The sequence below is a fragment of the Nicotiana tomentosiformis genome, chromosome 5 (assembly GCF_000390325.3).
Source record: "Nicotiana tomentosiformis chromosome 5, ASM39032v3, whole genome shotgun sequence".
NCBI classification, from domain to species: Eukaryota; Viridiplantae; Streptophyta; class Magnoliopsida; order Solanales; family Solanaceae; genus Nicotiana; species Nicotiana tomentosiformis.
The window spans coordinates 9,335,790-9,407,077 of record NC_090816.1 but is presented as its reverse complement, the minus strand read 5'-3'; the positions used below and the strand labels follow the sequence as shown (position 1 = coordinate 9,407,077).

The following is a 71,288-nucleotide window of genomic DNA, read 5'->3' as shown; positions in this document are numbered from 1 at the left end:
TAGTTGCTAAATGCAACCATCTTGATAAAAAATCATAATACCACATGGAAAATTTGCTGACAATGTATAAATGGATAATAGCATGATCTAGAAAAGCATACCATCACGAGTCCAATTGATCCTACACCTTGAACAATGGATTAGTTCAAATGCCTGACTTGGATATAGTAAACGATGTGTCGCAATTGCAGCTACCATTGCAGGGACGCCACGCTCAAGAGCAAACTGAATCTGATTTTCATGAACGTCTTTTGGAGCAATAGACAGGGTGAGCACATTCCTTGATAGTAAATAAGCACCAAAGCTTGCCACACCACAGCCGATATCTAAAGCAACTCGGACATGACGGCCAAATGCAATTTCAGGGAGCATCTAGTGAATAATACCCAAAAGAAATTTAAAATAAAAAAGAACCACCAATTTCGTTCATCTTTTATAAGTTTAAATTGAGAAAATTAAACACCTTTTCAATCTGATCCAAGTACTGATTAGCTCCATGTATAAACTGGGTGCCACCTCCAGGAAACTTGAACTTGTCCTTGTCTATCGTTATCCAATTTTGACCCCCTTTATCCTCAGCTAGACGTGCATGAGGAACGTTGCTGAACCAAACCTGCAGTACAGTTACAAGTTGAATTTTTCCACATATAGAAGCTTTTGCAATTTCCTATTCCCTTTGTCTATCCTCCAATGAATAACTATGCAAAGTCACACAACTATATCTGGAAAGTTCTTCAAAAATTTAACTTTGAGTTACTCATACAAAAAAAAAACTCAAATATTTGAGGACAACATAACACAACTCATCACAATATCCGAATAAAATGCTTCAAAAATTAAACATTAATGTTGTATTTTACCATATCCCAACCCAACTAGAAAAAGTTAAAAATGATTTTCGAGATAACTATCAGTGCAATTTACTTATCATTTATTATTGGTTACCAATCAATGCTTATTAAATGGAGTTACCTAAAATTACCTTTTTAAGTGATCTGATGCTGTAGAAGTTCATAGAACTTATACTCAAATAATTTACATAACTAAAGCAAATCCTCAAAATATGTAGTATTTCCAGCAGATTATAACACAGACCTCATCACGGCTTCTTGGCCAAGGAATCGGAGCTCGATAACCTCTTGGTGGAGGAACCAAACAATTCAATCCTTTACCTTTTTCAGGACAATGCCGCTCAAACTTCTCCCCTCTTTCAGTTGATTTCAACTTACGAATCGCCTCCACATTATCCAAACACGGAATATACTCTCTCATACTTGCAGGACATAGCCCAAATTTCTTAACCCTAAATCTGTGGACCCCACTCCCCTCATCATCAACCGTCTCATTCCCAACACCCCAATTCTCCACAACTTCAGGATCAAAGTCCCCAATTTTAAATTCATTATTCATCACCCCATTCTCATTCACTATCCCCATATTCTCCACCACCGATGCCGGCGGAGGCCGTGGAGGTGGCGGCGGAGATAAAACAACCTCCACCGCAGGCGGTGGAATTGAGTTGGTGTCATTAATTATGGATGATAAATCGAAAATTTTGTTGAAATTAGGGGAAATTGAGACGAATTGAGAAGTTGTGGGGTTTTGGCGAGAATTGAAGAAAATGAGTTGTTGTTGTTGAGATCCATCGGACCAATGTTTGCCAAAGTAGAAGAAAGCTATAGAAAGTAATGTGAAGGCTAAGATTTTGATTAGAGTGGTGGATTTGAATACATCTCCACCTCCACCGCTCAATCCCTTCATTTTCTTTTCTTCTTCTTCTTCAGATTCAGGTAAAGTTAACAGAGCCAAATCTAAAGTAGTTTGGAAAATAAGAAGTTGCAGTGTCCTACACAACTAGTGAGACAGCAAGAGAATAACTGTTTTTTTTCTGTTGGTGTAGATCTGAAAATTTTACATTTATTTACTTTAGGATTTAACTTATATACTTACTATGAAGTATGAACTCCTACAATTTAACCACCGCCAATGTTTTATAGAATTTCCTCTAAGGTGAAACTTTCGACGGGGGCATTTGCATATATTCTTCTATCATTCAATTGCAATTTCTCAATTTTTCATTGCAACTTTACAGCTTCATATTCAAAATCTAAAATCTTAAGTAGTTCACTTTTTCAATACAACTTCATATTCAAAATCTAAAGTTCTTAAATATAAACTTATTTTCTGTAGTGTTTTAAAAGGCATGGGCGTAATGCGAGTCGTTTTACATATGCCTCAGCGGGGCTTAGGTGTGGGGCGTAAGCCCAATAGGTATTTAGTTTTAAATATTTTATAAAATAATATAATGACAGTAAATATTTATAAACAGGTAAAATTACATAAATATTGAAGAAAACTATATATATGTGTGCTCCATCCCCACAAAAGACTAATCAAAACAATCTATTATACGTTACTTACAAGCACAAGTAATTTGAGTCAAAGAATAAGGTTTTCTATATGGAGGAACAAAAAGAATGATTAACCTGCAATTTGAACTTTGAATTTGCTGTTATGAAGAAGAATGTAGTTCTCTTTGTATTTGTAAAAAAAATTAAATATTCGTTGTTTTTGGGAGATATTAGCAGACTAGCGGAAGATAAAAAATTGGAAAAACCATGAATTAGGGCTTAAATCAATAAATAAGGCCTTTACTTTTACATTTAATACTATTGAGTTCCTTTTTAAACCTTTTGAATAATTACCAAACTGGCTTTTGAGAATTTGGGTATTATATGAAAGACTAATTCAACAAATTTTGTTTTAATTTGAAAAAGTCTTTGGGGCTTACTCGCCCCGAACGCCCGGGCATACGCCCCAAATTGCGGGGCGTACGCCTCTTGAGACTTTCGCACCACACCATCGCTCTGTGCCGTTTTTGGTACGCCTCGCCTCGGGGCTCGCCCCAGAAACGCCTTTTAATACACGATTCAACATCCAAATTTATTCCAAATGAGCTTAAATTTGAAACATAACTTTCAAATATCATAAAGAATAAATCTCAATCATCAAATTATTAAAACAACAATAAATTTAACAAACCCATTGGCAACTAAGAATAAGAAGAAGAAACCTTAAACACAAAGAAGAGACAATCTAAATGTGCTAAATGTGCCGGGTCGGGCCAGCGGTCCTGACGGGCTAAATGTGCCCAACAGCTGAGCAGTAATTGTTTTAAAAAATTAAATAGAAATTAGAGATAAAAAAATATTAAAAAATATACAAGGCAATGCCTTGTAAATTTATTTATAGAATTGTGACCTGATTTTTTAATTCAAATTTAAAGATAAAAATATTGTAAAAAGATATTCAAAGCAATGCCTTATAATTTTATTATAGCAATACAAAATATGGCAATATTTTGCTTAATCCTCTTCCCTCTATGGAATGAGCACAACAAGGTGTTAATACCACAATTGAGAAGAAAAACAAATAAATAAACAAAACTATAATATTAAGAGTTGGAACGATTTTACCGAATTGACGAACAACTTGTTGAAAATTGATTATCGTTGAAGACTTGAAGACTTTAATTCACTAACTTCATAATATTTTCACAAATTGTAACAATCTCAATATTTTTTGACTATTTTTTGGAATAAAGTAAGTAATAGTAGTAACCTCATAATTTTTGCATTTTTCTTTTATAAAGTAAACATTTGTAGCAAGTATAGAAGAAAACTAGAGAGAAATTTTGATAGATTGATATTGATTTTGTAAGAAAATGAAAAAATGAGGGGTATTTATAGTAGAAAATAGGAAAAAAGTGTAATAATGAAAAGTTTGGGGTTAAAACTAAGTTTGAAGGATGGGAGTTAAATGGCTATTTTTTAAATAGCCAACGGCTATTTTTTAAACCCCCAACAACTCTTTTTTCTTAAATAAAAATATCCGTTGGGCCCGGTCTTAACAGTTCCTAACTAAGAACCGACCCACCAGACCGGCACGAGCCCACCTCTAACAGGCATAACGGTCCCAGCCCATTTAGCCCGTTTAATCCACTTAGCGCGCGGGCCCGACCCACTTGTCACCCTTAGTGCCACATGAAAAAATTTTACACTTTCGAGAGTGAATTAAGATTAGTTGGGCCAAGCAAGTACTGAACATTGGATGTAAAACCAACCAATAAGTATATTACAGCTTGTTTGGACAGTTGTTATTAATTGTATCATATCGTATTGTTATTTCAAATACAATATTTATTTTGATGGTTACTTAAATTTTATTGTGTCATATTGTTAAATCCGTCGTTATGTACCGACGAAAAGTGTCATTGTATGTAACGACCGATTTGGTGTGGCCATGTCATTATCTTATATATTTTTTTCCTCTCATTTTGCACTTCCTTATTATTAAATAATCATATTTTATTCTTTACTCTACATTTTTATATAATAATTATACCACGTACCCTACTTATTCTTTGTAATATTACAAGTTTATTTTTCATATTGTCGGTGTATGATATTATACGGTAAATGATACAATCTATCTAAATGTCATATTCATCAAAGCAATACAATACAATACAATACAATACAATACGATACGATACATTATAAAATATGTAACAGCCATCCAAACAAGCTATTAGTTATAGTAAGATACAGGACACCAACATAGGTTTAAACATAAACTTGTATCACTTAATTATGCGAGGTACTATAATTCGTAAAGAGGTAATTTTTTACTAAGCTACTTATCTCTAATTATGTAACTTGAACCTTCAATATTCGGGGAATCTTAGTAATATAGTTGGTTGGCTATCTAAATTTTCACCTTGTAAGTAAGGGTTTGATTTTCACCTTGTAAATCCCATGAAAATGCGTTATGGTTTTGAAGAAAACATTGAGCGTGCAAGTAAATTTACCACATTGCTATTTTCCTCTCTACGTACCTGACTCGAACCTTTAATTTATCAATTGATATTGAAATTTTACTCTTGTTAATGCAAACCTTACTGGTCATAGCAATTTCCTTTTATTTTCTAAATTATCAAATTATGTTTAGTGTAAACGATTATTTGCTACTCTATTAGATTATCTAATTTGATAGTTGTAAAATAAACTTTAAGTACAGAGTTATATTCTTGGTCGCAGGTGTGGGATGTTGTAGCTGAAATTGGAAATGGAATGTGGACTGCCAGAGTATGGGACTACTTGACAAGTGCAATTGTGTTTAAATTTGGGAAAATGACACTGTATAACCGCTCTTAAAATAATAGTCGAAAATGTATATTTTTTGTATATATATAAATTTTATATGTTATACAAAAATTATACAAATTTTATATATTTTTTCGGTTAACGAATATAGATAATTTTTTGCGCTGGCTAAAAGTAATAATACCATCCATTTAATTACAGCTGATTCAGCTCTCAAGGATATCTAGGATCTAGCTACATGTGTGATGTGCCTAAAATGATCAAATCATGTTTTTGATGGAGAGCCCCACGATCTAGCAATTTAATTAGCTTAAATAGATATGTCCTTTTCTCTAATAAAATTCTAATTAAATGGTTGAGGCTGAGACTTCTGTCGTGATGTTGCTCTCAAACATAAAATTCAATTGTAAAATTCACAAACCCTTCTACTTACATTCATTCACATTCAGTTGCATAAAAATATTACTTTTTTTCCCATTAATATGTTCCTTTAATCCATTATTTTGATGAAACCCCGTCCTTAACAATTTAGCAATCAACCCAAGTAAAGGAATCTAGTAATCAACCTATATAGCTTGCCCTTCCTTTGCTAATAAAATCTTAATCAAATACATTGGGGTGAGTAAGAGGTGGATCCAGGATTTAGATTATATGAGTTCTAACTTTTAAGGTTTTCAGTATTGAACCAATTGTATTTTTTAAAGTTAAGCATTCAGACCTATTATTTGTTGCAACAATAATAATATATTGATGTTGGGCATATTTTTATATATTTTAATATTACTTACTCGTGTTTTAATCGCTTTTTGTGCTATTTAGTGTTAAAAATGTCCAACATGTATCAATTATTGGTTGTATGACTAATTAATTTGTGTGTGATGAGTTAGGATGTTTGGAGTACAAAAATATGAAGAAAAGATGTTTCACCTATAGGAGGAGAGGGTGGATGCGTCGCATCCGACCTTGGAAAAAGGCTATTTGGCGCACCCTTAGCAGTGAAGTCGGAAGAATGCATCTACCTTAGCATCCGCACCTGGGCGCAACAAAGTTGAGGGAACAGAGGGTGGACGCGAAGCATCCACCCCAGCATGCAATGCTGAGAAGTTGAAGCTGAGGCGGACGCGAAGCATCCACTCCAGCATCAATCCCCGAAACTGAGTCGGAATAGGAAAAGGAAAAATTTTGGCCCACGACCTTTGTACGCAATATATAAGTCAACAATGTCTCTTTTAGGTCATCTAACACACTTGAAAGCGGAGAAAAGCCATCACAGTGTTTGGAGACCGTGGAGTTCGTCGTGAGTTCTTCTTTTTTCCTTCTTTTATTGATTTTTATGTATTCTTGAGAATTGATTGAGATTTCTGCCATGACTATGCGTGGTTAAACTCATTTATTCTGGGGTTATGATTTTACCTGAATGTTGATATTCTGAGATTGATTTGATGATTTAATTTTTCATATTGGGTTGTTTATTCATATCTTGAACTTAATTATTTTACTGCCTAACTAACAGTGAAATACTATATATGAATCTTGAGTTAAACTTGAAAGAGGTAATTCTTGATTGCAATAGGATTGAATAGAGCACGATCTTGAACCTAGTCATTGGGGAATTGATTTGCAAATACGGATAAAAATATACCTATTTACCGTGCTTAGCCAATTGTGCAAGAGATTATTAATGCGTTTTTTTATCTCTAATCTCATAGGAATATAGGGTTTAGAATAAATTGAATAGGCGAGTAGAAGTTGTCAAATTTCTACGAGTATTATTGTCATTGCAGGTTAATAATCCGAATATATTAATAAGTCGAGTTGATTGAAGAATTCAACAGGATTGTTACATAATCATGACCCTAGAATATTAGTTCTCATTGAATTAAAATCTTCGTGCTACGTGTGCTAGTTAATTAGTTATTCTTTTAATCGCAACTTTAGTTAGTAGAATTAATTAAACAAAAGTTACCGTGACATTGTTCTTGACTCGATAAATTAGAATTTCCTTGATTTAGTTGATAATTCATCACATGTCCTTGTGGGAACGATACTATATTCACTATTTATTACTTGATTGACCGCGTATACTTGCACGCAGACGTTACCCCTGCTTAGTGAAGGTAGAGCGACTGTTTCCAATAATCTCTCGGTTCGGAAAGGCAGGGAGGAGGAGGAGGAGGAGGAGAAGAAGAAGAAGAAGTAGAAAAAAGAAAGAACTATATTTGTTGCAATTTTAATGAATTTTTACGCATAAATTTATGTTCAGCATCGAAAGTAGTGGGTTTAGATGAGCTTGACGACCAAATTCTACATTCACCCCGAGGAGAATGGTACAAATAGAACACTTCGGTGCCACTATTGATTTTTTATTTCCGGTAAGGAAAGTATTGAAAAAATAATCTTCGCCAGATTTTTGGTAAGTGTTGCAATCGCTAGAATTTTTGATAAAGTAGCAAATCACCAATTTTTTTGATAGGGTGATCACTAGAATTTGCCAGAATTTTGGTAAGTGTTGCAATCGCTAGAATTTTTGATAAGGGAGCAAATCACCAATTTTTTTGATAGGGTGATCACTAAAATTTGTCACAAAATATGAAAATTCTCAGAAATTTTCATATGGTAATTATCATAATTTGCAAAAATATTGAAATTGCCAGGAATTTTTATATAGTAATTACTAGTATTTATTCAATAAATATGCTCAGCAGAATTTGCAAAAAAATTGAAATTGCCAGAAACTTTTATATAGTAATTATATCAGAATTTATTCAATAAATATGCTCCTTTGCAAACGTAAACACCTAAATCCCAAAGCCTATAAAAACCTCCAAAATAAAAAAAAATATTATTTTATATATATATATATATATATATATATATATATATATATATATATTCTAATCTCCTCCTTTCCCTTCCCATTGCAATTTTCCGACAAGCCAAACACCCCTTAATTTCCCCTTCCAATTTCTCACAAATCCCATCCAATTAACCTTCAATTCCTTCCTAGGGTTTCCTTTACCTCAATTTCCACAATTCACTTTCAATTCCCATGAAATGATCCAAAATTCTCACGACAACGATTCTTCCTCCAAGTCAGTAAACGAAACGGTAAATGGGTCTCACCATTTTACCATCAGGGGTTATTCTCTGGCCAAAGGAATGGGCCCTGGTAAATACATATCTAGCGACATTTTTACCGTAGGTGGTTATGATTGGGCCATTTATTTTTACCCAGATGGTAAAAACATAGAGGATTCTTCTGTATATGTATCTGTTTTTATCGCACTGGCTAGCGAAGGCACTGATGTTAGGGCCTTGTTTGAGTTGACGTTATTGGATCAAAGTGGCAAAGGGAAACACAAAGTTCATAGCCATTTTGATCGGGCATTGGAAAGTGGGCCTTATACTTTGAAATATAGAGGGAGCATGTGGTACGTTTTATGTTATGTTTATGTTTATATGGTAAAATTTGTTAACTATTAGCTATATGCTTAGGATTGGAAAAATATTTTATGTTCGTATTGGGGTTTAATTGTATGTTATTAGGATTCTTCTGTATATGTATCTGTTTTTATCGCATTGGCTAGCGAAGGCGCTGATGTTAGGGCCTTGTTTGAGTTGACGTTATTGGATCAAAGTGGCAAAGGGAAACACAAAGTTCATAGCCATTTTGATCGGGCATTGGAAAGTGGGCCTTATACTTTGAAATATAGAGGGAGCATGTGGTACGTTTTATGTTATGTTTATGTTTATATGGTAAAATTTGTTAACTATTAGCTATATGCTTAGGATTGGAAAAATATTTTATGTTCGTATTGGGGTTTAATTGTATGTTATTAGGTTTTTGAATTTTATTTGATTCCAAGCTTGGATAAAGTAGGAGGGTTGTTGCACCCAAGGGTGTGGCCTAATGGTCAATGAAGTGGGTGGGAACCCTGAGTTGAGACCTCAACGGAGTCAAAAAAATGCTAGGTGATTTTTTCCCACCTGTCCAAGCCTTAGTGGACATAGTTACTTGATACTTGTTGCTGGTGGGAGATGGCAGGTATCCCGTGGACTTAGTCGAGGTGCGCGCAAGCTTGCCCGGATACCACGATTATTAAAAAAGAAAACTAGAAGGTTTTTTGTAGATTCACAGTTAGTGTTAAAATTGTTTAGCAATGGTGCTTTACTGAATTTGATCTTTGGTCCCTGGTAATAATGTCAAATTTTGATCTCAACGCTTGTCATTGACGTGAGAATGGCCACAATCCTATTTATAAATATCAGCTAACTTGGAAAATACATTTACTCGCAAGTGCACCAGTAACTACTTTATGGCTGTTGTTTAAGACATAGCCAACATTGCAATGTATTTGAGACACAACTTAAAAAGAGTGGCAGATACCTGCTTATTCGAACTTCAAAACTGTGTCCTGAAGTCCAGTTCTTGCAGTTCATATTTCAGGCCACTGTGTTTCTGAAATCTGTGTTGTTTTTCTCTCTTTTGGCTGTTATGGTTTTCTCTATGCCCAATGTGCATAAATGTATTGATTTGGGTGCCAGATATTGGGGAGTACATTCTTGAGTTTATGATGATGCATGTCCCGTCCAAACCTTTACCTTGGGGTTGATAAAATAAAATAAGTCTATGGTACTTTTATACAATAAAGGAAAAGTCTTTGATGCCATTGAAGTATTAAGACTGGGTTAATTATTATTTATTTCTTTATTTATGACATGGTGTCACTAATTTGCATAGCCCAGAACCCCAAGTTCTTGTTAAACCTACTGACTCACATTGAGGATTATAGTTGGGATTGAATTAAATGGGTAGATTATGAGAACATACCGAAGTTTAACTGGAGTAACATGGTCGGTGAGGATTTATATAGTGGACCCCTACTTGTTTGGGACTGAGCATAGTAGTTGTTGTTGATGATGTCTTGATGATGATGAGAACATATCGAAGGATCCATCTGTCTAGTTTTATTCATTAAAAACTCAATGATTGCTTAGATAACTGACTCTCCTGTGTTTGGTGATCAGCTACATGAGTGACCTCATCTCCTCTCCGTTGTGTTACTTCCAAATAACTGTTCAGTGATGGATCCACCATTTATTTGTCGCTAGTAGCCCTTTATGCTCTGTGCCTCAGTGGAAGAAATTGTTCGTTTGCGCCTGGTGTATTTTCTTGTGTAAAATATGATAATGCTGACATATTGTGAGTATTCTCTGTAACAAGTGGGTCTTAGATAAAACTCAAGAAAGTTCACCGAATTTCTAGTTTGAAAACTGTATTAGCTTTTCAATCTGAGCTGTTGAAATACATTTAGAACTTTTTCTTTTACTGGTCATCATCAGAACTTCTTGTCTGTATTTACAGGGGTTACAAACGATTTTTCAAAAGAATAAATTTAGAAACTTCTGACTACCTGAAGGATGATTGCCTTGCCATGCACTGTACTGTTGGAGTTGTCAGAAGTCGCGTTGAAGGGCCCAAAGATTATAGTGTTGTAGTTCCACCATCAGACATGGGCCAAAATCTCAAATACTTGTTGGATGCTGAACTTGGTTGTGACATAGTTTTCCAGGTTGGAGAAGAGACATTTAAGGGTCATAAGTTGATACTTGCTGCTCGGTCTCCTGTGTTTAGAGCCCAATTCTTTGGCCTTATTGGGAATCCTAATACAGACAAAGTAGAACTTGAGGATATTGAACCCTCAATCTTCAAGGTAATTAGTTCGCGCTTTAATACACATGATTCTTCTGCTGTATGAACTTATGAAGAAACATATATAATTAAAGGAAGGTAAAAGATGGAGAATTTGAAAGATGAAAGGTCTTTTCGTTTTAGGCACTTCCCAAAATTTTGAGGTTCAACTGTTTAAGGATTTTTCTTTTAGGGGGACAAGGTGGGTGGGGATGAAAGCAACTGGTTTATAATATATTGCATTGTTCCTTCTCAAACGTTAGCTTGTAATACTTTTGGCATTCATTTTTTCTGAATCAGCATGTAGCAATATGATGCGTAGGCTGAGATTTTGATCGGAATTTGTTAGAACACTAATGTTTGTGTGAGCTAAGCATTTTCTATACATTTACCATCTTTGACTTAGTTGGTATCACTATGTTTTAGATAGTCCTTTGGTATGCTGAGCTTCTTCTGTGCGTCTGTTTATAAAGGACATAGAAAAATATAAAGCTAGCAAGTATTTAGCTCCCCTTAAGTTTTAGTCTCACACTCTTCTTGTTCTACGGTCATGGTCTTGCACCTTAGCTTCTCAAACTTGCGTTTCTTTCCATGTTGGTTGTCTGTAGTTTTCAATATAAAAAATTTACATGTAACTTGCCCCAACCTTGCAGTCCTTTCTTAGAAGCTGATATGATTTAGGTGGACTTCTTTTCGTTTTGTAGGCTATGCTCCAGTACATTTATTCTGATGAGCTGCCAGATTTAGTTGAAATTACCGGCTCTACTTCAACATGCACTTCTACGATATTGATGCAGCATCTATTGGCAGCAGCTGATCGCTTTGGTTTAGATAGGTTGAAAGAGTTATGTGAGGTGAAATTGTGTGAAGAAGTTAATGTGGATACAGTGGCAACAACTCTTTCCCTTGCTGAGCTGCATTGTTGCCCACAGCTCAAGGCCATCTGTTTGAAATTTGCAGCAACAAACTTGGGAGGTGCGTGTACTCCATAGATGTGAGCGGTGAGGTATTTCAAGTCATGTCATTTTTAGTTTTTCTTAGTTAATTTAACTGCAGACATGTTTTTAACTCTGCTTGTTTATGTCAGTTTGTATGGCAAATTTTATATCTTCCAGCTTAAATGTAAAGTCAGGAATATGGTTGTTTTCCAGTCTATGGTGATAGTCTCTTGAACTACTATGATAAGGTCCTAGCTCTTGTATAAATGGATGATTTTAGCTCTAACTTGGTTGCCAAAGGTTCAAAGTTTATAGAGATGGGTATCTTATTTGTGTATCATTGAGGCAGTTTCTTTTTCGACCTTAGTCAAAATGCACTTTAGAGATGCTGGTGGAGTATCTCAAGTGAGGTTCCTTGCGCAAAGCAACTCCTATTATTTGATCTGGGCTTTCCAATCAGTTAGTTGATGCCTAGCTTGGAAAACATGAGAGAGTATTTGAGTGGTTTTGGCTTCTTTAGTTATCATCCGTTGGAAACAAAATACTTAAACCAAAAATTGTATGTTGAAAGAACATTCAGATTTGACAGGTGGTGGGTTTTGCTTATGTTACGACTTACAACATTGAGTCTCTGATGCCCATTTTGCTTAGATTTGCATCCTCAATTTCAATTGACAAAAGGAAACATGGGAAGTGATACAATGTGTAGTATTAGATAAAGTCTGCTGGTTCATGCAAAGTTTCAAATAATGGGTAGAGTAGCAATAATCTCCTGCCATTTCATTATATAGACACCGCGAACGGAAATGTTATATTGGATATTTGGTAAATCAATAATGATAAAGTAGCTTTCCTTTTCATACACAGTGGCTTTTAACCATGGAAAAGGGCTGGCTTCTATGTTAACGATGCATGCTTTACAGCAAATGATGGGAGATAATGTAATTTCTATTTATTTGGGTCCATGTATGTCGGTAAATGTTCTAGTGTTCAAAACTTTAGGCGCATGGGGCTTTATTGCCATATGGTGCTGAATGTGGTATATAACTAGGAGAATTATGGATCAACAGAATTTGGAATTTGAGTAGTTGAACTAATTGTTTATGAGTGTTGTTGGTTCATGTCAGTCCATTATGTTTATGATCTTTTAAATGTTAGGGGTGAAGTTCTAAAAACTGGCCTCACACGTGTTGCACATTCTTGGTTTTGTGCAACGTTCACTATATTTTGAAGCATGTGCTAGCCAGGATAAGATACTATGGGATCTTCTGGCTATTTTCATGTAGTTGCTAAGTTATTTGATTTTGTGTTTGTTAAACAGTGGTCATGCTGACAGAAGGATTCAAGCACCTAGAAGAAAGTTGCCCCTCACTGTTGTCTGAGCTGCTGGAAACAGTTGCATCAGTCGACCAGAAGGCAAGTCTGATGTGCAAGAAAAGGAGTAGCAGCAGCATCATCGGTCTAGCTCTGGCTGCAGATGGTGTGGCAGCAGAATCTGTTAATCCTGTCGTTAGGCGGGTGAGAAGGCGGATGTAACCTTAAACTATAGCCTTGGAAGTGGAATGAAGTTAGCTGGTTGAAAATGTGATACTGGAAAACGCAAGTAATGATTAGTTAATTTCTTGTTACCTGATTTAGGAACAGTTCCTATGATCTGAATGATGATAACTTGTAATGGTAGCATCATTGTGTTCTGTATCATCTATTATTCCAGACAACCTAAGGTAGGTTAGGTGGTAAGTAAAGTTTATTGTTGTATTTTTTACTACTTGAGCTTATATGAGAGACAATATGAACGAATATGTATAGAGTTCTCCCCGATAAGCTATTAGTGTGTTGATGTCCACCTTCTTGTGTGTGATTGAATATGTTTTGATCCGTTTATGTTTAAAAATGGTTTATGCAATTGCAGCCAATAAAAGCTCAAAGGAGTATTTGCGAACTCGGTTTTTAAAATTTTCAACAAACGCATACAAGCTCCTATAGGCAATAGAGGAAATAATCTCCTATAATATGTTACAATTTGAGACGATTACAAAAAAACTTGTGTGTTTTTTTCATCGATAGACCATTTGTGTCATACTAACGCGAATCTATGATTTTTAAAATTGGGGCACCACTAAAAAAAGCGAGAAAAAAATACTAAGTGGGAATCAATCTAGGTTCCTTTGAATAAATAACTCAACATTTAATCAAGTGCAGAGCATGAATGCCAACATATAATATTAGATCAATTTTACAAATTATATACATAAAATACCTAATTTGACAGAAAGATCATACGTTCACGTGCACCATAAAAAGGGCCTAAATCCGCCCCCAACACTGATCCAGTCCTTTCAGAATCAACGACCCGATTCTAGGGCCCAATAAGCCCAATCATTGTACTCCTTGTACCACAAACAATGGAATCATCCCATCAAATGATTAATGAGAAAGATCTGTATAATAATCAAGTAGGGCTCGGGGTAGTCTTTGAAGTGCTTGATATTTGGAAGAAATTTGAAAACTTAATAGTAGTTTTTTTAAAATTACGTGTTTTCTGAGGCTAAAATGTTACATACCTTAAAAATAGATGGTTTTGATTTTTATTTCCGCTTGTTCCATGCAGAGGCAGACCCAGAATTTGAAGTTGGCGGAGGCACATGAGCGAAGTGCTCAATCAGTGACTTTTAATCTTAAGGGTTCCCAGCAATATGACCGTTTTCAAAATATATACACTTATATATTCAGAATTTTTGCCAAAGTTAACGGGTCCGATGGCCCCTCTTTTACACGTATAAGTCCGCCTTTCGCTCTATGGATAAATTTTTAAGGTCAAAAGTCAAAAATATTGTGAATGAGACAGGCAATACTTATTAAATTTGAAGTTCTACCCGGCGCAAGTGAGATTCCAAAATCAAGAGTCATACCGACGTGTGGCTTTTCCGGATCCGTACTCTCTTGTCAATGAAGTGAAGTTGTCTATAGCAGTCTTGAAATCATGAGCCTCTCAGGTTATTTGGGTCGGTAGGCCAACCTATGGCCTTACAGATCTTGCAATTGTCCCATCAATACTGCTCATTGGCCTTTCTTTTACCACTTTACCAAGGAGAAAGAATGCAGATTTGCGCCGCATAAGATTTCATCAAAGGAAAAACACTTGCTACCAATAACAATGGTCGTGTTAATTTTACGTATGATCATGTACAGAAAAAACCTAATAAAAATACCAAAATAGTGAACTTTCTAGTAGAGCATTTGCCCTAGACCGCAAGTAGTGACGGATCTAAAGTATAGTATATGGGGTCCCAGAAATCTAGTAATTTTTTAGGCGATCCTATATTTCTATTAAAAATTTATTAAAAATTTATAAATATCTAACTGTGAACCCAATTATTATTGTATATTAATTTGATATTGCGACAGGAACCCATAAATTTTAAATTGTAAATCCGCTTCTAATTGCAAGGAGATGTTGAGAATTGTCAAAACTAAACCTTACGAGGGAAAAAAAGTGTAAAGAGTACCTTCCAATGAATAACCTCTCACGGGTATAGATGGATGAGATCCTACACCTTAATAAGAGATTCCAGTTCGAGCTTTGATAATAGATAAATTCTAGTTAGGAAATACTCTCTTTAATTGATTCTATACGATTTAAATTTAAAGTAATCAGATCAATAAATATTGCTCTTCTGAATGAATGGCATAAGGTAGAGTAGTAACACCTCATCATAAATCTGCCCACACCTGGGATAGATGGTGGTAGGCGCAAATAGCACAAATCTTCTTCTTTTTTTTTAACGTAAAGGAAGCTTATATTACTTAAACAAAAGCATTACACAGTCCTAACATAATCCCGTAGGATATTGCCATTGTTTATAGCTGCAAGACTATTACAAACATTAGTAGGCAAATACTTAGTACCATTACATAATCCTTGCTTGTTTCTATTTAATTCGGGTTCAACAAAAAGTGGGGGATGAGTAAGATAAACACATCTAGTAGGCTTGAAGTGACTAATGACTTCCTTTGCTAGTTGGTGTGCTACTCCATTTCCTTCTCTGAAGTTATGTCTGATTGTCGGGGCTCTCAGTTAGCGCATTAATAACCTGCAATTGAGCAAAGTGTTGTTAGCTAAATCGTTAACTTCATTTAGCAGTTTGATCATCTCTGAGGAGTTAGTTTCGATCTCTATTTGAGGGAACATCATCTCTACTGCAATTTTAACCCTTGCTCCAATGCTAGCAGTTCCGCCTGTTATGAATTCGCTGCATAACAAGATTTATAAAAGCCCAAAATTCAGTGTCCGTTGTTTTTCTAAAGACTCCTCTTATACCTGCTTTTAGATTAGCTTTTAAGAACGCTCCATTAATATTAAATTTGACTGTGTTGTGATGAGGCTTTAGCTATTTGATATCTATTTTAATCTTAGTTTTAAGAGGGTTTGTTTCGGTGAAGAAATTATGCTCCCAAGCTTATTGGAGGACTTTAGAGGCATTCAAATCAAGATCAAGATTGCTACAATTATTGTTGTTTCTATTTTTCCAAAGGTTCATATGGTAAAGGAAAAAATATTTTCCCAATGGTTAGTATGATTACTAGGTTGCACCCCTGATTTTTTAAAGAGATTAGCAGGTGGGGCACTTGTGATCTATGTTCATACCAATATGGTGCAGGAAAGCTCTATACGGTATACGGTTATGCAGGTATTGCCAAAAGAAGTATTTTATCTTGTTTGGGCAGTAAAGTTTCCTTATCCAAGAGAAATCCAATTCGAGGATAGTTTTAGGATTGAGAAGTATATAACAAAATTTGATTGTAAAATTTCCACAGCTACTAGATGCCCAAGTCACATAGTCCTTTAAAAGATAATTAATAGGGATTGGTGTAGCATTAATCTTAGTAACAATAGAAGGTAGAAGAACAAAAGAAATTTTGTATGTATCCCACCCATCTCTATTTATTAAGTCTTGTAATCCTTCAAATACACCGATCCTTTGATACTGCTTAATTAGAAAGAATATACTCTGTCGCAATTTATTTAATAAGCACTATTTGACTGGGACATAATTCAAAATTATATAGAAATTTTGATACTAATAAAGTATACATCAAATATCAAGAGTAATATTTTAGTGGCATCCAAAATAAATTAATTATGCAAACTCCTATAAGAATGTTGATATTAAATGATTTAAAAGAGCATACATGATTAGATGTTCAAATGGCTTGGCTGATATGACATTTTACCAAGTTTGAGAGCTTGTCATCAATGTATCACATCGAATGACATAGAAGTTATTCTACTACTTTTTCTAAATTTAACTTCTAGTTGGCATTGATCAATCATATTAATCGTGAGATATGCAGTGACCCGTTCTCCTATTTGTGAATGGCTGGCCACAAGCAAAACCACAAGTAATATATAACAAAAACTCTTGAATTTTTTCAGAAGTTTTCTTACAACCTAGGGAGACATGCTAACAATATCTTAAGGTAGGTACCACTTAAAAAAAAAAAAAAAAACATACCCGGTCTATTCTCTCACAAATGGGATCTAGAGAAGGTAGTGAATATGCAGGGCGGAGTTAGACTATAACTTACTAGTTTGGTCGAACCCAAAAAAGCTTTGCTCGAAACTTTGGCTTAAGAAATCTATTGAATATGTATAAATTATTAATTTTAAACTCGATAACTTAAAAGGATTAGAATTTCGTACCCATAAATTTCAAATCCTACCTCCGTCTCTGTGTGTATGTAGACCTTATCCCCAGTGACGGAGGCAGAATTTTCGCTAAGGGGTTCAAAAAAAGAAAAAGTTAAACCATTAAAAGAGATTGTGACCAGTGAGAATTGAACTAGTGACCTCACAAAGGTTTTGACCCCCCTTGACTACTAAGTTATACTTTTGGGTTATTTCAAGGGGATTCAAAATATAATATATAGAGGTAAAAAACAGATTTTACTTTATGATGCACATTATAATTTTTCGGCGGGAGGGGGTTCCCGCCCCCTAAATCTATCTCTGCTTACCCCTACTTTATGAAGATAGAGATATTATTTCTGATAGACCCTCGACTTAAAGAAAAATATTTCAACTATTATTTGAAAAAGAAAAACAGTAGTAAAAAAGTCAAATTCAAAAAAATAAAGACTAAAACGATAACAATAATAAAATAACAAAATAATAAGATAATTAAAGCAAAGAAAATTACATGTATAAAATAGTCGGCTTGAGACGTGACATTATTTTACATGGAAAATACAGCCTTTCGGCAATCGGCAGTAAGGGTGGCCGGTGGAGGATGGTGCTTGTTGACTAAATTATACATAAAGTAAATAGTTAATACTTCAGCTATGTTATTTTATTTGATAAATTATTTATTTTGGAGTAAAAAAATGCTGACATATTTTCTTGTTTTTATAATACTTTTACAACTTTGAAGAACTCCAAAAGTCACTAATTAAACTCATCAAATTTTCAAACTTTGATATAATTTTTAACCATCAAACAAATTTTGGTACTCCCTCCGTCTCAAATTATCTGTCGTGTTTCTATTATATACTCCCTTAAAAAAATATTAAACATGAGAATTTTTTTACTGTTTTACTCTTATTTATGTCTTAAGATATAATATCTCTTCATTTAATATTTACTCATAATTATTTGTAGTCTTCAAGACTAATTAATATTAATGGTAGAATAGAAAAAAGATAATTATTTTAGTCTTGAACTTTTAAAATGACAAATAATTTGAGACAATTATTTTTAAAAATCATGACAGATAATTTAAGACGGAGGGAGTAATAAATTTTCTTTTAATAGAAAGTGTTTTCTCCTTATATGAATCAAACGCGAGGAAAGTTAAATCAGTGAAATTTGTTATAAAATAAAGACAGTAAAGTAAAGACAAGTATAGAGAGAAACTGATATATTATTCAAACTTCAAACTTATGTACATAATGAACTGAAAACTCCTCTATTTATAGAAGAAAGGAAGCAGCTGCGAGGCTTTTTAGGAAGCAGCTGCAAGGCTTTTCTTTAGCTGCTTGTAAGCTGTCTGCATGAGCTGCTTGCAACCTGCATGTTTAATAAGAAGTTGCTGCAAATCATTTCATTGAGCTGCTTGCAACCTGCCTGCATCAGCTGCTTGTAGATAAACTTCAACAGAGTACTAAATGGATAATCTTCTTCAGGAAGATTATCTATAGCGGAGTAATAAATGGACATCCACAATATAATTATTTTCATAACACTCCCCCTTGGATGTTCATTAAAAGGTATTGTGCCTCGTTAAAACCTTACTAGGAGAAAACCCAGTGGGAAAAATAATCCTAATGAAGGAAAAAGAGTACACATATTTAGTAATACGCATTACTAGCTGCCTCATTAAAAACCTTATAAGGAAAACCCCGTGGGAAAAAAACTTAGTAAGGAAAAAAGAGTACATCGTGTATTTTACTCTCACTGATTAAAATCTTGTTTCAAATATTTGAGTCTCCGCATTCCAATCTTGTATACCATCTTCTCAAAAGTTAAAGTTGGTAAAGATTTAGTGAATAAATCTGTCGGATTATCACTTGAACGGATTTGTTGCACATTAATGTCATCATTTTTCTGAAGATCGTGTGTGTAGAATAATTTTGGTGAAATGTGCTTTGTTCTATCTCCTTTTATAAATCCTCCCTTCAATTGGGCTATGCATGCATCATTGTCTTCGTATAAAATTGTGGGTCTTTTCTCACATTCCAAATCACATTTTTCTCGAATAAAATGAATTATTGATCTCAACCATACGCATTCCCTACTTGCTTCATGAATAGCTATTATTTCAGCATGATTTGAAGAAGTAGCAACAATGGATTGCTTTGTGGAGCGCCATGATATGATAGTACCTCCACATGTAAACACGTACCCGGTTTGAGATCTAGCTTTATGGGAATCGGATAAATAACATGCATCTGCATAACCAACAAGATCTACACTATCTTTGTTAGCATAAAATAAACTCATATCAAGAGTTCCCTTTAAATATCGCAATATATGCTTAATCCCTTTCCAATGTCTACGTGTAGGAGAAGAACAATATCTTGCTAGTAAATTAACAGAAAATGCTATGTCAGTCCTTGTAGCATTAGCAAGATACATTAGTGCACCAATTGCACTGAGATAGGATACTTCAGGACCAAGGAGTTCCTCATCCGCTTCTGGAGGTCGGAATAAATCTTTATTCACTTCAAGTGATCGAACAGCCATTGGTGTACTTAATGGGTGCACTTTGTCCATGTAAAAGCATTTTAAGACCCTTTCTGTATAGGCAGATTGATGGATAAAGATCCAGTCTGCTAAATGTTCAATTTGCAAACCAAGACAAAGTTTTGTCTTTTCAAAATCTTTCATCTCAAATTCTTTCTTAAGATATTCAATTGCCTTTTGGAGCTCTTCTGAAGTTCCAACAAGATTTATGTCATCAATATAAACAGCAAGTATAACAAATTCTGAAGCCATTTTCTTTATAAAAATACATGGACAAATAACATCATTTATGTAACCCTCTTTCAGCAAATATTCACTGAGGCGATTATACCACATGCGCCCAGATTGCTTTAAACCGTACAAAGATCTTTGTAATCTGATTGAGTACATTTCCTGAGATTTTGAATATACTTCAGGCATTTTAAATCCTTCAGGGATTTTCATGTAAATTTCATTATCAAGTGACCCGTATAGATAAGCTGTAACCACATCCATTAGATGTATTTCAAGCCTTTCACGTAAGGCTAAACTGATGAGATATCGAAATGTTATGGCATCCATAACAGGTGAATATATTTCTTCATAATCGACTCCAGATCGTTGTGAGAATCCTTGTGCAACAAGGCGAGCCTTGTATCTTTCAACTTCATTTTTATCATTCCTTTTTCGCACAAAAACCCATTTATGACCAACTGGCTTTATACCAGCAGGTGTTTGGACTACTGGTCCAAAGACCTCTCTTTTAGCAAGTGACTTCAATTCCGATTGAATTGACTCTTGCCATTTTGGCCAATCAGATCTTTGTCAACATTCTTCGACAGATCGGGGTTTAAGATTCTCACTATCTTGTTGTGCAACATTATATGCAAAAATATTATCCACCAATATTTCAGATCAATTTAAATTAATCCCATCACCAGTAGAACTTATTAAAAGTTCCTCACTCACTTGAGTCTCGGGTTCATTGATTTCTTCAGAAATCTCAGAACTAATCAGATCTTGGGTCTCTTCAGGAGATCCCTTTATAATATTATTTTGATCATTTGTCGATTTTCTTTTTCTAGGATTTCGATCCTTAGAACCCAAAGGTCTACTACGCTTCAGGCGTGCTTTAGGTTCACTAGCTCTCATGCTAGTAGATGGTCCTGTTTGGACATCAATTCGGATAGGCACATTCTCTGCAGGGATATGCGACTTAGTTATCCTTTTCAAATCAGTGAATGCGTCTGGCATTTAATTTACTATATTCTATAAATGGATGATCTTCTGGACCTCCTGATTACATATAGGGGTACGTGGATCAAAGTGAGATAATGATGAAACTTTTCACACAATTTCTCTTTTGATTTTCTTTTTCTCTCCCCCTAATTGTGAAAAATTTATTTCATCAAATTGACAATCTGCAAACCAAGCAGTAAATAAATCTCCCGTCAATGGTTCAAGATATCGAATAATAGAGGGTGATTCAAACCCAATATATATTCCTAACCTTCTTTGGGGCCCCATCTTACTGCGTTGTGGTGGTGCTACTGGCACATATACAACACATCCAAAAATTCGTAGATGGGCAATATTTGGTTCATGACCAAAAACCAATTGTGACGGAGAATATTTATTATAATGTGTCGGTCTGAGACGGATAAGTGATGTTGCATGCAAGATAGCATGGCCCCAAACAGTAGTGGGCAATTGTGTTTTCATAAGTAGCGATCTTGCTATCAATTGCAAGCGTTTAATAAATGACTCTGCAATGCCATTTTGAGTATGAACATAAGTTACATGATGTTCAACTTTTATCCCAACTGATAGACAGTAATCATCAAAAGCTTGAGATGAGAATTTTCCAGCATTATCAAAGTGAATAGTCTTTATAGGATAATCTGGGAATTGTACCCTTAATCGAATTATTTGGGCTAATAGCTTTGCAAACGCCAGGTTGCGAGATGATAGTAGGCACACATGAGACCATCTTGAAGATGCATCTATTAAGACTATAAAATATCTAAACAACCCACTTGGTGGGTGAATAGGTCCACATATATCCCCATGTATACGTTCTAAAAAGACAGGGGACTCAATGCCAATTTTCATTGGTGATGGTCTAGTGATCATTTTGCCTTGATAACAAGCATCACAAGAAAATTCATCATTTGTAAGAATATTCAGGTTCTTTAATGGATGCCCACTCGAATTTTCAGTAATTCGTCTCATCATTATTGATCCAGGATGGCCCAAATGGCCATGCCAAAGCACAAAAGTATTTGAATCAGTAAACTTCTGGTTTACGATAGAGTGTGCTTCAACTGTACTAATCTTTGAATAGTATAAGCCAGAAGATAAAGTTGGTAACTTTTCTACAATGCATTTCTGGCCAGAAATATTCTTTGTAATACAAAGATATTCCATGCTCATTTCATCTATTGTCTCAACATGATACCCATTTTGGCGGATATCTATAAAACTCAATAAGTTTCTTCGGGACTTGGAGGAGAACAATGCATTGTCGATAATAAGTTTTGTTCCCTTAGACAGAAATACAATAGCTCTTCTGGAGCCTTCAATCAAACTTATATTACCAGAAATTGTTGAAACATTTGCTTTTTCCTTATGCAAATAAGAAAAGTATTTTCGATCTTTGAATATGGCATGAGTTGTTCCACTATCAATTACACAAATATCTTCATGATTGGTCTTTGATCCAAACACAATTTGAGGATTATCCATATTCTTCAAAATGACATAAACAAAATAAATATGATAGTAAACATCATTTTCAAAGCATAACTTTTATTTATGTATAATACTATCTACTACAAATAACAAAAATTAAAATATTTACATTTCTACAGATTCACTACCGATCACATGACTTGTTTCTCCTTCTGGGAGTGCAAAATAATCAGCTACATCCAAATGCATGAAGTCTAAATTATCTTCAGAAATAAAATTTGCTTCAGCATTTTTCTCTGTCTTCTTCAGGGAGGCTTGATACAGCTCAACCAGGTGCTTTGGCGTACGACATGTACGTGACCAGTGCCCTTTTCCTCTACATCTATAGCATGCATTTTCTGGCTTTGCTGCTTGCACCGCTTAATGCTTTTCTTCCTTCCTTTTTCACTGCTAGTGGTGAGGAGGGTTCTTTGGTGCATTGTTATTAGCACGATTAGAGTTTCCTCCCCGACCACGGCCATGACCATGACTGGGGCCACGTCCTCTTCCACGCTTAGCTTGGTGGAAGTTCGTCTCATTCACTTCAGGGAATGGACAAGAACCAGTAAGTCAACTTTCATGATTTTTTATTAATAGCCCATTATGTTGCTCGGCTACAAGAAGATGTAAGATAAGTTCAGAATACTTTTTGAATCCCATCTCTCGATATTGCTGCTGCAGGAGCATATTCGAGGCATGAAAAATGGTGAAAGTTTTCTCCAACATATCATGATCAGTAATATTATCACCACATAGTTTCAATTGGGAAATAATTCTGAACATAGCAGAATTATATTCACTGATAGATTTAAAATCTTGTAGCCTTAGATGAGTCCAATCATAACGTGCCTGTGGAAGAACGACCATCTTCAGGTGGTCATATCTATCTTTCAAATTATTCCATAGTATGACTAGATCTTTAATAGTAAGATATTCAATTTTCAGGCCCTCATCAAGGTGATGGCGTAGGAATATCATTGCTTTGGCACGATCTTGGTTTGATGCCTGATTTTTATCTTTGATGGTGTCTGCCAGACCCATCGCATCAAGATGAATTTCGGCATCAAGCACCCAAGACATGTAGCTTTTGCCCGATATATCCAAGGCTACAAACTCAAGTTTAGAAAGATTTGACATTATTTAGAAAAAGAAAGTCCGTACCTCTGATACTTTCAAAGTATTTTCTCGAGATGGCAGAGGCTCGTGCTGATAACGTGTTATAAAATAAAGACAGTAAAGTAAAGACAAGTATAGAGAGAAACTGATATATTATTCAAACTTCAAACTTCAAACTTATGTACATAATGAACTGAAAACTCCTCTATTTATAGAAGAAAGGAAGCAGCTGCGAGGCTTTTCAGGAAGCAGCTGCAAGGCTTTTCTTTAGCTGCTTGTAAGCTGTGTGCATGAGCTGTTTGCAACCTGCCTGTTTAATAAGAAGCTGCTGCAAATCATTTCATGAGCTGCTTGTAACCTGCCTGCATCAGCTGCTTGTAGATAAACTTCAACAGAGTACTAAATGGATAATCTTCTTTAGAAAGATTATCTATAGCGGAGTAATAAATGGACATCCACAATATAATTATTTTCATAACAGAGTTATTATACTCCTATTATAAGATTATAAGATGATTAAATTAAATACAAAAAATTAAAAATTCCTGATACACGTGGTAAGATGTAATGATTGAAGACCAAGAAAATAATAGACACGTGGCAGAAAAAGAGTGAGACCACGCCAGCAAGCACTCAATGGTCTACGGAAGGTCTAATTTAAAGGCCGAAATTCCGGAAACTTCGAGGCTACTCCTGGCTGTAAATGGCGGAAGCATCTAGCGGTCGAACTAACGCCACGTGTACATAAATCCACATAAGCATCCGACGTGGCATCCCTATTGGCTCCGAAATTGATTCTCCTTCTCTCTCTAATAAAACTTTAGGGCTCCAATATTTTCACAATATTTTCGCCAGCCAAATACAACAACAAACAGCGCTCCAAAATTCTCTTTTAACTGAAGAACGAAAAGAGAGAAGAAAAACTATCTTTCTATTTTCAACTTTTTTTTTTTTTTCTCAAATTTTTTTTTTTGTGTAGTTGTGGGAATGAATGGAAGTGAAGGTGAAGGAAGTGTGAAAATGGAAGTAGTAGAAAAGGAGAAAATAGTGTATATGTGGGGATATTTACCAGGAGCTGTACCACAGAGGTCACCTTTGTTGTCTCCAGTTGTTGTTGTGAGGATTCCACAGTCGGGAAATTACTTATGGAAGGATGTTTGTGGTGGTGGTTGTGGATTTGCTATGGCCATTTCAGGTGCTCTCTCTTTTCCTGCATTTCCTGTCCATTTTTGGGTTTTAATACAGCTTTACTGTAGTTTTATGTTTTTGCATTTGCAGCTGAGCATGTGCTTCCGACTTATGTTACACTGTTTAATTTTTAGTCAATTCTAAAACAATAATAATATTTTTTTTTTTGTTCTTTTTTGTTTTATAGTTACACAAATATTTATGACTTGTTTTACGCTAAATTTTTAACAAAAATTAAAAACTTTCTGTCAAGTCAAACAACATCACATAAATTGAGACGGAGTGAGTGGGACATTATAGTTAGAATATGTTTGGGTTAGCTGATTAAAAGTAGTACTCCCTCGTCCCAATTTATGTGACTATGTTAGAGTCAAACAAGTTGTTGTTCTTCGACAATATTTTTTTTATGTCTTTAGATATTTTTAGTTATTACGTGATTTAAACTACTTTTTATGTAGTTTTCAAATGCGTAAGTTTTATTTTGAAAAACTTAAAGATTGTATGTCCATATATAAATCTCGAAAAGTAAAAAATATCACATAAATTGGGATGGAGGGAGTACTTGATAATTATCAAGTGCTGAATAGTGCTTTTAAATGATGAAATGATTTTATAAATAAGTAATTATGTGTTTGAATTGAAGTGTTGAAATTGATAATAAGTAGTTGGTGTGTGTGGCAAATAGCGCTAATAAGCACTTTTTAAATTAAAATGGCTTAAGTGTCTTTGAATTTTTTTCAGAATATTTAATTTAAAAGTATATTTACATTGAAAGGGATGAATGACAAAAATGAAATGTAGAGGGAGTTAGGAGTGTTTTATTTTGGAAAGAGTATTTTGGGGACTACAAAAACTAGTAGGAGTAAAATAGTAAAAAAATTGGGTAAAATCAAAAGTACTTATAAGTTAAAAAGCCGTAAGTTGTAGGTTCCAGATTATGACGTTTGGCTGATTTTGGCTTATAAACACTTGCTTGTAAACAATTTTAGAGTATAAAAAATTAGTAGATAAGTGAAAAAGTACTTGTTGACTTCGGCTTATAGGCTTACTGAAACACCCTCTTAGTCATGGATGTTTTTGAGTAGAAGTAAGTTTTGAAACGGAATCTTGGATCACTTTGTAGGAACTGATGGTTTCAACTCAGAACGTACTGGCTGTCAAACTTTAGTTTTCAGTGAACTTCTGATGCATTACTTCTTGGCAGAACTTAGAATTTCTTCTTTGTGTACATAGTATTAAATCCTAAATTGGATTTCAGATAATCATCTTTGCGGTTTCCGTCTTATATATATCTGCTACTTATCTTACCTAGTTTGCAATTACTATGCTGTTTTATACTACTCTTTATCAGATTCTGGGAAGCTCATTACATGGGGTTCAACGGATGATTTAGGCCAATCCTATGTGACATCAGGGAAACATGGGGTAATTCTTTCACTAACTTCGTTTACTCAGCTTACTGACTACCTAGCGACGTGTCAAAATAACCTGCAATTTCTTATGGTGACCTTTTGAAGGAAATTCCGGAGCCTTTTCCCCTTCCTGATGAAGTTTTAGTAGTAAAAGCCGCTGCCGGTTGGGCACATTGTGTTGCAGTTACAGGTATCCACAGCAACTTTCATGTTAATGATGCCACTAATTTTTTGCAGCTGGAAGCTTGTGTATTTTTGTGACTTTGGGATAATATTCCAATGTGAGAATATATCTACTTCAACATCCATTCTGTTGTCCTCCTTCACTAGATTTGGGTAGTCATAATTTTGCAAAGTTGACAACGATATAAGGATTGAATATGTTAAGTGTCCCACATTTGTTGAGGGATGATAGTTTCTCTCTTTATATGGTCTTGGGTCAATTCACACCTTTTGAGCAAGCTTTTGTGGTTAGGCCCAAGGTCTATTCCTTATCAAGGTATCAGAGGCCAACCTATCCTCGTTATCGTGTGTCCCAATGTTGGGACCCCATGCTATGTTATCCATGCTCCACTTGGCGGGGGAGTGTTACAGTTGTCCACATTGGTTGACAGACGGGCTGTTTGTCTCCTCATATGATCACGAGCAATGCTCACATCTTGACTAGTTTTTGGGGTTGAGTTATGTTCAGAGTCCATTTTCTAGAGAGCTTTGGCCTCCAGTGTTTATATATTCCTTCTTAAACCATAGTGAGCTATGGCCTTCTCTTTTTGTTTGTTTTCTTAATCCCCTTGTCATAATGTGTTTATGGAACCCTAGAATGATATACTACTCAACCTTAAATGTAGGAAATGGAGAAGTGTATACATGGGGTTGGAAGGAATGTATTCCTTCTGGAAAGGTTCTTGGAGAGCCAGCTGTAGACAAGGAGGTAAACGATGGACAGAGTTCATTCCTGGCACAGCAAGGTATTTTCGGATTGGCTTCACTGTCAGAAAGAAGCACAATCTGCTATTTACATTTTACAGTGTAATATTTTGAAGATTAACTTTATCACAGTAAGCCCTCACCCCCAGGGATCGAGGTCCATGTTTGGAGCAGTGTCTCATATAGAGACTAGAAGTGGAGAGGATAGTGCGAAACGTAGACGGGTATCATCAGCTAAGCAACAAGCTGAGAGCTCAACCTCAGGGGATGAAGGTCTCTCAGCATTGCCATGTTTAGTCGCATTAAATCCAGGGGTGCGGATTGTCAGTGTAGCAGCTGGTGGCCGGCATACACTGGCATTGTCAGGTAATTTTATAGATTTTGGATAAACTTGCTTCAACACATCATACAGTTGTCCTTAGCTTCCTGGAGCATAATATGTGTACGTTTGTAGTTACATTGTTAAAGAAACCAAAGAAGGATGACATTTTCTTTTTTCATTTAGATATAGGACAAGTGTGGGGTTGGGGCTATGGAGGGGAAGGACAGCTTGGTCTAGGCTCCAGGATTCGAATGGTATCCTCTCCACATCCTGTGCCGTGCATTGATTCTTCTCCTTCGCGAAAGGACAGAGCTATGGGCCTTTCTCATGGATGTCCAGGATCAGAGGGACAAGGCCTCAGAGTTCCTGGGAATTACGTCAAGAGAATTGCCTGCGGGGGCCGACACAGTGCAGTAATTACAGGTTCACATTCTAGTTCTTGTGTAGATATCTGGGATAGTCATTAGTTGGTTATACCTACATTTCAGTACTTGCTTATCAGCATGAACTTTAGTTATCAATTCGTACCTATATTTCATATGAATGCTGTTCTCGTACTTTCTATGTGTTTTCTATTGGTACATTATTGTATATGGTTTCCCTCTTGCAGTCCTATAATACTTCGATAATTTTTCTTATTACTTATTGCTGCTGATTTTCAAGGCAGATGCTGGAGCGTTATTAACTTTTGGTTGGGGATTGTATGGACAGGTGAGTTTCCTGTGATCAGTCTATTCCGTAGTGAATTTAAGCACGGGAGTTATTTCAAATAAGCTATATTCTTGGTGAAATACTAAACTTCTTTATGTGTTTGCCTGTGTGTGTATACATGCACCGTATATGTGAAAAGTAAAGTAATATATGCCTCATGACACTATTTTCTATTAACCCAAGCGCACTGGATGTGAAAAGATTTACTATGTTGTAGCACGAGGATCTTTTGAACACTAGGTACTTGACCATAACAAAACTTACGAAGTGGAATTCCACTTCTTCCATAAGAAAAAAATATTTCTTAACAAGAGAAAGAAGGAATATTTACTCTCTGAGCTCCTTATGCCAATGCGTAAAGTTCATTTCAGGTTTGAGAATTTGCCTAGTGGTGCTATGAACTTGGAAAGGCATAGCAAATTAACGGTAATCGTATTATAAGATTCTTTTATTTATTAAATAGCATATTAAGTGCCGATGCTGCATTTGCAGTGTGGTCAAGGGAGTACAGATGATGAGCTAAGTCCGACGTGTGTATCTTCATTACTTGGCATCAGGATAGAAAGTGTAGCAGCAGGGCTCTGGCACACTGTATGCATTTCTGCAGATGGTGATGTATATGCATTTGGAGGGAACCAATTTGGGCAGTTAGGCACTGGCGCCGAGCAGGCTGAGGTACATTTTTGAGTTTGGTTCTTTTGCTTCTACCCAGACAATAGGTCTGTTGGTACTGTTACAACTACTAATATAAGAGGCTTTCGAAATCTGGGTAACATGTCATACAGTGAAATGTGGTTTGCTTATACTGGCAAAGTTTATTGATCAGTAGGTTTCCTGTGTTATGGACTATACCAAGAGATGCAGATCTTTTCCGATCTAGTACTAAACTTTTACTTTTATCTATGTCAGACACTACCTCGGCTCCTGGATGCTCCAAATTTGGAGAACATGCATGTGAAAGTTGTATCATGTGGAGCACGACATACTGCCGTAGTCACAGGTATGACTCGTATCTGCATCTTGAAAACTTTCTCCTGCTATAGATCCATGAGAAGCTGCAGTGAATAGATGGGGGGATGTCATGGCTAATTAGATGAAAATCAAGGTGACAAATGAGCTTGTTCGTATAGAGTCAAAGAAACTTCAATATTGAAGAGTACTAGGAAATGTACACAGCCTGATAATTATTCGAGTGAATATGATAACGCGAAAATGGTTTTTGCTGCTGAATTATTTCCATTAGTGAGTTGGTTTCAGAGGTTAATCCACCCAATACCAATTTCTATATAGCAGGATTTTTTGATTGTTGTTATGTAACTCTTCAGAGAGAGCCTATTCATTGATCAATAGAGTAAACTTGATGGGCGTCAACCCATGACACCATAAGTTCTTGAAGTAAGTCAATTAAGGACTTGTAAACACTTATAATTGCACAACCTTGAACTGCTACAAGGTCCTCAGCTTGATTGGCTGAACGCTCTCAATACCCTTCTTCTTTTTTTTCAGAATTCGTTTTCTTTATTATGGTCTATAACTAGGGGTTAAGGACTAAATGAAAGATGGATAACCTTTTGGAGAACATGAATATTTCTTTTTGGTATCATGGTTGGCTTTCTTCTTTTTATCATGATTTGATCTGTATCTACCATAAATATATAGCTGAGGTATCCGAGGGGAAGAGTGAATTCTCATATGGGAAACTCAGTTAAGCAATTTCTCCTACAGTAAACATATGATTGTAGAGGTGTTAGAAACTGTCCTTTCTTGAGCTAGACATAGTAGATTAGGAATAAAAGCTTATATGCCTGTTGAAGTGATCTGTTAAAAAAAAACTGCTCGAAAAAGTGGAAAGAAAATGGAAGCAGTTAGTATTTTGCAGGTCATAATAGCTTACTGTACCATTCTGATAAGTTGTTCAGCTTACTGCACAATCTTCTGGATAAATAGCGACTAATAGTTTATTCATTCTCTAGAGTATTTTTTTTTCTTAAAGCTCATCTAACTTTTCTGCTGTTTTGTTTTATGAAGATGATAGCAAAGTGTTCTGCTGGGGATGGAACAAGTATGGTCAGGTACAAGCTTTATTCAGCATATTTTCTCCTTTGAGTCATAGGTTTCAGTGATTGCCTCAAGAATGCAGCTTGCTTTATATGTTATCTTACAGACTTTGTATGGCAATGTGCTAGTTTGCTAAGTTCAATTATTTGGCATTCTGCAAGTGTGATGATCTATTGAACAAATGGCTTCATCTTTCTGCAGCTTGGACTGGGTGATGTGATTGATCGGAATATTCCATCCCAAGTCTCAATCGATGGTCATGTACCGACAAATGTCGCTTGTGGGTGGTGGCACACACTTCTACTAGCTGAATCACCTACGTGAACTACTCATCTTATTGATGCCATTCAAAGTTTTGTTAGGTTAGGTGCTTTCGGTTTTCTACTTCAAGATCCTCGTTATGATATATGCATATGGTACATATTGTAGTTTGCATGCATATACATGTTAGCATGGAGTGATTCTTTACAAGAATAAGGTGGTCATCATCTTCCTTCCAAGCAACAACTTGGGAAGAACAAGAAGTCGTCGCTATCATGTCAAGACAACTTAGTCTATCTGTGTAAATCCTCTTCGCGACTGGATTTTCTGATGTATCAAAGATACTCTATAGCATTAGAGCAGTCATTATGATGGCTTTTGTGGTACCTTTTCAGTCGGGTTCCTTCAATGTGTACTTCATATTGTGTTCTGAGGGATGATTGAAATGTGATCTCTTTATTACTATGCAGAGCTGGGTTCAGATCTCTGCTAAGACTTTACCATATCAATTCTTGTGTTTCCTTTTTCCTTCCCTATTGTCATAGAATGTCTCTGGTATAGAGTTTTGTTCATTGAATGTGGTGCTTTGCTAATTTGGTGGACAAGCTTCAGTTTTCTTCTTCTTTTTTCTTATGTTGGCAGTTCGAAAAAATAATTAGTATATGCAAAGTAATTGGAAAATAGTCACTATTTAATGAGGAGATAGAATCTGGATTAGAATATACTTAGCGGACACACGAAAAGATTCCGCATAATATATTGGATTATGGAACTTTTGTGTATAGAACTTCCAAAATATTAAGTTGAAATTTCATATGAAGAAAATTCAAACTTCAGCATAGTATGGTGAATATTTTCTGAATTTTAATTAACTGCATTCTTATTCATATTTTATTTTACATGAAAAAGTAGCTAAATTTTAATTAATCTTAAAATTATGGCTAATTTTTAATTGGTAGCTTTGAACTAGGCTAATTTTGAATTTTATCGTAAAAATTGTACGGGGCGCTCTATTTGGTCGCCTATTTAATGTGTACCATCTTTTTAATTTTTTTAAAACTAGTACATGAAGTTTAAGCAGCTTTAGGCCTTCTTCTTCTTCTTCGGGGTGTTTGTGAACATATTTTAAGGCTCTTTATGATGTTTTACGGTGGTGAGCTGCTGTTTTTTCTATTGCTTAGGGTTTCTTCTTCTCCTTCTTTTTCTTAATTGCAAAATGGGTTCGTTAGCTTTATTGTTGTTTTGACAAATTGATGATTGGAGTTTGTTCTTGATGATATTTGGAGCTTATGTTTCAAATTTGAGCTCATTTGGAGAAGATTTAGATGTTAAATCGTATATTGCATTGTTAAAATTCAAAAAATAAATTTCTGTTTCTGGGCAATTTGCACTTTAGGCCTATTTGGTCTTAAATGCATGAAAACGTTGGTTGTACTTCAGATCTATTTGGCCTTAAGTGCATCTGAAGTGCAATTTTTTTCACTTTAGGTTTATTGGCTTTAAGTGCATGAAATCACATGTTGCACTTCAGACCTATTTGGCCTTAAATGCATCAGAAGTGTAATTTTTTCACTTCAGACCTCTCAGACATTAAGTGCATGAAAATATAAATATTTATTGCACTTCAAACCTATATGGCCTTAAGTGCATCTTAAGTGCAATTTTTGCACTTTAGACTTAATTGGCCTTAAGTGCATTGCACTTTAGACTAATTTTTTTTAACTTCAGATCCGATAAGTCTGAAGTTGATTGTAAAATGGGTAGGTTTGCAATTTTTTTTTGCAAAGTGAGTATAGCTTCAATTGTGATCCCAAAGTCGGGTATAAATGCAAAAGCCCCAATTTCATCCTGAAATGTGCCAGGCATAGATGGATGCCCCTTTTTCCTATGATTTGCATCAGGTAGCCGATCTTAACGGTGCTATTTAAGACCTATCCGATTTTCCTAAAAGCATTTATGCTATAACCAATGATGGCACATACATGTGCGTGAAGTTTAGCTGGACTTGCGCTTAAAGAGGGCAAAGTGTCATGACCTGAGAAATGCAAATAAGGGGAAATATAGCTAAGGGAGCTCGAAGCTGAGAGGGGAAGTACATGAATAACTAACACTGAATCGACGGTCGTGACTGGATTTTAGTTAATGAGCTTCAAGGGCTCATATACTGCCAGCTGGACGAGTTTGTTATAAAGCTCAACAAACTAGTTGAACAGGGCGTGAATTGAACCAACATGAATTTTTCGAGTTCTCTATCTTCTTCTCACTTCTCATCTCATTTTCTTCCTTTCTCTTCTATTTCTTCTCTTACATATCTGTAACTCAGCTATGGGATTCTGATTAGCTCAGTTTCATTAGTTCTTTTTTCATTTCGCTTAGTAGTTTGTAATTGTAGTTGTTTCAATTTCAATATAAACAGAAAATTATCCTAAATATTGATTGATTTTCTTAATTAATTGATTGAGATCCTGACATTTGGTATAAGAGCCCTCGAACCTGCAACCTGTGGATTAAACGATAGTGGATGGTACGAGGATGCAAACTATGAATGCCAAGATTACTCAACACGAAGAGGTGCTAGCTGGGTTAACTGATGGGCAACAGAATTTACAGTAGACACACATGGTCATTCAAGGAACCTTGTAATTGATATTGGACAGACTAACTGCTTTGGAGAAGCCACCAGCAAATCCAAATGGAAGAGAGTTGTTTCCTCTTCCCGTGCAGGAGGCTAGGCCAAATACACAAACTGGATTTCCAATCCCACCTCCTAAGTGAGAATTACCTAGTTTTGAAGGTAAGGAACCAAAGGTATGACTTCGAAAATGCGAACGGTATTTTAATTTGTATAAGACTGTTGAGAATTATAAGGTTGAAGCTGCTACTATTTATTTGAATGGATTAGCCGAAATGTGGTTTAACTCCTTAACTGTGAGTAGAGGGGTTGTGACTGGGGGAGAGGGGGGGGGAATTTAAGGAGGAATTATGTCTTAAGTTTGGTGAGAATTTGATGGAGGATGTTGTAGAAGAGTTTAATAAACTCCAACATAAGGGGTCAGTTGAGAAGTTTTTGGAAAAGTTTGAGGAACTCAAGGCTCATATGCTCATCAAGAATACTGCTTTGAATGAGTCCCACTTCATGTCTAGTTTTGTGGATGCTCTCAAGCAGAAAATCATATATGTTGTCAAATTGTTTAAACCGACAACCTTAAATGGTGTTATAGAACATGCAAGGATGCAATAGAAGGCTCTTGAGGCTGTAAGTAAAAAGGAAAAAATCACAGGGGAATCTTACACTAATATTGGAGTTGCCTCAACTCACAAGGTTTCCACCATGCCAGCTAATAGAACATGCACTTATAGATTGAGCCCTGAGGTTTATGAATATAGAAAGACTAATCATCTATGCTTCAAATGTGGAGAAAAGCATGTACTTGGGCATCAGTGCATAAACAAGCAACTAAACTATTTGTTTGGGGAGAATGAAAATAGTCCTAAGGCTATAGTAAATCAACCTTAGACTCAAACAGGGGATCCTAATTTAACTGAAATCATAATTGAAGGAGAGGTTCAGCAAGAAGTGCTGGAAGCCATTTGTCTTAGTGCTTTGGCAGGAAATAATTCAGGAGTGAACTCGATCTTGGTCAGGGGCATTAGCAAAAACAGGAGCCTAACAGTGTTAGTTGACTCTGGAAGCACTCATAGTTTTATTGATGAGCAAGCAGTGAAGGACACTTGACATGTACCCATTTACAGTCCACCAATGAGAGTGACTGTTGCTGATGAAAATTATATCATATGCAATGCTAGCTGTGTAGGATTTAGCCGGAAGATGCAAGGTAAATAGTTCTAAGAAGATTTGAGAATTATCCAAGGGTGGGTGTGATATAGTGTTAGGGAATGATTGGATGAAAACATATAATCCCACCAAATTCGATCATGAAAAGAAATGTGTTACAATTGGGAGAAAGGGAAACAAGACTGTACTACATGCCATACCTGAAGCAGGTAGTTTGAGCTTGATTAGTGGGAGTTCTATGGGGATACTGCTGAGGAAAGGGCAGACACTAATGGCTCATTTGTTCATGGTAAGTGTGAACCAATTGCCAGAACTAGAAGACATGGCTGATCCAATACAGGAGGTACTTGACAAGTACAAGGAAGATTTTGCAGAACCAAAGGCATTGCCTCCTGTCAGATCCTTAGATCACTAGATTCTATTAAAACCTGGTGCTACACGAGTGAGCCTGAGGCCATACAGGTATAATTACTATCAAAAGAAAGAACTAGAGAAACATGTAGCAGAAATGCTGCCAAGTGGAACCATTCGGCCAAGCCAATCTCCTTTTTCTTCTCCAGCTTTATTGGTAAAGAAAAAGATGGGGCATGGAGGTTTTGTGTAGATTACAGTAGGTTAAATGACATTACTATCAAAGACAAGTACCCAATACCCATTGTGGATGATCTTTCAGATGAGTTGCATGGTTCAATAATCTTTTTCAAGGCGGATCTCAGAGCAGGGTACCATCAAATCAGAATGTAGGCAGAAAATGTGTACAAAACTGCATGCAGAACTCACTTGGGGCATTATGAATTTAGAGTAATGCCATTTGGGATTACAAATGCCCATGCTACATTCCAGGCATTGATGAATCAGGTCTTCCTACCTTTTCTAATAAAGTTTGTGTTAGTTTTCTTCGATGATATCTTGGTTTATAGTCAGTCTTTAGCGGATCATATAGACCATCTAGCTATTATATTTGAGACATTGAAGAAGAATACTCTTTATGCAAAAAGGTCTAAGTGTTCATTTGGGCAACCTCAAGTTGAATACCTGGGACATGTCATTAATGCTCATGGTGTGACTATTGATCGTAGCAAGGTGCAGGCCATGGTGAATTTGCCTAAGCCTACCTCAATCAAGGTACTTTGAGGGTTTTTAGGCTGAATGCTATTACAGGAAGTATATGGCCAATCATGGTGCCATTTGCAGACCTTTGATGGATCTCTTGAAGAAGGAAGGTTTCAGATGGAGTGAAGAAGCTGATCAAGCTTTTGCAGCTCTTAAAAGAGCCATGCCCACTACCTCAATGTTAACTCTACCTGACTACACTCAACCTTTTTGTGGTTGAGACAGATGGATGTCATTCAGGCATTGGGGCAGTACTGATGCAAAATGGGAGACCGTTAGCTTATTTTAGCAAGGTACTAGCTCTAAGGCACATGGACAAGTCCATTTATGAGAATGAGTACATTGCTATATTCAATGCCATAGATAAATGGAGGCACTACTTTCAGTATAGGCACTTTGTGGTGAGAACTGATCACCATAGCCTGAAGTACTTGCTAAACAGAAGGTTAACTCAGCTATGCAACAAAAAAGGGTTGACTAAGCTCCTAGGCATAAACTATGAAGTCCAATACAAAAAAAGGGTTGAGAATAGAGTAGCTGATGCACTCTCAAGACAGTTTGAATCATTGCCTACTGAAGCTCATCATCAAGCAACACGTCTTGCCATCAACATGAATGTGCCAGTTTGGGTGCAAGAAATTAGTGCAAGCTATGAAAAATATGCACTAGCTAATGAGTTGATTACTCAGTTTGCAGTTAATTTATAAGGATTCCAGATCTAGCAGCATACTTCTGGAGTTACAAGGAAAAAGGAAAAAATTTACATTGAGACCACTGGCACCCTTAGGCAACAACTTATTAAAATCTTCTGTGATTCTTCAATAGAAGGGCATTCAGGACAACTAGGAACTTATAAGAGGTTAGCTCAGCTGTTCTACTGGCCTCTTATGAAACAAATGGTCATCCAATATGTAGCTGAGTGTGATACTTGTTAGAAGAATAAAGATAAAAACGTGCCATATCAGGGACTGCTGCAACCATTCCCCATGCCTGATCAAGCTTGGAGACACATCTCTATGGATTTCATTGAAGGATTACCTAAATCTAAACGTAAGGATGCCATTTTTGTTGTGGTGGACCGAATGACTAAATCTGCTCACTTTATGGCCTTAGCACACCCCTTTACTGCTGTTGATGTAGCCAATAAGTTTTGGAAGAGAGTCCACACTTTACATGGTACTCTTGAGTCCATAGTCTCTGATAGAGACGTGATTTTTCTCAGCAACTTTTGGCAAGCCTTATTCAAACTGAAGGGAACTCAACTACTGTACAACTCGGCTTACCACCCTCAAACTGAAAGTGCGAATAGATGCATCGAGAACTACTTAAGGTGCATGACTAGCCATCGACCTACTCATTGGAAGAATTGATTGTATTTTGCAGAATGGTGGTACAACACCAATTTTCATACCAGTCTACAGTGTAGTCCATTTGAAGCTTTGTATGGCTTCTCACTTCCATAACTGTCCATGGGTCCTCTTTTGGAGACTACAATCCATGCTGCTGTTGATGTGATAATGCAGAGATAGCAAATGCAACAATTGCTCAAGGATAACTTGCTAAAAGCTCAGGCGAGAATGAAGTTATATGCTAATCAAAAGAGAACTGAAAGAAAGTTTCAAGTTGGGATATGGTATATTTGAAACTACAACCCTATAGACAGACATCCTTATCTCTCAGAAGAATTTGAAACTTAGCTCCAAGTACTATGGACCTTATCAGATTTTGAGTCGAGTTGGACAAGTTGCCTATAAACTGTTGCTGCCTCATACTTCTAAAGTTCATCCTGTTTTTCATGTTTCATTGTTAAAAAAGAAAATTGGCTCTAGAGCAGTGGTCCAGTCAGTCTTGCCAATGACTAGTGAAGAAGGCCAATTACTAGTAAAACCAGTTGCAATCTTGCAAAGACAACTTGTTCCAAAATGGAATGTTGTTGCTATTAAGGTGCTTATCCAGTGGTCAAACTTACCTCCTGAGGATGCTATATGGGAGGACTATGACTTTATTAAATCTAAATTTTCAGAGTTTAATACTAATCCTTGAGGACAAGGATTAATTGAAAGAGAAGGGTATGTCATGACCTGAGAAGTGCAAACAAAGGGAAATGTAGCTAAGGGAGCTCGAAGATGAGAGGGGAAGTACAGGAATAACTAATACTGAATTGATGACCGTGATTGACTTTTAGTTAATGAGCTTCAAGGGCTCAGATGCTGCCAGCTGGACGAGTTTGTTATAAAGCTCAACAAACTAGTTGAGCAGGGCGTGAATTGAACCAACGAGAATTTTCCCAATTCTTTCTCTTCTTCTCACTTCTCATCTTCTTCTCTTCCTTTCTCTTCTAATTCTTCTCTTACAGATCTGTAACTCAACCATGGGATTTTGATTAGCTCAGTTTCATTAGTTCTTTTTTCATTTCGCATAGTGGTTTGTAATCGCAATTGTTTCAATTTCAAAATAAATAGAAAATTATCCCAAAATTGATTGATTTTCTTAATTGATTGATTGACATACTGACACAAAGGTGTTTGATTCAAGTTTAGCTATGTAATGGTGTTTGATCAATCCCCCCCCCCCCCCCCCCTGATGCCACTGACCTAAGATTGGCTCAACGTATAATTCTTTTTTTTGGCTTTATTGTTTTAATTATGCTGCTATCGTTTACCTTATGTTTATCTTATTGTGTGATAATAGAATAGAAAAATTATTATTTTGTTGTTTCATGACAAAAAAATTGTTCATGTTTTAGCCGTTCTAATTTTTGAGGGGTTGATAATATGCTCATTTTTCATATAGTTTTGCTTTATTTGTTGTTGAATTTGGAAGATCACTAAGTTTAATTTTATTTTTTCGCATTTAAAGTTAAAAATGAGCAAATTAAAAGACGAGCGAGTAAAAAGAAATTTCATGAAAAAAAAGAAGATGTACACGTTCTACTTAAATAAGATAGTCACATTAGTAATTAGAGTATCTACGAGAAATAAAAAGAGAAAATGACCCTCTATAACCCTTCAAAATTTTAATAGCTCATGTTTTTCTTCATTGACACGAAATGTTCATACGGACCAGACATATTACATCTAATAGCCCGAAATGTCTATTTTGTATATTTTTTGTATAGTGACAGTCTATTTTATATATATTTTGTATAGTGACAGTCTATTTAGTATTTTTTTTTTTGTATAGTGACAGTCTATTGTATATAAATTATACAGTGACAATCTATTTTGTATATCTTTTGTATTGTGACAGTCTATTTTATATAGTGACAGTTTATTTAGTATATTTTTTGTATAGTGACAATCTATATATATATATATATATATATATATATATATATATATATATATATATATATATATTTTATATAGTGATAGTCTATTTAGTATATTTGTTGTATAATGACAGTCTATTATGTACATATTTAAACGTTATGCATAATGGATCCTCAGTGATATCCAGGTTTTTCTTTTTCAACACCATATACAAGCGCACATTCATTTTTTGTATAGTGACAGTCTATTTTGTATATATTTTGTATAATGATAGTCTATTGTATATAAATTGTATAGTGCCAGTCTATTTTAGTATATATTTTGTATAATGCCAGTCTATTTACTATATACATTGCATAAAAATTGTATATAGAGTATATCGTGCATCTTGCAATGTATCCATAATGTATCCCGAGCGCTTTTGTGTATCCAAAGTGTAAAGACTGTTCTACGTTATATAATTTTGTATATATGAAGTGTATCGTGCATTTTAAAATGTATCCTTAATGTATCCCGAATGCTATTTGTAGATACTGAAATTTTAACAAATCAAGATAAATAATAAATTCAAGACGTCTCTTGAAATATTAGGAGTCTATTAGGGTTACTTGGTGGCTACACCAACCAAACCCTAATTCATGCATATAAATAAGGCTACATATGTCCTTCAAAGATGATCTCAGCAATCCCATAATGCACAAAGAGATCAAAGATACGATCTCGAAATTCCATAAAAAATCATGGAATATTCATTAGAGATCAAAGACATGTCAAATATGTCTTACTCAAAGTTCAAGCAACATTCAAGATCCAAATGGAGTGTTGTTATATGCTTCTTGATCATCAAATACATTAAGAAGATGCATATCATCCTACGTTCGAGAAATACGCCACTAAGGCCCTCGAATTATGGATAACAAATCGGAGGGAAGAATCAAGGGATAAACAGAGTTGTAACCTGCAATGTTTATCAATAAAATTCTTTTTTTCTTTATAGATGTTTGTGATTGCAGTTTTATTTTTCTGCACAAATTTATTGCAAACAAATTGGCACGCTCGGTGGGACCAGTTCTTCCCTTCATCTCTTCCTCCTGCAAATTGAAAACTTCAAGTTTCAAGATTATCTGTTGTGATGGTCGGGTACTTCAAGTCTCGTCTTCAAGTTTCAGCAAGCCTACACCTCGACAAACTTTAAAGTAGGGGCATTTGTAGATACTGAAATTTTAACAGATCAAGATAAATCCTAAATTCAAGACGACTCTTGAAATATTAGGAGTCTATTAGGGTTACTTGGTGGCTACTCTACCCAAACCCTAATTCATGCATATAAATAAGACTACATATGTCCTTCAAAGATGATCTCATCAATCTCATAATGCACAAAGAGATCAAATATACGATCTCGAAATTCCATAAAAAATCATGGAATATTCATTAAAGATCAAAGACATGTCAAATATGTCTTGCTCAAAGTTCTAGCAACATTCAAGATCCAAATGGAGTGTTCCTATATGCTTCTTGATTATCAAATACATCAAGAAGATGCATATCATCCTACGTTCGAGAAATACGCCGCTAAGGCCCTCGAATTATGGATAACAAATCGTAGGGAAGAATCAAGGGATAAACAGAGTTGTAACCTGCAATGTTTATCAATAAAATCCATTTTTTCTTTATAGTTGTTTGTGATTGCAGTTTTATTTTTCTGCATAAATTTATTGCAAACAAATTGGCAGGCTCAGTGGGACCAGTTATGCCCTTCATCTCTTCCTCCAGCAAATCAAAAACTTCAAGTTTCAAGATTATCTGTTGTGATGGTCGGGTACTTCAAGTATCGTCTTCAAGTTTCAGCAAGCCTACACCTCGACAAACCTTGAAGTAGGGGCATTTGTAGATACTGAAATTTTAATAGATCAAGATAAATCCTAAATTCAAGACGACTCTTGAAATATTAGGAGTCTATTAGGGTTACTTGGTGGCTACTCCACCCAAACCCTAATTCATGCATATAAATAAGGCTACATATGTCCTTTAAAGATGACCTTAACAATCCCATAATGCACAAAGAGATTAAATATATGATCTCGAACTTCCATAAAAATTCATGGAATATTCATTAGAGATCAAAGACATGTCAAATATGTCTTTCTCAAAGTTCAAGCAACATTCAAGATCCAAATGGAGTGTTGCTATATGCTTCTTGATCATCAAATACATCAAGAAGATGCATATCATCTTATATTCGAGAAATACGCCGCTAAGGCCCTCGAATTATGGATAATAAATCGGAGGGAAGAATCAAGGGATAAACAGAGTTGTAACCTGCAATGTTTATCAATAAAATTCATTTTTTCTTTATAGTTGTTTGTGATTGTAGTTTTATTTTTCTGCATAAATTTATTGCAAACAAATTGGCAGGCTCGGTGGGACCAGTTCTGCCCTTCATCTCTTTCTCCAGCAAATCGAAAATTTCAAGTTTCAAGATTATCTGTTGTGATGGTCGGGTACTTCAAGTATCGTCTTCAAGTTTCAGCAAGCCTACACCTCGACAAACCTTGAAGTATTGGGCATTTGTACATACTGAAATTTTAACAGATCAAGATAAATCTTAAATTCAAGACGAATCTTAAAATATTAGGAGTCTATTAGGGTTACTTGGTGGCTACTCCACCCAAACCCTAATTCATGCATATAAATAAGGCTATATATGTCCTTCAAATATGATCTCACCAATCCTATAATGCACAAAGAGATTAAATATACGATCTCGAAATGCTATAAAAATTTATGGAATATTCATTAGAGATCAAAGACATGTCAGATATGTCTTTCTCAAAGTTCTAGTAATATTCAAGATCCAAATGGAGTATTGTTATATGCTTCTTGATCATCAAATACATTAAGAAGATGCATATCATCCTACGTTCGACAAATACACCGATGAGGCCCTCGAATTATAGATAACAAATCGGAGGGAAGAATCAAGGGATAAACAGAGTTGTAACCTGCAATGCTTATCAATAAAATCCTTATTTTTTTTATAGTTGTTTGTGATTGTAGTTTTATTTTTCTGCACAAATTTATTGCAAACAAATTGGCACGCTCGATGGGATCAGTTCTCCCTTTCATCTTTTTCTCCTGCAAATCAAAAACTTCAAGTTTCAAGATTATCTGTTGTGATGGTCGGGTACTTCAAGTTTCGTCTTCAAGTTTCAACAAACCTACACCTCGACAAACATAGAAGTAGGGGGCATTTGTAGATACTGAAATTTTAACATATTAAGATAAATCCTAAATTCAAGACGACTCTTGAAAAATTAGGAGTCTATTAGGATTACTTGGTGGCTACTCCACCCAAACCCTAATTCAGGCATATAAATAAGGCTACATATGTCCTTTAAAAATGACCTCAGCAATCCCATAATGCACAAAGAGATCAAATATACGATCTCGAAATTCCATAAAAATTCATGGAATATTCATTAGAGATCAAAGACATGTCAAATATATTTTGCACAAAGTTCTAGCAATATTCAAGATCCAAATGGAGTGTTGCTATATGCTTCTTGATCAACAAATACATCAAGAACATGCATATCATCCTACATTCGAGAAATATGCTGCTAAGGCCCTCGAATTATGGATAACAAATCGAAGGGAAGAATCAAGGGATAACAGAGTTGTAACCTACAATGTTTATCAATAAAATTTTTTTTCTTTATAGTTGTTTGTGATTGCAGTTTTATTTTTCTGCACAAATTTATTGCAAATAAATTGGCACGCTCGGTGGGACCAGTTCTTCCCTTCATCTCTTCCTATTGCAAATTGAAAACTTCAAGTTTCAAGATTATCTGTTGTGATGGTCGGGTACTTCAAGTATCGTCTTTAAGTTTTATCAAGCCTACACCTCGACAATCCTTGAAGTATGGGGCATTTGTAGATACTGAAATTTTAACAGATCAAGATAAATACTAAATTCAAGACGAATCTTGAAATATTAGGAGTCTATTAGGGTTACTTGGTGGCTACTCCACCCAAACCCTAATTCATGCATATAAATAAGGCTACATATGTCCTTCAAAGATGATCTCAGCAATCCTATAATGCACAAAGATATCAAATATATGATCTCTAAATTCCATAAAAATTTATGAAATATTCATTAGAGATCAAAGACATGTCAAATATGTCTTGCTCAAAGTTCGAGCAACATTCAAGATCCAAATGGAGTGTTGCTATATGCTTCTTGATCATAATATACATCAAGAAGATGCATATCATCCTACGTTCGAGAAATACGCCGCTAAGGCCCTCGAATTATGGATAACAAATCAGAGGGAAGAATCAAGGGATAAACAGAGTTGTAACCTGCAATGTTTATCAATAAAATCTATTTTTCTTTATAGTTATTTGTGATTGCAGTTTTATTTTTCTGCATAAATTAATTGCAAACAAATTGGCAGGCTCGGTGGGACCAGTTCTGTCCTTCATCTCTTCTTCCTGCAAATCGAAAACTTCAAGTTTCAAGATTATCTGTTGTGATGGTCGGGTACTTCAAGTCTCGTCTTCAAGTTTCAGCAAGCCTACACCTCGACAAATCTTGAAGTGGGGGGCATTTGTAGATACTGGAATTTTAATAGATCAACATAAATCCTAAATTCAAGACGACTCTTGAAATATTAAGAGTCTATTAGGGTTACTTGGTGGCTACTCCACCAAAATTCTAATTCATGCATATAAATAACGCTACATATGTCCTTCAATAATGATCTCGGCAATCCCATAATGCACAAAGAGATCAAATATACGATCTCGAAATGCTATAAAAATTCATGAAATATTCATTAGAGATCAAAGACATGTCAAATATATCTTTCTCAAAGTTCTAGCAACATTCAAGATGCAAATGGAGTGTTGCTATATGCTTCTTGATCATCAAATACATCAAGAAGATGCATATCATCTTATGTTCGAGAAATACGCCGCTAAGGCCCTCGAATTATGGATAGTAAATCGGAGGAAAGAATCAAGGGATAAACAGAGTTGTAACCTGCAATGTTTATTAATAAAATTCATTTTTTCTTTATAGTTGTTTGTGATTGCAGTTTTATTTTTCTACATAAATTTATTGCAAACAAATCGGCAGGCTCGGTGGGACCAGTTCTGCCCTTCATCTCTTCCTCCTGCAAATCAAAAACTTCAAGTTTCAAGATTATCTGTTGTGATGGTCGGGTACTTTAAGTTTCGTCTTCAAGTTTCAACAAGCCTACACCTCGACAAACCTTGAAGTAGGGGCATTTGTAGATACTGAAATTTTAAAAGATCAAGATAAATCCTAAATTCAAGACAGATATTGAAATATTAGGAGTCTATTAGGGTTACTTGGTGGCTACTCCACCCAAACCCTAATTCATGCATTTATAAATAAGGCTACATATGTCTTTCAAAAATGATCTCAGCAATCCTATAATACACAAAGAGATCAAATATACGATCTTTAAATTCCATAAAAATTCATGAAATATTCATTAGAGATCAAAGACATGTCAATATGTCTTGCTCAAAGTTCTAGCAACATTCAAGATCCAAATGGAGTGTTGCTATATGCTTCTTGATCATCAAATACATCAAGAAGATGCATATCATCCTACGTTCGAGAAATACGCCGCTAAGGCCCTCGAATTATGGATAACAAATCGGAGGGAAGAATCAAGGGATAAACAGAGTTGTAACCTGTAATGTTTATCAATAAAATTCTTTTTTTCTTTATAGATATTTGTGATTGCAGTTTTATTTTTCTGCACAAATTTATTGCAAATAAATTGGCACGCTCGGTGGGACCAGTTCTTCCCTTCATCTCTTCCTCCTGCAAATTAAAAACTTCAAGTTTCAAGATTATCTGTTGTGATGGTCGGGTACTTCAAGTCTCGTCTTCAAGTTTCAGCAAGCCTACACCTCGACAAACCTTGAAGTAGGGGTATTTGTAGATACTGAAATTTTAATAGATCAAGATAAATCCTAAATTCAAGACGACTCTTGAAATATTAGGAGTCTATTAGGGTTACTTGGTGGCTACTCCACCCAAACCTTAATTCATGCATATAAATAAGGCTACACATGTCCTTTAAAGATGACCTCAGCAATCCCATAATACACAAAGAGATCAAATATACGATTTCGAACTTCCATAAAAATTCATGGAATATTCATTAGAGATCAAAGACATGTCAAATATGTCTTTCTCAAAGTTCTAGCAATATTCAAGATCCAAATGGAGTGTTGCTATATGCTTCTTGATCATCAAATACATCAAGAAGATGCATATCATCCTACGTTCGAGAAATACGCCGCTAAGACCCTCGAATTATGGATAATAAATCGGAGGGAAGAATAAAGGGATAAACAGAGTTGTAACCTGCAATGTTTATCAATAAAATTCTTTTTTTCTTTATAGTTGTTTGTGATTGCTGTTTTATTTTTCTGCATAAAATTTATTTCAAACACTATTATCCCAAAAAAAAAAAAAATTCACGACATATTTAAGACAACAAGTTTTGAATATACTTCTTTCTTTATTAAATTTCGTGTTAAAATAATTTAAATAAAGCGCAGAGAGTATAAAGTATTTCCCCTTGTTATTCTGGTCTACAATACATGAGGCTTTGAGTCCTTGACCATCAACTCGAAAAAAACATAAACTTCATAGGTAGCATCAACAAAAATCAATTAATTACAAGTACTTTGCTTATATAAAGCCCTCATTCAAAGTGAAGAACACATAATATTTCCAGCTCTTAAACTTGCTTCTTATTAGCTTTAGCGTGGTACATATGCAAAAATCAAACATGATGAGGTTAGGACAAAAATTGATCATGGCCAAGTCACATATTTTCTACGAGGATATATACTTTCAAATAAGAGGAAAAGATTTGGAACATGTTTTCCTTATAGCTTGGAAGAAGAAATAAAAGAACAACTCAAATAAAAGACAAAATAAATGGGATGTAGTAGTAGAAAGAAGATGAATTCAAGCTACATAAATGGGCACGTGCTATTTCTGAAGTTTGCAATAGCTACCATTATAATTTATTTGGGGTTATAAATTATATGGCTTAATTCATGGCTAGCGAATGATAATTGTTTCCACCGACGGCTACAAATGAAATTTGCTCAAATAAAAATGCCATGTTCAAAAGTATATGTTTTGGGCTGATTTGAAATGAAAGATGGTTCTTAAGAAAAACTAGAATAAGGCGTAGGCAGTTAAAAAACCAAGAAATGTCTGAGCCCGGGTTCGAACCGGGGACCTCTAGTGTGTGAGACTAGCGTGATAACCAACTACACCACCCAGACGACTTGCCGATGGACATCATTATTAACAACAAATTAGCACAAATACTTATAAATATTTATTCACCTAAACTTTGGGGAAATGTTAGTATTAAAATTTAAATGTCTCTTACTAGTAATAGAATTATCAATTGACATTGGTGTTTGGTGAAAGAATCTTGTTTTCTTTTTTGCGCTTCATCAAATTAGTAAAAAATACTCTCTCTAGTCCATAATAAGTGATTTTTTAAACTTTTTTTTATGATCCAAAATAAGTAATTTTTTCAAAGTTCAAGAATAAATTAATTTTTTTTTCCCTACATTAACCTTGAAAAATGTTAGGACATAATAATAATAATTATAATAGTTACAAAACAAGACAGTGCATGGAAATTGGGAGAGCCAATTTTAATTATACATTTTGTCCACTAGCTCAATCCTCTAATCCCAGTCGCAGTTTTAGTTTATCATCATACCAACAACCGCCACTTCTGAGTACTCTGCTCCACCCACTAACGCTACGCTTTACATCTGCACCTCCACCTCATATTTCCGGTTCGTCGCCGCTGCCCTTTCTTTTTAAGATTTTTTTTTCGAGAAATGTATAAATTTAGTCGTTCACCGGACAATTTTTTTTGTATAAATATGGATATTATATGCATATAGTACATATTTTATACACTTTTTGGCTACTGATTGGTTTGCTGTGCTATTTGTTCAGGTTGCAGCTCTCGTGTCCGAATCAAAATGTCTCAAGGTACATGCCCCTAATTTTACTTCCAATGATTTATTGTTTTCTAAATCACTATCTATATGAGCTTCACAAAGCGTAATTGGTCCAAGTTCGAATAAACAAGAGGGTTGCGGTAGGTTGACAACCAGAGGAAAAAGTGAATCTTTGAGATTTGATACAGAGGATTAATATAATTGACCACAATTAATTGGATATGCAGATTTATTGATTTGTATACTTCAGACATGCAATATATTTACTTTTTTTTAGTTGAGGATCTGAGGCGGATTCAGGATTTGAAGTTTATGAGTTCTTACAACGATCTCAAGTTAATAAGTATACAATAATAACGGAGATCACTGGAAATTGTTTTTAGAGAACTAGTGGATTTCTTAGTACATATACAAGGTCAGAGCAAAAGAACTCGGGTCCACGTAAATCCATAGGTTACAGTGTAGATACATCTCTGTTGATGATTACTAGTGTTTGTTTATCAATGTATTTGTTCTGATTGTATTGGTGATTGGTGAAGCTGGTGGAGGTAAGGATGAAACAAAACCAACTATGTCTCCATATGAAGAGGCAATGGAGGCATTATCATCGTTAATTACAAAACGCAGCCGAGCTGATAAGAGCAATAAAGGCGATAGATATGAATTGCTCTTTGACTATATCAAGGTTGTTTCTCTTGTTCTTTCCGTCTCCACTTGTTTTATGCTGGTGAATTGTTGATATGCAGCTGAGTTATATTTGTACTAAAATGGGTTACAGATGCTGGAGCTAGAAGAACCAATAAAGCAGATGAAGGTTATCCATGTTGCAGGTACCAAAGGAAAGGTAATGAGTTATATTGGCTCTCTGTAGAGAGTGGCAAGTTTGAATCTTGTCACCTAGTCTTGATTGAATTTTGGATTTTGAATAATTGGGAGTTGCCTAGCATGTCATGGTGTCCTATTAGGCCTTGCTGATATCGCGTTCATTAATGTTTGCATATCTCCAACAGTTTTGAAAGAATATATTGCACCTTCGAAGTTCGAACAACTTATGTTGCAGTCTTTTATTTTCATAGCACTTCTCTAGTTGTTTTGCTTGAGCGTCGTCAGTTCATTTAACAATTATAATCCTATTTTCTCTCTTCTTTCTTTTATTTGTTTCTTCCCGTTTTATTCTTTTATTAGTTTTTTCTTTGGAAAGGATTTCCAATTTTCTTAAAGTACTCCACGTTATCAAATGCCTTTGAAATTGTAAACTATATGTATCAACTATCTTACGCTTACCTTTGGATCAGTTGACAGATTAACACTGGTTGTTGCTGCAAGTCAAATTTAAGTGCTATGCTATCTCTAGCTAAAAGTACTCTTGATATTGATCAGATTCAGTGATACTGCTCTAAGATTGTAACAATGAAAATATTGTTAAATATACTGATTACTTTTGGAAATATAAGGATGCTCGTGGCATGAATGCAGAATGGGTATACAGTCTATTCTGTGGTAATTTCTATATTTGATACTGTTCTGCGGTGTTTGAAGCATTCTTCTAATAGATTTGCTTTTGATATGCTATAGCATCACACCAGAAGCATGTTATGTTCAACCTTGTTTACTAATGGTTTGTTTTACTGATTCTTTTTTTTTTTGTTATGGGTGTTATGAAGGGTTCAACTTGTGCCTTCACAGAGTCTATATTGCGCAACTGTGGCTTTCGTACTGGGCTTTTTACATCTCCTCACCTCATTGATATTAGAGAAAGATTCCGATTGGATGGGTGAGTGAGTTTTCAGTACAGATGTTAGGATCATCATGTATTCCAAATCAATTAAAATTGAAAATTTCTTCCATCTTTTTAATATAGGTACTTAACATTGTTCCAATTGCTGTGAAATTGTGATGGTTCTATTGGAGTACTTGATTTTCGTTTTATCAATCTCTGTTTGTGAGATTGGATGTCATATAAGATATCAACTGCTAACAGACTCTTGAAATATTATCTACTTTTTTCAACCTGATGTCAAATTTCAATATTTTTAAGCTTATACTAAAGCTCGGTTGATAACTCTTTCATTAAACTTGGTTTCTTTCAGTACGGACATATGTGAAGAGAAGTTTTTGGGATATTTCTGGTGGTGCTTCGATAGATTCAAGGCAAGTAAATTAATGTTTCTTTGGAATGTTAACATATTCAATAACTCCATTCTCTGTTAAGTATTAGGCACAGATTGTTACATGTGGTAGTTCTCTTGCGGAATTAATATTCTTGATGAAACCTCAGATCCCGAAGTAGTTTTTGAAAATACGATTCAAGAATAAATTTCCCATATTCAAGAGAATTCTTGCTTAACGAATAGTGTTTGAATCTAAACCTGGTTCTTTGACTAGTACTGTTGAAAAATCCTATATCGGGGTGATTATTCTATGCTGAGTTGCCAATGGCACTTGGGCAACTCTAGTGAAGCTCCTTCCTGATGTACGGCCTGATCTTTTTCCTTCATTTGTACTTAATCCTCACTAAACTGGAAATGCCAGCACAGGATCATACATATAAATTACTGTCATCTTCAGTCTACTCAATGGGTTGTCAGTTAAATCACATTATAAAAATTAAATCTAAGATGACTTTTCAAGTCTCTATCATGTTCTTGGGCCATTTACACATTATTCATAATTCATTGGATATTTGAGTGAGATGGTTCTCATAATGTGCATATTTTATACTCATTTGATTGTTTAATGAGTGATCATTGAATAGTCGATTCAAGTTTATCACTCTAATTCAGAAATATGTGGATATTTGGTTAAAAAGAAAATTTCTCGTGATGACTAAACCATGATTATGAAAAAGGAATTTATTCAAGATAATGTACTCTGATTAAATCAGTTGAAGGCCCCGTAATATGTAGTTTTTCATCTGGAAGATAATAGGGGAGAGCCGGAGAGGTATGAGCAAATCTAGCTTGTTCGATTTTGCTAGAATGCATTCTGTTTCCACTTTTAAGGTCGTTAGGTACAAAGGATAGCCATGTGGTGATTCCAGCACAATTCATCTGAAATTCATTTTTGACATTGCTGTTGAGAGATGATATCTCGGTGTACTTTAAAATATTTATCTTTGTTGGCATTATTCCTTTGTTTACATTTGAGGAGATGGAAAGAACAAAGTGCCTGTTCTAGGTAATAACTCTTTTTCTAATGTGGGATAAGAACGACTCAGAACTTGAATTTGACAACTCTAACAGTGCTATTGTTTCCCGGAAACAGCCTCTCTACCCTTCCGGGGTAGGGGTAAGGTCTGCATACACTCTACCCTCCCCAGACCCACTAGTGGGATTTTATTGGGTATGTTGTTGTTGTTGTTGTTGTAACAGTGCTATTGCTCACATTTCTTTACAGCTCCACTGAGTCCATCTATTTTCTTCATCTAGTTGTAATTTGTAAATGTTGGTCCTGGGTAAGCCACAATTTGATTTTTCTTTTCTTGTTGACCATTTTCAAGATAGATAATGCTATGATGCTTATATTCTATGGTCGCGGTCAAGCTCCCGTAGATGTGCAAAGCTGATGATTGAAAGTATTATCATCCATCATTAGTAGCATTTCATTAAAAGAAAACATGGAAAACATGGACTAGCCTGATTTTATTCTATCAAGTCTTGCATAACATGCAACTCTGGTCTCAGATCTCCACAATATGAGAGGAAAAGTGACTATTTTCTGCTTCTAATGGATGATTTGAACTAAACTGTTTATAAACGGTGATTTTCAGTATTCCTTGTGCAGGAAAGAACCACAGATGAGGTTCCAATGCCCACTTACTTTCGCTTCCTCGCGCTACTTGCCTTCAAAATATTTGCAGCAGAGCAGGTGGGTCCTAGTGACTTTCCATGACAAAATTGGCAACTGAATATAACATTCATTATTTGGAAATGGAGTTTTGAATTCATTTTTAATTTTTTATCACAAACTAGTCATTTTTTGTGCATTGTACTGTGGTGCAGGTAGATGTTGCTATCTTGGAAGTTGGATTAGGAGGCAAATATGACGCAACAAATGTGGTACTTAGTCGACATATTGGATAATGTTTGCTACAGTGATCTATTCAATATTTCAATCAATCAGTCATTTTGGATATCCACTATGATGGTGTGTGTTATTCTTCTCAGGTTGAGAATCCAGTTGTTTGTGGCGTATCTTCACTTGGATATGACCACATGGAAATTCTTGGTTAGTGTTATTCTTCTCCGTGGTGGTTGTTTCTTCTTCAGTAATTCTAGGCAGCTGTTTAGTCTTAGATTGTCCAACTTTGACAACGTCTAATTTTTAGGATGATACAATTTAGTCACGAACTTAACATTAAATATGATTTGGTTCGTAACATTTGATTTTATCAAACTTTACCAGCACAAGCTGCCCTCATGTTTTTTTTGCATATATTTATACGTTTGCACAGGTGGAGTCTAAAAGGCTGAGGATGAGAAAGAAATCAAATGTTGGGACTAAATTTAAAATTGGGTCAAATAATTAGGGACGAAAAATGGAATCTACCCCGTAAGACTTAATATAGAAATTTTGAACAGCATTGTCTTTAATTTGTATGTGGCCTTTGTCTGTTTATCCTGCTACAACTTGACCGTGCTAGCATATTTCACTTACTGCATATAGAATGTAGATTGCGCAGTTCTGCTAGTACTGCATAACTACTGCTCAATCATTTGCGGAAAGGTAACTGCTATATGTAGTCGTAATATTCTCAAGATTGTTGGTGGATACAACAACAACAAAAAACCCAGTGTAATCCCACAAATAGGGGTCTGAGGAGGATAGTGTGTATGCAGCCTTATCCCTACCTTGTGCAGGTAGAGATTCTCAAGATTGTTTGTGGATATAGTATGTACATTACTTCCGGTTTAAGTTTTAATTGGATAAAGTGAGGATAATCGCCTGCAGAAATTTTTGTTTCTTTTACAGAATGTGCTCGAAATTCTTTAGATGGCATCTACCTCAAAAATTTGTTGCAAAATGACACAACTTTTTCTACAAGTCTTACTATTTAGATGATTGATCTATCATACTTCATTTGCATTTAAATTTAACCCAGAACTCTATTGTGTCTATTTTATGATATTAACTTGTTGGAGTATCTTGATCTTGTTTTGATTGCTTCTATCATCATGCATGAACTACTATCATCAGGAAATACTCTCGGACAAATTGCTGGAGAGAAGGCAGGAATCTTCAAGGTTGGAGGAACATCATGTCTTATAAAATTGCTTAAACAAAGTCATCCTGTTTTAGGCTTTTCATTTCATGTCCTAGTCATTTCTTTTCTTCCTCATCTGTGTTTATGCTTGACATAGCGAGGAGTGCCGGCCTTTACTGTTCCCCAGCCCGATGAAGCAATGCTTGTGCTTGAAGAGAAGGCTTCTCAGTTGGATGTAAGTCGAAATTTCTCTTATGTGATATAAGGGTTAGTTTCCTTTTGGTCCTAATGCTTATACCCTTTTCTCAACTATGACCTTTGCACTTTAGATTTCATCACTGGAACGGTGGACCCTTTTATTTTGAGGGACTTTCAGCTGGCACTTTAATCAGCTTCCGGTTGAAGTCTACAGCATAATTATAAATAAGTCATTTAAACAAAAGAATGTAAAGAGGAGAAGAACACTAAGATGGAAAAGTGACAAATGATCTGTTTCAAAAAAAGGTCACCAGTCCCCTGGGCCCTCTTCCATGCAGTGTTGCAGAAAGCGTTCGCTTCGTTGCTTAAAGCGATTAAGCGAAGTGAGGTTGAAGCGCTTCATCAGGGTGAGGCGAAGCGAGATAAGAAGCATGCGCTTCAGTCGCTGAAGCGTGAAGCAGCGAAGTGAGCGCTTTATAATTTTTTTTAAAAAGAAGCGAACTTTTAAGAAGAAAAAGAAGGGTTGCTGTTCAGACCTGGGTTTCTGTTCTTGCTACTCGGTTGCTGTTCTCGCTAGGATTTCTTCACGGCTGGGCTACTTCTTCTTCTCTTCTGAATTATACTATTTCTCTGCCTCCTTTTTCCTTCTTCAGCGTCGCCATTACTGCTGTTTTTCTTTCTTGTTCCGCATTTTCGATGTTGTTGCTGACTTGCTGCATTTTTTTTCTTTTCTTGTCTTTTTTTTTTCTTTTTTTTTTCTTTTTTTTAGTTTTTCAGTTACTTTCTTCCTTTTACTAATAGTATTAAATTTTCTATTTCCAGTTTGATAATTGATTAATGACTATTTTTGAGTTTGTGTAATTTGTTTTTCAGTTTTTTCAGTTTCAGTTTGTATAATTGACTAATGATTATTTTTTTCAGTTTGTATAATTGAAGAATATTTTAAAACTCTTGATGAAGAATAGGATTTCTAAATTTTGATACACTAGTGAACTTGGTTTTAATTTTTTTGGTTCTACGGATTGTTATGTCTTTATAAATTGAAAGATTTCCTTTTATAGGTAGTACTATTATTTATGTTGAGTTCTTGTTTATTTTGGTATTTTACTTATCTGCGCAAGCTTTATTTAGATATTTTTTGAAATCGCGGAGTTTTCATTTCCTGCATTTTAGTTTTCCAAATATTATTGTGATATTTGTAATTCAGAATCTCTTGCTTAGTTCTTTATAAAGAAAAACAATCTATCTTCAAGTTGTCAAACATGGCTTTAATGGAAGTAGATTCAAGCAGGAGCTTCAATTTAGATCAGTATAAATTTTGTGTCTTGAGCTTAAATATGATTTCAGAAAGTGCAAAATGGAAGCAAGCTATAACCAATTAGGTAGCTGTAGGTATATAAGTCTAGTGTTTATATCAGGCAGATTGTAAGTATTGCCTTTTTTAGTTGGTTGCAGAAAGTACTGTTATGACTCTTAGGCAACATTAGACCTATATATATCTAGTGTTCAAGTATCAGCAACCAACATTACAATATCTTAGCTCAAAGGTGAGGAACACAAAAAAGCAGTAACTAGTTTACTTGCTGACATTCAAGTGGGACTTCATCCAAATATGTTAACTGGATGATTAAAACTGTCTTTCAAGTTGGACAGAATGACAGATTTAGTTTAGGCTCTAAGCATGGAAAAATATACTGAAATGAAAGGTCAGTGTCGGGTTCATTTAAGAGAGAATTTCTCATGTCAAATATCTCTTATCAAATTTTCCGTCATTTAAGGGAAGAAATTCTGATCTTTGATCTCTGATCAACTATCCTTAACAGGAACAGAATTCTGTTAAGAAGTTTCTTGTTGATGTGACATGTATTGTTGATGCAGGTACATCTTGAGGTAGCTGCTCCACTTGATGCCAACGTGCTGAGTGGTTTACATCTTGGGCTAGAGGGTGAGCACCAATATATAAATGCTGGTCTTGCCATTGCATTATGCTCAACTTGGCTACAGAGAACTGGCCACGTTGAAATTAATTACCTAAAAGAGATGGTAAATGATATCTAATGCATGTTTTATACTCCGTATTCCTCATTTCCCTCCTTTTAACTTCATTTTTTGGTCTTTTTACCCCTTCGAAATAGACACATCTACCTGAGCAATTTGTTAAAGGGCTAGCAACAGCTGCTTTACAAGGCCGTGCTCAAATTGTGCCTGACCAGCTCATAGAGAGTGAAAGCTCAGGGGACCTTGTGTTCTACTTGGATGGTGCCCATAGTCCTGAAAGCATGGATGTATGTGCCAAATGGTTTTCACTGGCAATCAGAAGAGATTACAAGCAGCACAATTCCTCTGCCAGTAATCATGGACATAATGAATTGGGAACCTCGCATGATTCAATAGGGATGGGCCATCATGAAGCATCCAAGAAAAGTTCAACCCAAGTAAGCTTATCTCAATTTCATTTGAAAGTTGTTCCCAGTGACTGCCTGTAGGCACTACGTTGAACTGCAATAATATTATTTTATAAAGAGGCAAAAATACAGCGTCTTCAAAAGGACAAGCTGTGAGTATCAAACTTTGTTCAATAACTTCTATGTAATGAAATATGTCTAGCAAGGATGACCGGAAGACTATTCTTTGGATATACTTGTCTCAAAAGCACGTTCTGAGGCGAAATCCACCTTTCATTCTCACTCAATCTTTAAAAAACATGTGATACTGATTAATCTTGTTTTAATTAAAACAAGCACTATTTTATCAATTTTGTTCTAGGAAAATTTAAAACTAATCTACGTTCAATTTTCCTTCCAGGTATTGATCTAATATTCTGGATCTCGGTGCAGACAAAATAAACAGTTGTTTTATTACATTGATATCTGATGTCTTAAAAGTGTCAACAGGGTGGGGTGGGGGGTGGTTAAGCTATGATTCCTACCTTTACATTAATAACCAGAGAGTAAGTACATATATGGACATTGTTCTACACTCAATCATCGTTTTCTTTCTGAAATGCAGATTATTATTATTATTTTCTCTGCTTCTAAATCTCAGAATTACAAACCTGCAGTTTTTACTCTTCAACTGTATGTCAGTGAGGGATCCTGAACTACTTCTTCCAAGGCTGATGAGGGCGTGTGCTAGTCATGGTAATTACTTGGACACAGTCAATCTTACCTTTGAGTCCTTTAGATAGCAAAAATAAAATTCTTGAAATCTTGTGGTCATGTGATGCTGAATAATAATGATACTATGGCACGATGAGCGTAATAGTTTATGTGCAACTTTTTATGTAGTTCAAGAGTTTGACATTGAGTCTAATATTTCAGGAGTCCACTTCCAGAAAGCACTCTTTGTACCTAACGTATCAGTATATTACAAGGTGGGTGCAAGTTCCTCAACGCCAACTGATACTCAAGTTGATCTCTCGTGGCAGTTGACTCTACAAAGAATATGGGAAAACCTTGTTCATGCGGAAAAAGGTTAGAAGTCATATTAAACTTTAGTCAACATTTTAGTAGTTTTTGGAAGCTAATAATTTCTCATAGTTAACAAATATCATGGAACTAATTTTGTTCGACATCCCATGATTAATATCTCTGAGACTTGATAATAATTTTTGATAGAATCCCTTTATATTAGTAGAAAATTTGCAGGCATTTTTAAATTCAAGGTACTGTTCGTTTCAGTATGATGTGCAATATCTATCTGATTCATTGTAACTTTTATTTTTAGTGCCAACCGTTTTTTTATTTTTTAATTTTAGAAAAAAGGTTGAATATACTCTTTCTATAGACATATAAAGTTGGAAAAAGAATAAATATCAAAGTTGTTTAAAATGGAATTCTCATAACTGATCATCTAGGTTGTTTAGTGCATTAGGAAACAATATAAGTTGGGATACATTTCATATTTTTTTTGTCTCTTGAAATTACCTTCATTCTTGTTACCGAGAGTAAGCTACATCAGAAGTATCTTGTTGGTGATTCCCTACTTCTAAAATTTACTAGGGAAAATTCCTATTATCTTGGTTGTTTCCTTTCTTGCATACCTTGACCATGTCTAGTACTGTATCACTTCCTATAAAATGCACCTCAACCACTAGGTATGTTTAATGAGTAAACTTACCTTATTCTAATCAAGTATGGATGCTTCACTCTTTAATGTTGTTTATACATGCTATGGAAGTAATCTTCTGTCATATGTCCAACCATACTGTTCGAAACATTAGTGACTAACAATCCCATTATATCTCACCAAGTATGATGCGGTCGTCATTATTGAATGAGTTAGAGAAATGTGGTTTAGGGGTCATATTGAGCAACAATCTGCATTATGTTCTTTTTTTTCCGTTTATTTTTATTTAAATTGACCTCGTGGAAACTACTAGGGTGATCAACTTTTCTGTATGCTTATGTACACTGAATTGTATATTGTACTGGCATCAATTAGATATAGGTTATAAGTTATAACTGTTGTTCAACATGTTTCTGTTATCATCTTGTTTATCTGTATAAAACCCCAAATATTGCCACAAGTGTGAGGAGATTGTTGTTACGATTGGAGTTAATAGCTCTCAAACACCTCCCTTGAAATAGAAGCAAAATTGACTGCTATCATATAAGTTGTGCATTTAATTGAGCCTATTTAGTTACAGACAATGATGTGAAGAATACAGACCAAATATACGAAGAAGTAACAGATGATGCGGAAAAAGGAGCTCGAAGTTGTGAGAACAGCAAAGTGTTTGCTTCACTCCCAGTAGCAATAAATTGGCTCAGGGACACTGTTCATAAAAACCGGTCAGGTCGCTTCCAGGTAATGCTGAATCATGCGTGCTTACTGTGCATACGATGAATAGGACAACTTTTTGTCTCAACAGCAATTATGGGAAATTATTTTTATTGATTACAGAGAACTCCGTGACATACTTGAACTGAGAGTTGTAGAATTCCAATACCATTCCCTCCAACCTCCATCCAAAATTGAATTTTAACTTGTCTTCTTGTCTTGTGTAAAGTAATGTTCACTTCTATGAATAACTCTTTTACTTGTCTAACACCAACTATTATCATTAGATTCACTTTTACTATCGCCAAGGCAACTTTTCCCCTTGTCTCTTTATGTGAATGAAAATGTAGCATGTGATGTTCCCTCATTTGACTTTTAATCAATCATCTTGTCTATTTCTTCTCCTAAAAATAATAATCATGCAAGTTAAATTTGGTCATTTTGGGCTAGTCAAGTACTACGAGTAATAGACAAATAGGATTTCAGGTTAAAAATACTCTTATTGAGGTCCTTGTTGTGTAAAAGTTTCTTGTTATTACTATCATATTATTGAGAAAAGCAATACTTATTGCTCAGATTTTCTTTCTAGAGATCGTTTTCACTTTCCAGTATGCGTGCAAGAAAATCTTATACTTATTGTAAAAAAGATATATATGTATATATATATATGTCCTTAAGCACTGTCAGACTCTGTATATAGCAAACTAGTTAATGTGTCTCTTGTTTATCTAGGTCCTGGTGACAGGGTCTTTACATCTCGTGGGTGACGTTCTGAAATTAGTCAAGAAATGAGCTGCTAGCTATGTCTAATTATAGTCCCTCCATTTTCGATTCGTTCTTGCTTCTGATGTTTCAATGGAGAACGGTAAGACTCGATAGATCTTTTTGCCGTTTACTGCTGCCGTGAAGCTTCAACCTTACAGTTATACCATCTCTAATTGAGCCCCAGCTCCCATGTTCTTAGAAGTGTAAGATTGATTTTTCATGTATTAACTGCATTTTCAAGTGTATTTTTTCTAACTTCACCAAAGCATATAATATGATTTTTTGAAAATTGTTCAATTACAATTTCATATTTCTACGAAGTACCCATTCTTTGTGTGAAAAGTAGCCTTGGCGTAATTGGTAAAGTTGCTCCTATGTGACTGACTAGGAGGTCATGAGTTCGAGCCGTGGAAACAAGCTCTTGCAGAAGGCTGCGTACAATCAAGGGCGATCTCAAGTATCTGTGGGGCTTAAAGCCAAAATTTAATATGAGGCCTAAATTTTTAAAAGAAAGTTAAACGATATGTTTTTATTTAAAAGAAAGTTATACGATATCTCAAAAGCTTTTCGAGATACAAAGTGTTAATAATCCCTTTTATAGTCGATTTTCCCTAATAATTCATTTTCAATTGATAATATTGCCAACTCATTTATTCTTTCTTGAGATATTGTTAATTTTAGATAAGATTTTATAGAGCGACAGAAGTATATAACTATTGGAAACTTAAATTTCTTGGTGAAAGAAGGTGAGTAAGAATATTAAAGTGAAAGACAGAAAATATGTTGGGGTTTCTGAAATATGAAAGATCGGGAAAAGAAAGATTGACTTGGACAAATTAAGAAAGAGAGAGTAAAATTTTTACGCGTTATCTAATGAAGGAGTAAGAAGTGAAAAATTAAAACGTTAGAAAAACTATTCATCTATTTATGTTTAAGTTAAATTATTACTTTATTTATGTATCTAAAGAACTTTCTTTCCTTTTATATTAAAAACTCTACTTTTGTATTAAAAGTACTAAATATTATTTTTTTAAATATTTATAAACCTATTATTTTTAAAAAATGGGCCCCCCAAATTGGGGCCTAAGGCACAAGCTTTACTACTCAACACATTAGAGTCGGTCCTGCGTGCAATAGTTCCTTATGATCCGTCGTATAACAAAGAGCTTAGTGTACCGAACGGCTTTTTATATGTTCTTTGCATGAGAGACCTTTTAAGTTCCAGCAGTATGTGACTTTTTTCATATGATGTATGTGCAGCAACTGCATTTTCTAGCCTTTTTAATTTCTTTTTATTTTTATGGGTGAAACTATTCTTAGATGCCCCACATAGATGAACATCTAGACAGTGACATACCAAACTCATTTTACTTGAGACAGAACTAAAGAGGTAACTTCCATCCCCGAATTTGGAGTGAATTTTGTATTTACTTATTAAAGTATGCAGTTCGCGATACATTTTATTATTATGAAAATGAAATACAAAATACACATTAGTCGAACTCCTTTGACTTTCTCATTAGTGTTATTCATGAAATATTACGTATATTTTCCACAGTGTATTACAAATGCCTTTTTAGTGTGTCGCTTCCTGTTATTATTTTTTCTTTAAAAGAAAGGTTCACCCAGTTCTTTCGTCTAAACGAATGTTCAAACTCCACTGGCCAATAAAAAACAGTTAAAAAGAAGAACATATAATTAGTTGGAGTCAATTTTAGTCCTAAACGCCATTATATTTTGCTTGTCGATTTAAGAAAAGTAATACGTCATACTGAAAGAGGACAATAGTTTATAAAAAGGATATACAAAATTAAAAGGGCAATATCACTTTTAGCCCGCCCCGCGTCAGAATCTATTTATATTCGGTAATTGAAAATATGTATAAAATTTGTATAAGTATATAACGTACAAAATGTATATATATAACAAAAAATATAATATATTTTTCGACTATTAATTTAAGAGCGGCTATATATTTTCATTTCCCCAAATTATAGAATGTATTAGGTCCTATTTCCGCGTTTGGATTGGTGCTTGGCACTTTAATCTGACAAAATCTAGTGCTCTATGTATCGCATGATCCTCACAATCTTTAATTAATATTATTGCTAATCCTTTCGCTCCATAAGAAAAACCTTAGGTTTCAAATCAGCTATTTATTCAACATTAATACCAGCATTTGTCGATCGACAGAAGTTCTTTTTCTGTTATGAGTTACAACCAATGGACTCAAATAGGATATTGTAACGACCTGGTCGGTCGTTTCGGGAGTTATAGCCCCGCTTCCCCTATTTCTGTTTCCTTTATGCTCTTAAGCTAAATTATGATATATCGGGTTAGTTGGTTCGGGCCCGGAGTGATTTCGGAGTGGAATGAGACACTTAGTCTCTTATTTAGAACCTTAAGTTGGAAAAGTCAACCGGATGTTGACCTATGTATAAACGATCTCGGATTTGACTTCTGATAGTTCCGTTAGCCCTGTTAGGTGATTTTGGACTTAGAAGTGCGTCCGGAATGTGATTTGGAGGTCCGTGGTAGAATTGGGCTTGAATTGGTGAAATTAAAAATTTGGCGATTTCGGTCGGCAGTGAAAAATTTGATATCAGGGTCGGAATAGAATTTCGGAAGTTGTAGTAGGTTCGGAGTGTTATTTGTGATGTGTGTGCAAAATTTGAGGTCATTCGGACGTGGTTTGGTTGGTTTCGGCATCGGTTGCCTAATTTGGAAATTTAGAAGTTCTTAGGCTTGAATCCGAGGGTAATTTGATGATTTGATGTTGTTTTGAGTGATTCGAAGATTCGACTAAGTTGGTATGTTGATATATGACTTGTTGGTATTTTTGGTTGAGGTCCCGAGTGCCTCAGGGTGATTCCGGGTGGTTAACGGATTTGTCGAAGTTGGAATTTGCAGCTGGAGCTGTTGCTTCTGCTATTTCCGCACCTGCGAAAGGAAGAGTCGCAGGTGCGAGGCCGCTGGTGCGCGTGGGGAGTGCGCAGGTGCGGGCAACGCTGGGCTAGGCAGGATGCGCATGTGCGAATTGGAGGTCGCATTTGCGAGCCCACAGGTGCGAAACTTGGGGCGCAAATGCGTAAAAGGGAAATGCTGGGCAGGCTTCGCAGAAGCGGAGGAAACGCACAGGTGCGACGGGTTTGCCGCAGATGCGGAGTCTGGGCACGTAAGTGAGTTGCACATGTGCGGCTCCTTGGACCGCATGTGCGGTAGCGCGGGTGCGAGTAAATGGCCGCAGGTGCGAAAAACCTGGGCAGAAACCATAAATAGAACCCTTCGCGAATTTGGTTCATTTCCACCATTTTCAAGTCGGTTTGTGAAGCTTTTGGAGTGAGTTTTGAAGGGTGATTCAAGGGCTATCAGTGAGGTAAGTTGCTTGATCCCTAATACTTGTATATATTGTGATTTTTCGTTGTTTAGTCATTATAATTAGTGAAAATGAGGGGTTAGAGCTTGGGATTTTTGGAGAAATAATTTAAGGATTTGAAGGACCAAACGATGTCGGATTTTGATGAATTTGGTATGGTTAGACTCGTGATTGAATGAGCTTTCTAGTTTTGTAAATTTTGTCGGATTTCGAGACATGGGCCCGGGGGCCGGGTTTGAGCCAATTTTGGATTTTGGTCTAATTTTGTAGCTTTTCTTGTGGAATTCATCCCATTAGCGCGTACTGATGGTATTGTACTGATTGTGAATAGATTCGGAGCATTTGGAGGCCGAGTACAGAGGCAAGAGCATTGCGGGTTAGAGATTTGACCGGTTCGAGGTAAGTAACAATTGTAAATCTAGTCCTGAGGGTATGAAACCCCGAATTTTGTATCATTCTACTATTTTTAGTAACACACATGCTAGGTGACGGGTGTGTGGGCGTGCACTGTTGGGGATTGTGACTTGGTCCGTCCCGTAGCAACTGTAAAGTTGCATACTTTGTTGAAATTATATGATACTTATATGTTTTAGAAAGAGTTTATGTAAATTGGGCTGAATGCCATATTTGGGCCTTGTGCCAGTGCTGTTTGGACCCTTAGGGGCTTTTTCTTACTATCCTCTCATTGTTTTCAATTGAAAATCTATACTCAGTTATGTTTATACTTGTTTACCGTATAACTCAGTTTTATGACTCTATTTTGATGCATATAAATGTTTTGGACCGGATGCCCTATTTTACTAAAATGTCCGAGTGGCTTGAGAGGTTTATGACTGAGTAAGGCCGAGGGCCTGATTTGTGAGGATATTTATGGGATCGGGCTGCACGCCGCAACATGTTTGATATCGGCTGAGGGCCTGATTGTGAAGATGAGTGTGGATCGGGGCTGCCCGTCTGCAGCATACTTTATTATTATAGCACGTGAGTTGTCCGTGCAGCACGTGAGTTGTCCATGCAGATTATAGCGCTTGGGCTGAAGGAGCCCCTCCGGAGTCTGTACACATCCCCAGTGAGTGCAAGTACTTACTGAGTGCGAGTGCTGAGTGTTGAGTGACTGGGAGGCATGAGTGATTGTGAGGTATGCCCGAGTGGCAAGAGTGATTGTAAGGTATGCCCGAGTGGCATGAGTGACTGTGAGGTTTGCCCGAGGGGCTGTATATGAGTGATGTTTTGCCCGAGGGCTGTTTATGATTTTATCATTTTTGCTCACCTTTGTATTTTTTCTCTGTTTGAAAATTGCTGAAAAATATCTTTAAATGATTTATACTGGAACTGGGTTTAAACGAGATGTTTTGATTCAAATCCTGATTTTAAAAACATGTGGTATTTTACTGAGATTTCCTGATATGAACGCTATATGCTTTATTGCACGTCACTACTGCTCAGTCTTTATTTATTGTTGTTACTTACTGATTTGACGTACTCACGTTACTGCCTGCACCTTGTGTGCAGATCCAGGTGTAGCTGGACACGGTATCGGTTGTTGATTGTTCTAATTGCAAATTTTTTCGGGGATAGCAAAGTAGCTGTCTAGCGATCGCAGCCCTGCTCTTCTCCCTCTTATCTTCCTCTAGTTGTATTTAGCTATTTTCAGGCTGAGTTAGCCTTGATATTGTTAGACAGATTATAGTAGATGCTCATGACTAGTGACACCCCGATGTCGGGCTTTTCCTTCCGCACTTTTATTTTGATTGGAACTCCTTTACGAAGGTTTTTATGTTAAATAACATTGAAATTATCTTTGAAATAAAAATATCATTTTGTTTTGGAAATGAGTCGGCTTGCCTAGTTCCACGATAGACGCCATCATGACAGGGGTTAGTTTGGGTCGTGACAGATTGGTATCAGAGCCTAGGTTACATAGGTCTCACGAGTCATGTGAGGGTTTAGTAGAATCTTGCGGATCGGTACGGAGACGTATGTACTTATCTTCGAGAGGCTGCAGAACCCTTAAGAAAATTTCACTTTCTTGTATTCTATCGTGCGAAATTGATTCAGCTTGAAACATAACTCTTTGAATTCCTTCCACGCATTCGTATGCGCACATGGGCGCTTGGTATCAGTTGTGCATCGTTGGCTTGTGAGTCTATGAATGAGGTTCGATATGTGTATTATGTGTTTTGGTGATGGGCTAGTCTGGAGGACTTGAGGCCAGGTTTAAACCGTAGTTTTGGCTCGGTAGCTTCAGTTGTAACCTGTACATTTAGACTCATATGTCCGGTAATGCCCCTACGAGTAGAATTCATGGCTCGATGAGCGGTGGAATGGCTTTGTGATAAGTATGATGTAACTGCGGGATGTGTTAAGACGATTTGAATATGACTAGAAGTGTTTCCTTGAAATGTAAAGGAAGGCCATTGGGCGCTTGATTTTCATTTTGATGTAACGTACAGTCTCGAGTGTGAATGTTTTGAAGGATCTTTCACGTTGTTAAATTTTGGGGCAAATTAAATTCTCATGTCTTGTCAATGAGTTTGGACTCAAGAAGAGTAAGTGATTGTGTAGTAATTGTGGTTGCGAATGGGTATTTTTGATGTTGATGGCTCGAGAAAGATAATCTTCGAAGAGACTTAGAGTCGGTAATATTTTATTGGTTCAGGTGTGACAGAGATACATTTCGATTTGATGCAGCGGTTGGGTAGCAAAGTATAAGGGAAGACATGACGGGAAATGTTTCGCGGTGGTTGAAGTACTAGCAGGTCAAGTAGGATAAGTAGAGGTTGAGAAGTTTCTTCAAGGAGATGATTTAACCGAAGTAAGAGTGGCAAATTAGCATATGAATTCACTAGTAGGGTAGTCGTGTGCCTTGAGAAAGTGTAGAATAGTTTGGAATCGTGTTAGTATGTGAATCGGCCTGCAGACTCTATTTGGAGTGATGGTTAGTGTACAAAGGAAAATTGAATATGGCAGAAATGAGTGTGTTTGAAATGAATAGAGGCGTGAAGATCTGATTATCGTGTCAGGTACAATATGACTTGAGTTCGGAATGTATTGTTGACGTACAGTTGATATCAATAGGGAAAGTGCAGACTTATAAAAATGGTGGGCGAGCATGAACTCAGGAGAATTTACGGATTTAGTGGTCGTTGCACTCAGTACAGTGTCATTGGAAGATGTCGGTAAGGAATTCCACATATAGGTTATCTCCTGTGTACAGCTAGTGGTGGCATGATGTTGATGAAGCTTTTGCGAGGAATATTACTTGCTACCCGGTAGGAGGTCGCGTGTGTGATTTTGGCTGGAGATTCAGAATGTTCATGAAAGGCTTAATAAAAGACTTCGAGAAGTCTGGCAGGTTAACAGTGCGAGACCTTGGTAATTAAGAAGGAGAAATCCTTACGGGTTCTAATTTTATATAATTGCAGCTTAAGGCTAAGTGGGGGAGTCTGCTATCGACGAGTTGATTGCACGGTTATGGGTTATATTAGTTTCGGTTTGGGGTATACCGGTGAATCAGTTATGACTTGCAGAGGTCGAGATCGAGGATGACTCGGGTAAAGGAATTTTTGGACACAAGTTGTATTACACCCTATGGTTATAGGAGGACCATAAAATAATTGAGTGGTTATTCACAAAGAATGTAGTGTACATGGAGCGGGAATTTGCTCGGTTACATAGGAGCGTGGGTTACTCTTTATTCCCTTGGGTGTTGGTGTGCTAATGGGGCACAAGTCGTTTTAGTCCGTTTGAGTCGGTTAATTCGAGAATGGTTACAATAGATTCAAGATTTATAAATATGGCTAGAAAACTGGGAGTTGCATTGAACGGTGTTGAGACTCGTGGCATCTTATATCATTGTGAATTATGCATTTCGGTATCAAAAAGGTGAAGGAAACAGTTTTAGGTTCACATAAAATCTCTTCGGAGTTAGCATTTTTGGTTGTGGAACCTTTGGAATACATAAAAAGGGAATTCGGCGGCTTATAAGCCTTAGAGCGGCGTGATTCTATGCTAGAGTTCGTGGGGTAAGTTTTAGTTAAGGATAGTAGTGTTCTAACAAGGAAAAAGTAGCAATTTGAATGTAATTTAGAAAGAACTTGGAGAAATAGGACAGCTTGGTAGTAGGTTGGGTTAGCACAGTAATGGGTATGATCGGTTCTTTGGGTACTTATGATGTGGCTAGTATCTACAGGTGTTTCGTGGCAATGCTCTCGAATTTGGCAACCTGTGTGGCTTGGTGGAGTTAGAGGAATTCAGTTCAGATAGCTTGGTTATGTGCGAATGGATTTCAAAGTGTTCAGGATGGGTTCTACCATGGTTTGAACCAGATATTTTCTACCGATGTACGTAACGTGTTGTGTGTTATGATTTTCTCCTAGAAAGAAACAAGAAAGAGGTTACTGACTAATAAGGTATGTAATTTGCTAGTGACTCAGAGTTGATAATGGAATTCTTATGCTTGTCACACGATGGCATAATAGATGTGGTGTGTTGTGCGGAAATATGATTTACATGTACAAGGTCACAATTCAGTTTTGAAGGGAAGGACATAAATTCTTAGGCAGCATGAACGGTTTTCGATGACTAGTTAATGATATTACTATCTGGTATAGCTTGATGAGAGTGTACACTTCAGAAGGGGCAGTGTGTTTTGATTTATCGATACTTCGCTGGTATTGCAGCACTCTCCTGGTTGATCGACTGTTGATATTCAAATTTTTGCGAGGTGGCACTGAAGAATTTTAAGTATTTCTCGTGGGATGATTGTATATGAGAGAGGTGTTAGGAATTCGGGAAGTGGAGGTGGAATCAAATATGGTGATTCATGTGTTCTATGGAATTGGAGATTGGGAGTTCTCAGGAGCAGATTATTTCATAGTTGTGGACTGTGAAGTTGTGGCCGGAGCTAGCCAGATGATAGAAGGTATTATGATTCCGTTATTGTGAACTTTCGGAGGTTGTTTATCTATTGGTGGCTGACCAAAGTTGATTTGGGGGCCCATTAGTAGGCCCAATTAGGATGTGTATTCTACACCGAGCCGGATTGATTGGCTCCATACTGCTATTGTTAAAGGATGTGCCTTTCGGTTGATGTGAAGCTTATTCGTGTTCTGAAATGATCTATGAGTTACTATTCTATGCTACGAGGAGTTGTGATTCGTGGTTATATGCACATATGGTGCGGTTCTATTGTGGCCTTATAGCAGAATTTGAGCTAGAATAGTATTGGATATTGCTTGGTTGATGACGTATTGGTTATGTTCTTTCGGGTTTTATATGGCATGGTGTCGTTTGCTTCTCTGTAGTTATGGTAATGCACTTTGGGTACTTGATGTCGAATTGTGCATGGTTATTGATTTTAGCAGGGTGGCTTGAGGTGTTTCATATGGACCAGTATTTGGATAGGGTCGCGTATTGCAGCAGAGTTATGTGGAAATATGATCCCTCGTGTAAGATTCGTGTGTTATGGTTCTGTGGTGTGTGATGGGTTCTTACCATTGCGTCGGGGTGGTACTCGTCGAGTTTGCAAAACGGTTCTCCTGTTTGGGTCATTGTTACGATTAGGTACATTTGGAATGTTGCTATCTGGTGCACGGATTGTACGGATTGTGGCTTTAGATTGTATTGATGTGTCATGTCATTAGAGTGGTTGTGTTGGATGAGACGAGGTCATTGGGCCTAGAATGGATGCTATCAGATTTGATTGTGGTATAATTGGGAGGATAATATCGGAAGTCGACTTTAAAATTGGCTATAGTTCTTGTAGAAGGAACGGGAGCTCCATGACCTGTTGGTCTAATGAATGGTTATGAATTCGGTATGTTTCTTTCATCATCGGCAGTGTACGAAGGTTTTAGAACGAGGTTTTGTCTGATATGATGTTTATTACCAGCACTGGGTTGATTTGAATCGATACTGTGATTTGAAATCATTGCTTCGAGCATTCGAGCTATGCGATATTTGAATTTGAGTATTTGAGTTATGGGTACGACTTTTGGTACAACTTGTTCAGACTTATTCGGTATGTAGATGCGAACTTCTGATCTTATAAGAAATTTCGGATGTCGAAAATTTGATTCGAAGGCTTGTGGGCTAGGTTGAATTGAGGAATTTCAGTTATGCTGTGCTATCAGACCTGTATGGGATAGGGTGACGTGGGATCACCCCGGGTATGTTCATGGGAAAGTTACACAACCATTTCTTGGCTTTTGGAACAACTCTCGGCACGTTCGAGGACGAACGTATATTTAAGTGGGGGAGGATGTAACGACCCGACCGGTCATTTCGGGAGTTATAGCCCCGTTTCCCCATTTCTGTTTCCTTTATGCTCTTAAGGTATATTATGATATACCGGGTTAGTTGGTTCGGGCCCGGAGTGGTTTCGGAGTGGAATGAGACACTTAGTCTCTTATTTAGAACCTTAAGTTGGAAAAGTCAATCGGATGTTGACCTATATATAAACGATCTCGGATTTGAATTCTGATAGTTCCGTTAGCTCTGTTAGGTGATTTTGGACTTATGAGTGTGTCCGAAATGGGATTTGAAGGTCCGTGGTAGAATTAGGCTTGAATTAGCGAAATTGGAAATTTGGCGATTTCGGTCGGCAGTGAAAAATTTGATATCGGGGTCGGAATGGAATTCCAAAAGTTGGAGTAGGTTCGCAGTGTCATTTGTGATGTGTGTGCAAAATTTGAGGTCATTCGGACGTGGTTTGGTTGGTTTCGGTATCGGTTGCCGAATTTGGAAATTTAGAAGTTCTTAGGCTTGAATCCAAGAGTAATTTGATGATTTGATGTTGTTTTGAGTGATTCGAAGGTTCGACTAAGATGGTATGTTGATATATGACTTGTTGGTATTTTTGGTTGAGGTCTCGAGGGCCTCGGGGTGATTCCGAGTGGTTAACGGATTTGTCGAAGTTGAAATTTGCAGTTGGAGCTGCTGCTTCTGCTATTTCTGCACCTACGAAAGAAAGATTCGCAGGTGCGAGGCCGTTGGTGCGCGTGGGGAGTGCACAGGTGCGGGCAACGCTGGGCTAGGCAGGATGCGCAGGTGCGAGTTGGAGGTCGCATCTGCGAGCCCGCAGGTGCGAAACCTGGGTCGCAGATGAGGAAAAGGGAAATGCTGGACAAGCTTCGTAGAAGCGGAGGAAACGCGCAGGTGCGCCTTCGCAGGTGCGACGGGTTTTCCGCAGATGCGGAGTTTGGGAGCGTAAGTGAGTTGCGCAGGTACGGCTCCTTGGACCACAAGTGTGGTCGCGCGGGTGCGAGTAAATGGCCGCAGGTGCGAAAAACCTGGGCAAAAACCATAAATAGAACCCTTCGCGAATTTGGTTCATTTCCACCATTTTTAAGTCGGTTTGTGGTGCTTTTGGAGTGAGTTTTGAAGGGTGATTCAAGGGCTATCGGTGAGGTAAGTTGCTTGAGCCCTAATACTTGTATATATGGTGATTTTTCATTGTTTAGTCATTGTAATTAGTGAAAATGAGGGGTTAGGGTTTGGGATTTTTGGAGAAGTAATTTAAGGATTTGAAGGACAAAACGATGTCGGATTTTGATGAATTTGGTATGGTTAGACTCATGAGTGAATGAGCTTTCTAGTTTTGTAAATTTTGTCGGATTTGGAGACGTGGGCCCGGGGGCCGGGTTTGAGCCAATTTTGGGTTTTGGTCTAATTTTGTAGCTTTTCTTGTGGAATTCATCCCATTAGCGCGTATTGATGGTATTGTACTTATTGTGAATAGATTCGGAGCATTTGGAGGCCGAGTCCAGAGGCAAGAGTATTGCGGGGTAGAGATTTGACCGGTTCGAGATAAGTAACGATTGTAAATCTAGTCCTGAGGGTATGAAACCCCGAATTTTATGTCATTCTACTATTTTTAGTGATGCACATGCTAGGTGATGGGCGTGTGGGCATGCACTGTTGGGGATTGTGACTTGGTCCATCCCGTAGCATCTATAAAGTTGCATACTTTGTTGAAACTATATGATACTTATATGTTTTAGAAAGAGTTTCTGTAAATTGGGCTGAATGCCATGTTTGGGCCTTGCGCCAGTGCTGCTTGGACCCTTAGGGTCTTTTTCTTACTATACTCTCATTGTTTTTGATTGAAAATCTATACTCAGTCATGTTTATACTTGTTTACCGCATAACTCAGTTTTATGACTCTATTTTGATGGATATAAATATTTTGGGCCGAATGCCCTATTTTACTGAAATGCCCGAGTGGCTTGAGAGGTTTATGACTGAGTGAGGCCGAGAGCCTGATTTGTGAGGATATTTATGGGATAGGGCTGCACGCCGCAGCATGTTTGATATCGGCCGAGGGCCTGAATGTGAGGATGAGTGTGGATCGGGGCTGTCTGCCTGCAGCATAGTTTATTATTATAGCACGTGAGTTGTCCGTGCAGATTAGAGCGCTTGGGCTGAAGGAGCCCCTCTAGAGTCTGTACACACCCCAGTGAGTGCAAGTACCTACTGAGTGCGAGTGCCGAGTGTTGAGTGATTGTGAGGTATGCCCGAGTGGCACGAGTGACTGTGAGGTTTGCCCGAGGGGCTGTATATGAGTGATGTTTTGCCCGAGGGGCTGTTTATAATTTCATCATTTTTACTCACCTTTGCATTTTTTCTCTGTTTGAAAACTGTTGAAAAATATCTTTAAATGATTTATACTGGAACTGGGTTTAAACGAGATATTTTGATTCAAATCCTGATTTTAAAAGCATGTGGTATTTTACTGAGATTTCCTGATATGAACGTTATATGCTTTATTGCTCGTCACTACTGCTCAGTCTTTATTTATTGTTGTTACTTACTGAGTTGGCGTACTCACGTTACTCCCTGCACCTTGTGTGCAGATCCAGGTGTGGCTGGACACGGTAGCGGTTATTGATTGTTCTGATTGCAGATTTTTTCGGAGATAGCAAGGTAGCTGCCTGGCGGTTGCAGCCCTGCTCTTCTCCCTCTTATCTTCCTCTAGTTGTATTTAGCTATTTTCCAGGCTGAGTTAGCCTTGATATTGTTAGACAGATTGTAGTAGATGCTCATGACTAGTGATACCCCGATGTCGGGCTTTTTCTTCCGCACTTTTATTTTGATTGAAACTCCTTTACGAAGGTTTTTATGTTAAATAATATTGAAATTACCTTTGAAATGAAAATATCGGTTTGTTTTGGAAATGAGTCGGCTTGCCTAGTTCTACAATAGGCGCCATCACAACAGGGGTTAGTTTGAGTCGTGACAGATATTGACACCAATTCATTTTAATTTACCATGGTCAAGTGATAAATTGAGGTAAATATACATATATGAATTAAGAAAGCTAAGTAATAAAGAGACTATAAAAGACACGTGTCATGTATTAAGTGGTTTGACCTAAACTGAAAGGGTAAATTATTACCCTAACTTTATGTATAGAATGTGCATGGCGCTTGGACAATACAAAAGTTGCAGAAAATACATCCTTTTCAATCCTGTCCAAAATGTCTCCTTACACTGCTCCCCCACTAAGTTGTTTTTTTTTTTGGGAGGGGGAGGGGGGGGGAGGGGGAGAGATAGTTAACGTAAATTCTGATCCCAATTGCAGATTTTATGGGGAAAAGAAGAAAAATAAAAGGGATTTTTTTGGATTTTTCAAGAAGGAAAAAGCTGCTAGCTAGCCATTCATAACTTTAACATATTGCATGTTAATTTCATAACATGAATAATATTTAATAGAAACCGTTGAAGAAAAGAAGAATAAGAAAGGAAGTCTAACAGGATCTGTTGGTCTGTCGCGTCGGGGCGGAGCTAGAACGTTAATTAGAGGTTCAGCCAAATTCAGTAATTTTAATTCAAACTTACATTTGTATTAAGAAATTCATTTAATATGTTTTAAAAAAAAATTAAATTCAGAATCCAGTTACTAATATATGATATCGTTATCCTAGAATTTAGAATCCATATTGTTCAAATCCCGACTCCGCCTCTTGTCATCAGTTGTCTGGAAAA

The 71,288-nt window shown here is 36.2% G+C and overlaps 5 protein-coding genes and 1 non-coding gene across 9 annotated transcripts in view; 4 read left to right on the top strand and 2 right to left on the bottom strand.

Annotated features, from left to right (window-relative positions):
- The window catches only part of LOC104099998 (probable methyltransferase PMT11), a 5,747-nt gene extending 3,677 nt beyond the window's left edge, over positions 1 to 2,070 (bottom strand). Inside the window, exons 1-3 of the mRNA XM_009607152.4 lie at positions 1,096 to 2,070; positions 464 to 613; positions 102 to 372 (exon numbers count right to left, since the gene is read on the bottom strand). Coding sequence (XP_009605447.1) covers positions 102 to 372; positions 464 to 613; positions 1,096 to 1,761 — 1,087 coding nt within the window. The 5' untranslated portion in view covers positions 1,762 to 2,070. The remainder of the gene's footprint in view (positions 1 to 101; positions 373 to 463; positions 614 to 1,095) is intronic.
- A 6,006-nt stretch (positions 2,071 to 8,076) lies between these two features.
- LOC104097167 (BTB/POZ and MATH domain-containing protein 3-like) lies at positions 8,077 to 13,641 on the top strand. Its single transcript, XM_009603693.4, has 4 exons — positions 8,077 to 8,596; positions 10,531 to 10,879; positions 11,562 to 11,832; positions 13,117 to 13,641. The coding sequence occupies exons 1-4, from the start codon at positions 8,220 to 8,222 to the stop codon at positions 13,329 to 13,331; spliced, it is 1,212 nt and encodes a 403-aa protein (XP_009601988.1). The 5' UTR covers positions 8,077 to 8,219; the 3' UTR covers positions 13,332 to 13,641.
- An 11,055-nt stretch (positions 13,642 to 24,696) lies between these two features.
- LOC104107629 (ultraviolet-B receptor UVR8) lies at positions 24,697 to 31,250 on the top strand. 2 transcript variants are annotated; one of them, XM_009616480.4, is made up of 11 exons: positions 24,697 to 25,057; positions 26,402 to 26,475; positions 26,568 to 26,652; positions 27,311 to 27,430; positions 27,522 to 27,755; positions 27,895 to 28,134; positions 28,379 to 28,422; positions 28,915 to 29,097; positions 29,332 to 29,422; positions 30,451 to 30,494; positions 30,682 to 31,250. In XM_009616480.4, the coding sequence occupies exons 1-11, from the start codon at positions 24,850 to 24,852 to the stop codon at positions 30,802 to 30,804; spliced, it is 1,446 nt and encodes a 481-aa protein (XP_009614775.1). In that variant the 5' UTR covers positions 24,697 to 24,849; the 3' UTR covers positions 30,805 to 31,250. The 2 variants fall into 2 exon arrangements, with proteins under 2 accessions (XP_009614775.1, XP_070058079.1); XM_070201978.1 differs by lacking the exons at positions 26,402 to 26,475; positions 26,568 to 26,652.
- Positions 31,251 to 35,341: 4,091 nt separating this feature from the next.
- On the top strand, positions 35,342 to 35,870 carry LOC138891902 (uncharacterized mitochondrial protein AtMg00860-like). The gene is made up of 2 exons (XM_070175588.1): positions 35,342 to 35,662; positions 35,754 to 35,870. The coding sequence occupies exons 1-2, from the start codon at positions 35,342 to 35,344 to the stop codon at positions 35,868 to 35,870; spliced, it is 438 nt and encodes a 145-aa protein (XP_070031689.1).
- Positions 35,871 to 46,201: 10,331 nt separating this feature from the next.
- Positions 46,202 to 46,275, bottom strand: TRNAV-CAC (transfer RNA valine (anticodon CAC)). The gene has a single exon. It is a non-coding gene; the product is annotated as a tRNA-Val (tRNA).
- Positions 46,276 to 46,649: 374 nt separating this feature from the next.
- LOC104107628 (folylpolyglutamate synthase) lies at positions 46,650 to 58,245 on the top strand. Of its 3 annotated transcripts, none has more exons than XM_009616478.4 (17): positions 46,650 to 46,806; positions 46,973 to 47,008; positions 47,517 to 47,662; positions 47,756 to 47,821; positions 48,642 to 48,751; positions 49,068 to 49,128; positions 50,761 to 50,844; positions 50,979 to 51,035; positions 51,144 to 51,204; positions 52,174 to 52,220; positions 52,338 to 52,415; positions 54,257 to 54,421; positions 54,514 to 54,813; positions 55,440 to 55,518; positions 55,699 to 55,851; positions 57,027 to 57,187; positions 57,893 to 58,245. In XM_009616478.4, exons 2-17 carry the CDS (start codon positions 46,999 to 47,001, stop codon positions 57,950 to 57,952), a joined length of 1,638 nt encoding a protein of 545 aa, XP_009614773.1. In that variant the 5' UTR covers positions 46,650 to 46,806; positions 46,973 to 46,998; the 3' UTR covers positions 57,953 to 58,245. The 3 variants fall into 3 exon arrangements, with proteins under 3 accessions (XP_009614773.1, XP_009614772.1, XP_018630148.1); XM_009616477.4 differs by having other exon boundaries at positions 57,021 to 57,187; XM_018774632.3 differs by lacking the exons at positions 46,650 to 46,806; positions 46,973 to 47,008; positions 47,517 to 47,662; positions 47,756 to 47,821; positions 48,642 to 48,751 and having other exon boundaries at positions 50,747 to 50,844; positions 57,021 to 57,187.
- The last annotated feature ends 13,043 nt before the right edge of the window (positions 58,246 to 71,288 follow it).

Excerpts from the sequence above, each read along its gene's own strand:
- LOC104097167 (XM_009603693.4), top strand. The coding sequence starts at position 8,220 with ATGATCCAAAATTCTCACGACAACGATTCTTCCTCCAAGTCAGTAAAC. Across the intron at positions 8,597-10,530 it reads AAATATAGAGGGAGCATGTG|GGGTTACAAACGATTTTTCA; the intron begins GTACGTTTTATG and ends CTGTATTTACAG. Across the intron at positions 11,833-13,116 it reads TGCAGCAACAAACTTGGGAG|TGGTCATGCTGACAGAAGGA; the intron begins GTGCGTGTACTC and ends TTTGTTAAACAG.
- LOC104107629 (XM_009616480.4), top strand. The coding sequence starts at position 24,850 with ATGAATGGAAGTGAAGGTGAAGGAAGTGTGAAAATGGAAGTAGTAGAA. Across the intron at positions 27,756-27,894 it reads GCATACACTGGCATTGTCAG|ATATAGGACAAGTGTGGGGT; the intron begins GTAATTTTATAG and ends TTTTTCATTTAG. Across the intron at positions 29,423-30,450 it reads ACATACTGCCGTAGTCACAG|ATGATAGCAAAGTGTTCTGC; the intron begins GTATGACTCGTA and ends TGTTTTATGAAG.
- LOC138891902 (XM_070175588.1), top strand. The coding sequence starts at position 35,342 with ATGCCATTTGGGATTACAAATGCCCATGCTACATTCCAGGCATTGATG. Across the intron at positions 35,663-35,753 it reads CTAAGCCTACCTCAATCAAG|AAGGAAGGTTTCAGATGGAG; the intron begins GTACTTTGAGGG and ends GATCTCTTGAAG.
- LOC104107628 (XM_009616477.4), top strand. Across the intron at positions 52,221-52,337 it reads AGAAGGCAGGAATCTTCAAG|CGAGGAGTGCCGGCCTTTAC; the intron begins GTTGGAGGAACA and ends TGCTTGACATAG. Across the intron at positions 52,416-54,256 it reads AGAAGGCTTCTCAGTTGGAT|GTACATCTTGAGGTAGCTGC; the intron begins GTAAGTCGAAAT and ends TTGTTGATGCAG.